The sequence below is a fragment of the Zophobas morio genome, unplaced genomic scaffold (genome assembly GCF_036711695.1).
Source record: "Zophobas morio isolate AGI-343-1 ecotype UQ-CSIRO unplaced genomic scaffold, CSIRO_AGI_Zmor_V1 ptg000311l, whole genome shotgun sequence".
Classification (NCBI taxonomy): Eukaryota; Metazoa; Arthropoda; class Insecta; order Coleoptera; family Tenebrionidae; genus Zophobas; species Zophobas morio.
In genome coordinates this window covers 16066-83734 of record NW_026972415.1, presented here as the reverse complement: position 1 = coordinate 83734, position 67669 = coordinate 16066, and the positions used below count along the sequence as shown (strand labels likewise).

Below are 67669 nucleotides of genomic sequence, written 5' to 3'. Positions count from 1 at the left end.
AAATTAAACTTTAAATTTTTTTTTTTGAAAAGACATGTTACTAAATAAGAATACTTTTTGAGGAGCCCTACACGGTTGTGTTAATCAATTTGAAGTAGCGGTTTGGCTACTGTACTTCTTGCGTAAATAAAAGTCACTTTTCAATATACTTAAATAACTATAGACTTATAGCGTCATGTTGAAAAGAAAAAGACTATATATAATATTAAAAAGCAAAGAAATATGTTATATAAGCTTATAAAGCTTAAAGGATAACTTCAATATGGTTTTTTTTTCCTCTTTTCCCATTCTGGTATGATGTTTTATTTTTTTATTTATTTACTTGTAGCTCAAATATTAGATTGGTAAATCGATTTTTTTAGAAAGAATTTTGATGTTTTAACCTTTACAATAGAAGAGTGCGTTTTTAATAGCGTACAAAATAGCAAATGCTAGAGTTACAAGCAGGCCGTCGAAATGTTAAGTGAAGAAGGTAACTGCATTCATGAAAAGAAGTTTCTCGTAGTCTTTATATAAATTTATTCACATATACAAGTGGTAGGTCTCGAGTAGTAGTAGTAAGTATTTTATTTCAACAGGCTTTTAAATACTAAGATCAACTCTAAGAAGTGAAGTATTTTAATATAATATCTGGTTTCTTTTTAAAATGTTATGAGCAACTTACTTGAAACCTAAAAATTGTTAAGTCATATTAGACCATTTTTTGCTTTATTCTATATAATACTGCATATAAAATAGTTAATATAAGAAAAAGAGAGAAAGTTGGTTCATGTGCAAGCGTTAAAAAATATTTACTAGCGCAAGCCGTAACACTCTCAAAAACGCCGGACTACTTTAGTATGGAGTACTCAGAGGAACCCTTCGTGGTTCTAGAAACTTCCATGGTTTGACTTTTACTAAACTTAAAAAATATTATTCTTGTTCCATTTTCAAAAGGGGGTTATCGTTTGTGAACTTTACTGGAAAGAAACACCAAAGACTTGTAAAAATTTTGTTGAATTGGTAAATAATAGTAACTAAGGTTTTCTCTGAATTCACTTTTTTTTTAATTTTTGCTCAGTCAAGAAGAAAATATTACGACAATGTTATTTTTCATCGCATCATACCAGTAAGTGAATATATATTTTTTTTATATTTAAACCAACTTTAAATAATATTATTCAAGATTTTCTTTAATATTTAAAATAACCAAACAACTTAACATAGAATTTTGTTATACAAGGTGGTGATCCCACTGGAACTGGTCGTGGTGGCGACTCGATTTATGGGTGGTGCTTTATAATTCTAATCAATTAGATTAATTACTTTTATATAACATAAAGAGAAAAATTTGAAGATGAATGCACAAGTTCGTTAAGGCACACTGGCGCTGGCATTCTCTCGATGGCCAACTCAGGCATTTTTTTATTTATATATCTTTTTTGAATCGGTTAAATTTTGAATTTTTTTAAAGGTCCAAATACTAATGGATCTCAATTTTTTATAACATTAGCACCAACTCCTCACTTAGATGGTTATTAATTTTAACTTTTGATTGTTGAGTATAATTAGTTAAAAAGATATGAAATTTTTAAATAACTATTACTCTATTTTTTTTTTCACAATTAAGTTCTAAAACTTTAAAATTTTTTATAAATAATTTATATTATCTGGGCAATTTGACCGAAACAAATTAATTCGCGAGCTGTAACAGTTTTTATAAATTTTTAAAGTTATTTATAGTCATTTACAGCTTTTTATAATATATTTTATCTTAAATAAATAACTAAGCATTTTATCTGTTAAATTATTACATTTTTTCTGTAAAGTTAATTTTTATTATATAAAATTTTAAATTTGTATAAATTATAATAAATTTTATACAGTAGCGTAATTATCACATCATTATAAAGTTCGGTTTATTATAAATTTATATTAAAGTTTTTTTTTAATTATATTTGTTGTTCACTATAGTTAGTTATAACTTAATATTAATATAAATTTTAATTTAATTTATATTTTCCACAGTAAAAAAAAGTCATAAAGTTTTTTTCTTAACTGATTTAGTTATTTTTTGATTAAAATTCTATTGAAATTATAACTATGAAACTTATTTTGAAGATAAACACACCATCTTTGGAAGAATTTGCGACGGGTTATCGGTAGTGAAGCGTTTAGGAAACGTTGTCACTGACGCTAATGACCGGTTACTTATAAATTTTTATTTTCTTTTTATTAAAAATAAAATATTTAAATGAATTGAAAAGAAAAATAAAAATTTATTTTTAAATATATGAAATTGGAACTCATTAAACTTATTAACTATATTACCAATAATCGAGATTTATTTTTATTTATAAATTTTTTTAACCTTTTTATTTAAATGCTTTAGTAAAACTTATAGTTTTAAGCTACATTTTAGCTTCATTAAAACTTTAAATTTTAATTTTATTGGAAAGAAAAAAAATTCTTAAGAAATTTTATTGTTAATTTTTTTATTAAAATCCTAAAACTTAGATATTTTTGTGTACTTATTTAATAAAAAATTATTCTTTAAAAGCGCTTTCTTTTCAGTGTTCTTAAACTATTATACAATTATAACCTTAAAATTAATAGTTAAGTACATTTTGATTTTTTTGTTCTCAGTAACTTTATTGTTAAATAGAAATTTAATCGTTATTGCTAGAAATTAAATGTTTTTTAAAGCCCTTTTTCTTTAGTGCATTTAAATTTTATAATTTTTATCTTAAAAATAAAATTTTAAGTATATTTTTTTTTGTTTTTTCCTTAAATTGATAGCTATACAAAATTAAATTGTTAATTGTAGAAATAGTAATTTCTTTTTTTTAATAAAAAATTTACTTATCAATTTTAGTTAGGAATTTAAAAAATATATTTTAAAGCTCTTTTTTTTAGTGTAAATAATTTATTATACTTTTGTTAATATAATATTTATACTGTTATGTAAATTTTTTTTTATTTGGCTTATATTAAACCTATAGTTAAACTTAAACTTAACTGGTATTTTAAAAAAATAACTTTTAATACATTTTTTTATCTCTATACATATAACTATTATTTATTTATAAAAAGCATTATCATTATTCTTTTACTTAAAAAAAATTCTTTTTTTTTGGTGTTTTTGTCTTTATAATTTATAATAATATAAACGTTGAAAATCTATACTTTACACAATATGAAAAAACTTTTAGTAATTAATTATTCTTTCATATCCTTATTTAAAAAAATAGAGTGACTTTTTTGAAGGAAATTATGAATTATAATAAATAATATTAAGTTGTTATTTAAATTAATTTAATCATTTAACTGGATTTTAATAAGTTTATAAATTTATTTAAAAACTAGATTTTTTTAGATTTTTTGTTTATAAATAATTTTTATTTATATTTTTTACATTAATAGTTGATGCTGTTTCACAATATATAATAATTCTATTCAGTTTTGAAATTATTTACTTTTATAAGTATATTCTCTTGTCAAACTCCTGACCTCAATACAGTAAAAAAAATAGTATTTAAAAAAAATCATGTGACTTTCTTAGGAAAGTCCCCAAACAATTTTAATTTATTTTTCTCAGTCAAATTACATATAAACAGTTATATAACACAATCAAACTTCAGGCCTCATTAAAAAAATATTCGCGAACATTCCTTAAAAGTTAATTTTTTATTAATTATATCTTGCTAAAGTTCTTAATCAATTTATTTGGATTTAGATTCTATAAAAATATAATTGATACTTATGGTTTATAATAAATTTGCACCTGGAATTTAACCACATGATTTCAAAATTGAATTATGTGGTGTATATATAGCCCGAGGGTTTTTTCTCCTTTTTTGCCCTCGCTTGGCTGTTGCTTCGACCTGGCAGACATTTAGAAGGATTGTTTTCTTTTCTTAAAAATTATATTATAAAAATTAGGTTTTAGAAAAAGTTAAATTAACTTTTTTATTATTATCTACAAACTTACTATTGCCTGAAGATTTACTTATAAAAATTTAAGACTTTTTGATAAGTTTTCTAAAGATTTATAGTCTTTTAGTAATGAGACTTTATTGATTTATATCAAATCTTTCTTATACTATAAATCAAGAAACTCAGATTGTTTCTATAGCTTTCCTTTTTATCTGTACTTAAAGATTTTGTAAATGTATAATAAAAAATTTACGTTGATACAACATTTTATTAAAATTTTAATTTTCTTATACTTTTTTACGCCAAAATACAAGTGACCTAATATATTTTTTAAGCTGTCATACAAAAATTAAATTTTTTTTAATTTATTATATTCAATTATTATTTTTCGTGTATTAAAAAATTTAAATTAATGTCTGTAATAATTTAAGATAATTACGAATTTATATTCTCGTAAATCTGATTTTCTTTTTTTTTTTAGTCCGACTGAAAAAGTTTTCATCAAAAGGTCTTATCCAACGAGAAATTGGAGTTGCTAAAATGGAAGTATTCTATAGCGTCCGTAAAATTAATCGTGTTTATATGATTTATTATAAAATTTAAATTTTCCTTATATTCTTTTTTTATTGTGCAATCTACTAAATTCATGATGAAAAAAATATAAGGGGAGAGTGGTTATCTTACGAATCACGTATACTGAACAGCGTAGTATCGCTCTGTCTGCTTTATCTCTTCCACAACATCCTTGTGGTTTGTCTTTCGCAAAACAGCAGGCTAGCGCTCATATGCGTTTTCGGGGCGGGAGGCCCTGGGACACCCAATAAAAACACCGACTTTCGCAGATAAAGGCCTTCAGTTAAACAAGTAGGCGGTTAGCTCGGCACTCGACTTTACGTTTCGTCGGGTCGGTCGGGCATCCTTGGTATAGCCGAAAATATGGAAAAGGTCGTATCAAAAACCTGGAAGGGTTATATCCAGTTTTTAAAAGCTACAATTATTGTTCTTGATAAATTTTATTTTGTCGTTCAGCTCAAGCAGATCGGGCAGAGGGCCCCAACGAGAGCTCGTAAAGAACCTTACTGTCTTTAAAATTTTAAAAACCGATAACTAGTACAACTGGTGTTCTCGTCACCATCATGTGCGTTAGGTACGTATATATCCTGTGTGCAGTCCGCGCTCATCGGTTTAAGTATCGAGAATTTGTCCGTTTGGGTGGTTGACACGGTGGTTTCAAGCAGACGGTCTTGTTAAGGGGTCCATAAGTTTCAAAGTTGGCACGGGCCTTACCAGATCAAGCAGAGGAGAATCTAATGCTAGACTGGCAGAATCATCACACTTAATTGGTTGTTTCGTCTGGCCAGGACAGCTGCGCCTCCATCGCCCTGTCGAAGCGCTCTTAGTGGTACGTAGAGAAGTTGCAGAACTTGAATGAGGCGCTAGGAAAAAAATAAGTGTCTCTAATAACCCTCAAATTGCTTCTTTTGCACTGTATTAACCCCTGCTACTCATGTTACTTGCGTCAAAAGCAACTGCGTTTTAGAACAGGAGCCGTATATGGTAAGTGGTCTGATGTCAAAAACCAATGCAAGCGGTTGCGACCTCTTAACTGTGTTAAGCATTGTTGAACTACTACCGATGTCGTTATTGCTATTGCTGGAGAGTTTTATTGTAACTAAGCAAAAAACGCACCCGTACGAGATCACCGGTGTAACGTTAGAAGACGAGGGCTTATATACATCACAATTTGCGCAACTGGCAGCACTTACTCCTGCTTAGGTGGATTGCGCAGTCAAAGGGCTCTCACCGCATTTTACCCATCGGAAGGCTCAAAAAACAAACTGCAACTGGGCTCCAGGGTCTAGCAGTAGTAACACTAAGCGTCGCGGTGTTTTTCTTTTGTAGTCTCTCCACTTTAACTTTAAAAAAAATTAGTCCACAGTTCCAACAACTTTAGTCGCTCACGATCGATATATGCAACAGTCGACTATTGGTAAAAGTCCTTTCGCCCGTTCACTTCAACAATGTCTTCCGTTAGCGTTCTTGCCGAGAGCTATCCGCAAGTGTGCGCAAGTTTCCTTTGAGGGCTAAGGTGTCGAGATAGCTATATAGTTTCCGCGAAAGGACTGGTTATAAAGGCGTACCCTCTGGTAGTTGAAAGGTAAAAGTTGGTAGCGAGCATCACACATAAGCAAGGTGATAACGTGCTATTCATCTTTTGTTTTCGGGTAACCTTGATACCTTGACGAGTCCTTGGGCTTTAATCTCGGCGCCATTAGCTTGCAGAAGTATTACAAACTGGTGCCACTTCTTCTTTTGCAGGGAACCTAAATACTAATAAATAGTAAACTAAGTTTACAAAATAGTTTAACGTACTCAGAGAAGATCCCAAAAAGTGGAGCGAAGTTGGCCTTTTTATAATGGTTGATTTTACAAATTAAATAAATAGTTTCAATCATATATCTGAGGCATATGTTCATGTCCACAAAATTAAAAATATTGAGTTAAAACGGAAATTATTGTTTAATTTGGTATTTTATATAAATTTTTTAAGTGTTGCAAACTTGCAATAGATATAAAATATACGAAAGGATTCGTGGAATAATGTCAGTTTCAATCTCTGTAAGTAGAACACCCCTTTAAAGAAAAATAATCAACTTTTCGAGATAAGACATTATGTTTTCAGCTTGCCTTGAATAAAGTTATCTCCTATACTAAATTATGCGTATATGGGTCTTCTACGTGTACAGTAAGTCTGAATGCGTAAGCGTTTTAGATAAACATCTATACTTAAAGATCTAAAAAACACGGGTTTTAAAGGAGAATTATTATATGCTGTTCAAGTAGAACTTTCTGAGGATAAAGACTGTACAAAAGGGGTGACCTTTTTTATAATATTACAGGAAAAGGTTATTGCGTTAGAATGTATGGTCTTCTTTATAAAGTACCAAGTGGTACATTTCGGTATTGCTCTTAATCTCGTCCCCATTGTACCTTGGGGATACTTAAAAACAGCAACCGTTATATATTAACTATTGCTAAGGAGTGGGTGCTGCATTATAAAATTATTTTGTAATTAGATATTATAAAAAGTTAATGGAAATTGAAAGCACTGTATTCAGCTAGTCTTTAATACCTATAATTTTGTATAATATTCTCTTCATATATAAATATATATATATATATGGAACTATCAAGCTATTTATTTAAATAATAGATGATAACCAAGAATCTTCTTTTCTTGACAGGTAGATATATTATTAAAGCCAACTTGACAAAACGAGAGAGTCCACAGATTGAAATTCTTAGGAGGCTACTATAAATTTATAGCTTTTCCAAAGGGTACCATTGATGCTTTCTTTCAATTTTATTTTAAAAGATTTAGCTAACACAAATCAATCTTTATAACAAATTAAATAATACACTTTAACCAATATATCATAAAGTAACTTCTTGACATAGAAACTTTTATTTAGTAGGAAACTAGCAAAGACAAACTACTAACCTACTATTAAAAAAAAGTTAAAGATAACATAAATAGGCAAATGCTAACGTAAGGCAATTAATAGATTATAGTCTTTTAACAAATTCTCTCCAGCTACTATTTCTATGGAAGAGATGTAAAGGTGTTATAAAGTAGGCTGTTTCTAAATATAATAAATTTAGCAAGGCACACTAAGAGGGTATATATACTTGTATACTAAGACCAAAAGGTAGTAGCTGTACAATTGAACCTGCAATCCTTTACTAAGGCATTACGCGTTCCTCTTAAAAAAATATCCTTTAGTCGCAAACAGAGTAAAAAAACATTCCTCGGGTTATAAATAGCCTTTAAAACTTTTACAGACACAACGTAGTTTACCACATATATAGGTCATCACAAAGACCATGACTTGGGGGCCATGGATAGATATAAAAAAGTAACGGATATACGTTTACGCCAAATAATTTAAGAACATCCAGAGTGGTTTCAAAGTTTATACTTTATAGTTATTAATGAGGTTTGCGGTTCTCGGTAAGTCGACTGCAAGTAGTTGTCCGTACATTTAAAAAGTAACATTTTCTGATCCGCTAGGGGCTTTTATTTACTACAAATTTGTATACTTGGCACAACCTGCCACATCAATAAGGTCAGCTGCTTTATAAAGTTAAGATAAATCTGCGCGGTGTTTTGGGTTTAAAATCCATTATCATTATAGTCATATAGCTTGTGCTCGTATATTAAAAAGTTAAGCTTATTAGATATTTCAAACAGTGAGAGTTCGAAATTGACGGGTGCTTTAAGTAGCGAAAACGAGAGTGAGACCGAAAACCAAGCAGTTGAAAACGGAACGCAGGTGATTCAGCGACACTGAAGGTTTCGTAACATTGCTTAGCCTGTTGTATTAAATATTAGTGAACTTTATGTATTTACCGCAAAGACTGGTATGAAGTAAATGTGTCCGAAATTTTCGCGACATTCGCGACGGACCTTTCAAAACACATTGCGGTAACTTATTGTTGGATGGAGTAGGCAGTAGTCTGAAAGGGAAAGGATCTTTATTGAAATTTGTAACACAAATATTCTCGAAGTGATCGCACTCCACACAAACTAGGAAATTCCGGAAGCTGGCTAAACAGAAATATTGGCACTCACTGATTAATTTTATACTTATTGGAGCGTTGGACGACAGTGATTATCAAGTTTTATTGCCTGAACGACATAGTCGACCGGCTTATTTTTCCATTATGAGTGGAAGCAGGATACCTTCAACTGAAAAAGTACTTCGTTTATCTGACTACAAAAGGATATGGGGAGCTAGAAAACCATTGACAAAATCGCAGCCATAATAAAGATTTCGATTTGTTTAATAAAACATTTTTTAGTTCTCCCCCTTCAGGAGCAGGTGTACCTTTAAAATGCTTACGAGAAACGAGCCGGGAGAATATGTCCTTCCTATAAGAATTCTTGTGAACTGTAACGCCAATTCACTTTAGTACTAGTCTTACAAGGATGTACATTAAAATCTAGAGCCTGCTGGCATTGTGAAAAGATCGACATAGGCCTTATTAAGCACAGACGAAAGTGTAACAACTGACCGTTATTATGCTTTTTTGAGTTAGCTGAAGACTTATATACTTATTATAAATTCACAATGGCCGGAGAATGCAATCAAAAAAAAGAAAAAAAAATTTAAAAGTGGGAACAATACTTAAATTTGTTCGCATGTTCCGAGCTAAAACCAGGTAAACCTCCAGGGACTTTGATTTCTATGTAGTGAAAATGAAACGTAAAAGATCTTTATTCATAGTATCGTGTGATGTACCATAATGAATTTTATACATAAACTTAATTTGCTCTTCGGTTTTGCTAAAATTTATCTGATTTTCTTGGTTTTAGCCTCCGTTATGTTCGCTACATATTTTTTGCCTTATCATATATGTAGTGTGTACGTGATAGCAATTCACCCAAATCTTTCTGGTTGTGAGCCTCATTGCGTTTGTTTAATTTTTTTTTTAGCTTTGTAGAATCATATATTTCGCATTTTTATAATTAAATTATCGAATGTGGTGTTTCAATTTCTGCAATCTGCAAAACTATATATATATATACATAGCATCGTCGAGGCTCAAATTTAGTCTTAAGTGAGCAATTTGTATCTTGTTCGTGTGTTAATCTAACAAAGACCATTTCTCTTCGTCCCTCTAGAAGTATCCCGTTAGTTAATGTATTTGTTACTGTTCATTCATGTAGTTTTAATTCACTCAATAACTCTTGACCTCTACGACACGCGAAGAGGGGGAACCATTGGTTTCTTGTCAATTGATCGGCAATATTGATTTACTCGTTTTCCTGGGGTGATTTGGTGGTTTAACTTTTTGGTGTTCAGGGCTTTATTATTTTCTCTATACCAATTGTTTTGTAGTACGCTTTCATATGTGCTGTTACAGTTGACCTCTACACTTTTGCTTTTGCAGGCTCGTTCAAAAATGTCTTAGTTTACGGTAGTAGAAGCACTGTGAATTTCGGTGCTTGCAATAAAGATTGGGACTTTTTAGTCTTCCCGAAAGCGTAAATGCATTCTGAACTTACGTCACAGGTTGCAAAGGTTATGAGAAAAAATTATGACAGTATACTCCCCGATATACCGAGTAAATTTACTATCTTGACGTAAAACATTCTGAACGAGCTATACAAACTGGTCGGGACATATCCGAAACCGTATCACCTCCAACTTTTGCAAGAAAGCTAGGTGTTATGTCTAGCTTCCCGTGAAGATAATATAACTATACAATAATACGCCAACAAGTTTAAAATATCTTGGCGAAGCAGTCATACAACCCTGCAGTGACGTCGAGCTAGAAAAGTCACTCCCAAAATTAGTCACCATATTCAAAGCAATAGTTATGACGTTTAAAATCGACCAATTAACTTACAAACAGCAGTTACAGAACAACACTTCATCATAACAATTATGTATACGTTGAATGAGTGATGCTAGAAGCGGAAAGTGGACTAAACAGAAACATACAAAACAGATATTACGAATTATGCAAACATAACTTTCTTAAACAGGAAACGCCTAGGGCACAGATATTCAAAAAAATCTTAGTAAGCAAACGAAACACCACTTATACTCTGCAAAAGTAAAAAAATAGAGCCACACCTTACACACATATGCCCTAAGTTTAATAATTTACATTTGTGGGATAACTGGACATATTGAAATCCTGTATGCATAGATAAAAAGGGCAATCGAAAATATTAAACTAATCCTCGGCACTGCGGCCTATCTCCACTATTTGAACGACAAATGACAACTTTGAAACTTATCACTTGGGCAATCTAGTTATACTAGGCAAAGATTGCTCCATACTCAACTCTCAATATAAACATAAACTAATAATAGTAGGTAAGTTAAATGCGAAATTATTTTTTGTAGAGACGAAAACAATTATATAAAGAGAACAGGTTTATTTGCAAAGCTGAGAAGAAGGTCTATAAAGCACAAGGTACTAGATACCGTTAACTCACAAAGCACTTTACACAAACTGCGAATTAAAATACCCAAAGAGCATTACATATACAGGCTTAGTAACCAAAACTTAAACCTATGCTTCTAATATGCAACCCTTCGCGACTAAACAATGCTAAATATGCTTTAAATGCAAAATTCATAAAAAACCAATGAGTTTGTGCGACTCACGAAGACCACAAACTTGAGCAATTACCTTCCATTGACATCGGGACAAAATGTCCACTCTTACGAGGGTTACAAGACGCAAAATCCAAACACATTCTATAAAGGTAAGATGAATTTTAAAGCAAGTTAACTGATTTGACCAGAAACTACAATATTAAAAACCTCAAGCTTAACAACAATACATTATCTGCCCTTCTGAGGCTCTTGAAGTAGGACTAAACAGGAAAGAAATCATTCTAAGCACCATATTAAAAAACCACCACAATTATATGCTATGCAAAAATGGCATGCAAATGCTATGTAACATGACCCGATACATTTTTAAACAGTTCAATCTTCCTGCCCTGCAGATTACTGGTGTGAAGCTATTCGAGATGCAGTATATAAACTTTTAACGAAATATAAGGCACAAACGAAGCATTATTAATAGTAGTTGTACTTTTGAATTATACGTTCATAAGCCAAACTTGTTATAAATTCTGTTTATACAGAAGTCGCTCGTCCACTAAGTTAAATAAAAGTTTTATCGAGAACGCTAGCAGGATTGATATTTTTATACGAAAAATACTAAAAATATTTAAAATTTTAACACAAAAACTATAAATAATAAAATTTAAATTTTGAACGCCAAAATACAGTACAAAAATAAGCAAAACGCCAAACAAAAGTTTCCTATAACCCGAATGTTGCTAAATTTAAATTAAGAATTTCAACCAATGATAAGATATTATGTTTGCTGAAAAAAATAACAGCAAACCGAATAATAAAAAATTTTCGCTAACATTAATAGATTACTAATTAAAAAAATTAATATTTTGTTAAAAATAGGTCACTTTACACATATATGGAAATACCATTTATCACATTTGTTTGATTTTTATATATATTTTGTAAATATACATTATTTACTATACATAATTCAGACACGCTACACTTATCCCTCAATAACTTTCATATTGTCATTTTATTATTCATAATTTTAATATAATTTGATAGACTATATGACGAAATTAACCTTAATTCATTTAGTCGGGTGCCATTAACTGTTAAAGGGTACACGAGACCGACGTTGAAGTACGCAAAAAGGATATTTAGAATCTCATCATGATCAATTAAAAAAGTTTTATAAAGAAATTACCCCGGTAATTATCTAAAAATTTAATGGTATTGTCCCTTTTTCGCTAACCATCTGGGTATAGAGAATTGAAAGAGTTTATTGAGTTCTCACGTTATACATGGCTTCAATTTTTTAGTAATAGCTTACAAATTTGTCAGTAGAGAGTCTGTTACCGACTATTACGGGAGTTTATAAATAATTAGCAGAGTAGGTGGCGCAATGCAGATCTCTTCCGCATGTGCGTTGACTGTTGTAAATAGTAGTTACAAATTGTAAATGTACATTTATATAAAGCATTATTTATTGGGTTATTGTTTATCACAAAAATTCTAAGGTCGAAGTCTACAGGGCACATCTAAACACGCTAGGCTACGTATCGAATTTTGAAAGGCTTATAAAGTTTGAAGTTCAACTTCTTGGTGGTCTTAGTCGCCCAATCTAAAAATGATATTTCGCGAAATGTTAGCATGGTCAGGGTTTCAGATATAAACCCGAACCCAGTGATCCGCTTCAAGAACTAGAGAACGGGGGAAGTTTGGTAAAGAAAGCAACTTTTGTGAGAATTTTATTTAACTTAGACGCATCCTGTAGATGGTAATAGATGCTTCTTGCCGCGTACAAATTTTATTTTTATGGAAGACGTGCACGCACTCACCAAGACCAGGAAGTATGCGCTGCACCGACGAAAAATGAACCTGCGACATTAATTTTACTCATCAATGCTAATTAATAACTTCAATGACAACTCCCAGTCCCGCTTGATAAATTGCGTAAACATCTTTAGTTAGTTTGTGTTAAAATTTGATACTTTAATAAATGATTTTTTGTCCCCTTAGGGCCACTTTCTGGCGTGGTGGGAAATCTAACAGTGCGCTATAAGAAATTACAATTTATATTTTAAAAATAACGAAAACTTACCCTGAAAATTATAGCCTATGACTTTTGGTGCATCTCTCGTGATCTAAACATTCCCTAAGGGTAAAGGTGACTAAAATAATATAAAATTTACCAATTACATGATGGTACTAATATTTACAATGTTGATATTATATATATTATTATCGTTCATATAATTATGACTTTGCTTCTTTTTTATTTTTTTAGCTATCCAGCTGTGTAAATTTAGCGCATCTGTTCCCTTTGTTAGCACAATAACTCGTTAAGCAAGTAAATCGGTAGATTTTTAAATAAAAGAAGCTTGTAGCAAGCCAGTGCTATAAATAATTAAGCTGAAACCGTCTACACCCCTTTTATTATAACTATTCTATTATACGCTTATAGAGTTGAAACTATTTATGATCCTTGTCATTAGTGTCAACTAAATGATCTTACAGCATACGATTTAGTTGACACCGAATTTAATTGATACATTTAAATTAATCACCTGTTTAATCTGTTAATTTTTTTGGAGCATATATATATAATTTTATTATTAAGCGCTGTCTTCCTTGACGTTGAAAGGCAGTTGATAAGTTTGGCATGAAAGTCTGCTGCACAAACTAAGCTCTTTATCCGTCCCTCATGGCCTTTATAACGCGCTGAAATCATTTCTGAATGGTTGGGTCTTTAGCGTACGCGTAGGAGAAACCCGGATGCCGCTTCGATCTCTGATACCAGGGGCCCCTCAAGGGTCATTGCTCTCACCCCTTTCATTTGCACGTTACATGAGCGACGTGCCCTTGCCGTCCGACCCTCACACAAGAATCGCCCTCTACTCTGATGATACGACCGTATATTCCCCTCCGAAGCCCCCCACCTTGCTATTCGAGCACCTACAGCGCTATCTTGACGCCCTTGCTGACTAGTGCCTTAACTGGAAGGTTACGATAAATGCGGTGAAGAACAAAAGTATACTAATTTCAAGGAAACGCGCCCCTTTGCTGGTGCCCTTAACCTTTAATGGCATGAATATTCCATGATGTTCTCAAGCGAAATACTTAGGAATCATCATCGACAAAAAAAATCCCTGGCGGCCTCACGCGAACTATATAGTGCCAAAGGTCAAGGCAGCGCCAAGGCGCTTTATCCTTTACTTTGCAGCAAGAGTAAACTTTCTATGCGAAAAAGACGGCAATTGTATTTGTCTTACATCTAGTCAATTTTGACATCCGCGTCTGCACACTGCGATAGCGTTGGCGCTTCAAGTGCGACAAAACAAATTTCCTCGTGTTCTGACAAAGCGCAGTGATTTGTGGAAATGATGCTCTGCACCGGGACCTTTAGCTGGGCCTTTTAAACCTCGACCTTTACGATAGGTTCACCAAGCACACTAATCCCCTGCTGATGATCGAACTTATTTACGAACCATGGGGCGGGGCACGTTGTCATAGCCCGCGGAACCTGTTAAGTGTTCGTTTTTTTTTTGTTAATGTAAAAAATAAGGACACCCTGAATGCTCCTTGTAATATATCTGCGATCACTCCGATTGAGAGCTCAAGTATTCGAATTTTTAACTCGATTGAAAACCAGGAACTGTTATTAATAAAATAAGTAAATAAATAATAGATCAGAGGGTTATTCTCTTTTAGGTCTGCTTTCTTGCCTGTAGTTGTTCGCTGAGTGTTTTTCTTTTGCTTGTTTACTAGCTACGGCCTAGCAATTTAAAGGAGGATTGCATAGGTCCGTTTCAAAGAAAAACCTCGTAAATACTGATTTGAAGAAAACTTTCAAGACAGACTTTAGTTAAAACCCCATAAATATTTCCGCAATTAGTATTCATGAATTTTTTAACTAGTTTAAAACTATTTAGCTTTGGGGTCATCTTATTTTAATAAAAAGTCACTATAAGGTAAGTAAATAATACTGCTAACTTCAATTAGACCAAGACCTTATTCAAAAGTATAATTAAAAACCACGAATTGTATCACGACAAAACTGAATTTGCGTTATTTTGATGACGACCATAATTTGAACGCTCAATAATCATCTCAGCTCTACTTCCTAAAATTTTTGAATGACAGAACAGTTATTCTCGGTGCTTTATTTATAAATACTAAAATTTTGTATGTACATTTTAAATGCTCAAAATTTAAACAAATTTGTTAGTTTGGTTGCTAATAGTTTTTTAAGAGTAAAAGCCATATGACTAGTGCTACAGAATCGTCGAACCTTGGTACCTACATCCTTTCGAAATTATGTTTTCATAAATAAAAAATATTTTTCTTTGTTTTGTTATGAGTAAAATATTTTTTTAAGATTATAATAATATACATATATTAAATTTTTTTTTTTCTCGATGCCAAGGATTTTCGAATTTTTTTTAAGAAAGTGTAAATAATACCAGCTTTTTTTTTTTATAGTACTAAGAATCCAATTTTTTTATCTTTAGTACTTATATATATATTTAAGTTAATTAATACTACTAATTTATATATTATAAAAACATTTTATTTTTAAATTACATCATAGAAAATTTAATTTCTGACCTCGTCCGCTATGTCTTAGCTCAAGATCGTAATAAGGAGGGGATAAAGCAAAGCGAATTAAATAAAATAGGCATATTATATTCATAAATTTGCATAATGAAATATATAAATGCTGTTATATATATTATTAAAAAGTGGTTTTTAATTTATATAATATTTAAAAAAAAATTCAATTTAAATTTTTAAATAATACTCGGCTTAAAATAAAGTTGAGTTTTATTTAATTTCTTTCTTATTTTACTCGTTTAAAAGATTTTCTCTAACATAATTGAAATTATTATTATTGTACAGCCGTAAAAGAAGGAGCCCGTTGGAATTCGGCTTTACTTAGTTTAGTAAATAAAACGTTGAGATCGGTATTTGGATTAGAATTACTGGAAATTCAATCTGGTTTGTAATTTTTAAAATGTATACAACTTCTTTATATTACGTAAAAAAAAACAGTTCAATTTAAAATTAATTAATTAAAGTACAATTTAGAGAATTGTGTAACACTTTAATGGTATACAACTTCCTTGTATGAAGTTTAGAAAAAACAATTTACTTTTAAAATAATATGAATTATTTGACGCAATGTGTAATTACTTTAAATTTTATACCACATCTTTAGATAAACTAATTAATTTAAAAATAATTTAATCTAAGTATAACTTATAATTAGAAAAAATAATTTATTTTGAAAATAACTTAGTTTTAATTAAAAATTTAAAGGAAAATTTATATTTTTTAAATCTTTACTGATTGTTAGATGTTTTATTCATTCAGCCCTTCAGAATCTTTAAGTCAAGTATGTGATGCTCACAGTTTAGTGTAATAAAATTTGGTAATATTCAGTTTTAGTAAATTTATATGCTTTCTTGGTTATAACTTTTGATCCATGTTGATGTTTTTACAATAATTTAATTTAATTAGTTTAAAAATTTAATTATAAAATGTATATAAATTACAATCATTTAAGCTCTTTTAAGAGTTGGAAAAAATAGTATAACTATCAATTCCTGTTTATCATTAGCCATTTGTTAGTTTTCAGTCTTTATAACTTTTTACTGTACAAATAGAATTGATAATTCTTTTTTATAAATTTTCCCAAACGCCTTCATATATTGTTAATTATTAAAGATTGTAAAATAGAAATGAAAACATTAATATTTTCAAGATGGGAAAGAAATTAAATAATATATCTGTTCGTTATAAATTTTACAGTAATACTACTAAAATCTTTAATATAAAATAATTTTTAAAACTTGGTGGTAACTTTATTACTCGCGTGTAAAACTATAGCTACAGTATTGCTCAATTATAAACACTTCTTAAAGCTTTTCTCAAAGTACGACCAAATTAAATTTGTTTGATAAAAGTTATATACTATTCGTTTCTATAACTAATTACTATAAGAATTTTGATTTTTTTTAAAGATCTGAAATAGTTCTTTAAAAAAAGATCTGTTGATTTTTAGAAAAATTTATACGTACTTCACACTGCTTGTTATTATAGTTAACTTTATTCATTGTTCTTTACAAAATCCTGCAAATTTTAAGCAACATTCTAAACTTCAACACTTTTTAATGTTGGTTTTTATGCGGTACTTATAAGAGGTAAATTATGTAGATAATATAAATTTCGCTCAAGATACTCACAAAAATTCATTTCTACTCATATATATTAGTAAAATGTGATATTTATAATAAGTATTACTACCATTTTTATAGTTAATATTAAACTTATAAAGTTTTCAACGTTTTAAAAAGAAATAATTATTGCTATTTTTCCAATCCTTAAAGTTAAATAAGAGCATACATGTTTTAACATTACTTTGCTTATAATATTTTTCATTGGAACTAGCAAAGCTAAAGACTTTTAACTTTTGATAAATTGTATAGAAAGACTAAATAAATATTTCTTTAAACAATTACTTAATTCTCCTATATCTATAGTTAACGGTTACAGGCTTTAGGAATTATATTTAAACTATTAAGATCCTTACTAACAAATATGAAAAGGCAAGTAAAATAATTTGAAAATTAAAAAAAACTCTACCAATATTTCAATATATGGCCCCATTAAAGTTCAAATGCAAAACCGAATTATTGCTTGTTTTGAGAAATTTACTTTAACTTCCATATTTTATATAATTAGTTATTGAAGTAGCGGTATACCCACTATTTTTTAAACATAAAATAAATTTGAAAACCATTATGTAGTTAAAAACTTTTTATAGTTATTTCAATTTCGTTCAATTAAAATGTGTAAAATAGATTTGCACTTCATAAAAGTTAAATATTTGGATTAAATTGTGACATTTTTATTATAATAATCTTCTATTAGCTTTCAAAAAAAAATTATCATGCATAGAAAATCTCTGCACGCTAAAATAATTATTTTATAAATAATCAATTTTAGGGACTGGGCAAGTCAAAATTTATGGAGTTTTTAATGTTTTACAGAATAGGGGAAGTGTGATTAAATATTCCGAAGATGAATTTGCTCAACTGGGCTTACTTTTTACGATACTTTCGTTAATCTTGTTAAAAAACAATAAAGTTCCTGAAAAAGGTTTTATTGAACTTTAAAAAATTTTAATATAGACTAAATAATTTATTTACAACGCTTAAAAAATTTTATTTTTTTTATAAAAAAAACTATTTTAAACTTTTCTATTAAAGAGTTATGGAGTTTACTGTCAATTGTCGGCATTGAAAAAGATCTTGACCACGAAAATTTTGGGATTCCCAGAAAACTTGTAAAATAAAAAATTTTATTTAAAATCATAAGGCGGAATAGTTATTTTTTTAGATAATGTCACTAAAGTTATTTTTTTTTTAGCTCAATCACTTTGAAAAGCAAAAGTACATTTCCTCTTCTAAAAATAATTTAAACGAAATCGAGTATAGTTGGGGCGCCAGGTGGTATTTATAATTATAAATATGATTAAAAAAATTATTATGGCATAATAGATCACTTTACGAAATCAGGAATCCCCAAAAACTTATTATAAAAGCTGCAAAAATTTATGGGATAGATCCTCGTTAGTAAATTATTTGTGCTAATTATATTTTTTAATATTAATTATAAGAAGACGTTTTTTAAAAAATGTTAAGTATAATATAAAATGCACGGACGCTAGTAGGATTTAATTTATTTTTTTATATTTTTACACGTGGCCAACTGAATGATTTATTATAGATGAGTGGCTGAGACACTACAAGCAACGCAAAATTTTTAAGGTCAATCAATGATCGGACTAATGCTATAATTTTTTCACAGAAAAGCTATAAATAAAATTCGCTTTAAAATTTGTGTTGACTTTTTTGAATTATTGGATTTATTAGTTTATAACATTTTCTACAACGTAAATTGTAAAGTATACAGAAAAGTATGGTATAATAATAAATGTACATAATAATAAAAAAAGTATAGATGCCTGTGTAATGTAAGCTAATTATAACAAAAAGAAGTAACATATTAGCACTGTTACCTGGTCGTCTCCCCTCTTCATAATGCGCTATGTTTTCCTTGTGATTATGTAAAGCACTTGTGAAGGCGCTACACTACGCTAGAGAGAGCAGAACCACAACTAGAAAGCTTGTAAAAGTACATCCCCTCGAGGAGATTAATAGAGCACGTTAATATTTTTTTATATCAGCTTTATAACTTTATAGCCGTGGACTCGTCGTATACGTATAAGATGTTAGTCATCTGCCTATAATTTTTTTCTTCTCTGTTTTAAGTAACAATTTCTTAAAATGAAAAACAAGTCAATTTTTAAAAGTTTAAACAATTATACAAATAAAAAATTAAATATAGCATTATATATATTTATACACAATCGTAAGGACCACATATGTAGCACAAGATAGGCGTAGAGTTAAGAACCAAGAAAAATAATTAATGTTTTCAAGTTAATTTAAGAGTGGCTAATCAAATTAAGACTTTTCCGGTTGTTATGTAATGTGAGGCTTACTCGCCCGAGGGTTTTGCAAAATATAAGCGAGTTGGCGCACGTTGACCGTTTTTTTGGAATTGTGTTTGTTCACTCTTAGTTTAAATTGACATTGGGCTAGTCATCTAAAAGAAAATTAAGCCCTTTGGCTTTCCTATATTATACAATGTTTTTTCCTGTAATATAATAGTTCTAGAAAATATCAGCCTGTGAAATCCACCTATCAAAAAAAAAATTATTTTAGTGTGTCAGCTAACTAAAAAATTCAATATTTTAAATCTCTGATCCAAATTAAACAAACTGTCGTCTTTTTTTTACAAATTTTACATTATAATAATACAATTATGGAAAAAGTTAAAATTACCTCTTCCAGTTAATATGCAACAAATTAAAAACTTAGCGGCAAATCAAAAATTTTTAATTTTACTATTGAAATATTTTTGGTTTATTGTGAAGAAAATGAATGTACGCCGTTTTATAATATATTGGTGTGTGAGAGATATACAGCCGCCGCTGCGATCTCTGACAGCAAGATTTTCTCAGGGATCACTTCTTTCGCTACGTTTACTTGCAATTTTATGTGAGCAACGTACCCTTGCCCTCAATTCCACACACACGAATCGCCCTCTAAGCCGATGATACGGCCGTTTACTCATTTTCGAAGTCACCGCCTTGCTATGCAAGCAGCTTCAGCTCTATCTTGACGCTCTTGCTGATTGGTGCTGTAATTGGAAAGTTTTTGTCAAGCGATGGATTATGATCATTAAGAAATGCATCCCCTTGTTGCGCCCTTAACCGATGGCGTGAACATTCCGTTCTGGTCCCAAGCAAAATACTTGGGTGTCATCATTGACAACAAATTTTCCTGGCAGCTGCACGTGGATCATCACGGCAAAGGTCAAAACAGCAACTAGGGCGCTTTACCCTTTACTATGCGGTAAGAACAAGCTTTCTCTGCGAAACAAACGACAATGTATGTTTTACATCCAGCCATTAAAATGACATAGGCGTCTGCTGAATGGACCTACGACTTCACTAAAATAGCGTCAGCACTTCAAGTAAAAAAGAACAAATTGCTGCGCATGATAACAAACGCGCCGTGGTTTGTGCGAAATGAAGCTCTTTACCGGCGCCTTCAGTCAACTTAACCCCAATGCCTTTTAGGACAGGCTAGCCAGGAATACTAATCGCCTGCTTGTGAATGAACTTATTTACGGGTCGTGGGTCGGGCCCCTTCATGGCCTTCCACTTGACGAGCGTTAGCGCTAGGTTTTGTTAGTATTAGTCAAGAAAATTATGACTCTTCGCTTGAAAACTATGTAACACGTCTGCTCACTCCTGGTAGAGAGCTCGAGTATTCGAAAGTTCCTGGCTCGATTCTAGCACAAGGAACTGTTTCACAAAAAATAATTTATTAGCCCTGCGCTTGCTTTACAATTATCTCCTGTTCTTCTTTAAATATTACTTATATTTAAGTGCAACTATAATAAAGAGTAGTAAGGAAAAATTGAATAATAAAAGTTCTTTAATAATTTATAGTAACTTTGGCTTCCACCAAACTGTTTCGTCTAAAAATTAGTTTCTAATAACCACGAACAATAACAATTATTTAGTATTATTCCACGAGTTTTTTGTAAACTGTTCTTAAGGGAAGGGCTACTTTATAAAAGCTTATCAAAAGAAAAATTTTTCTTTCAAAAATGAGATATATCTAGCAAAATTTTTAAAGTCGTCCTTAGATTTCTATATATATTATGAAAAACTCTACTTAACTCGGGAGATACTTTATATTTTAAAAAACTGTTGTAAACTTTAATAGATTAGATTTCATCGAGCCAGTGCTTCTTTTAAATTAATGATAGTGTGTAATTCTTTTTAATAGTTCATTTGTAAAAGTTAAACTTTACTACAAAGTAAAATTTACTTGTAAACTTTAGCAGAATAGATTTCAGTTAGTCATTTTCATATTCAACTTTTTAATCAAAAATATATATAATTTTTTAAACGTTTACTAGGAGAAGATATACCTTACTGAAGGTAAATTTACTTAACCTTTGTAAAATTTTTTTTTTTGTTTAATTAAACTTCATTCTTTTGAAATAGTAATTGAAAATGAAACCATTTTTAATGTTGACTCGAAAAAGTGGACTTTCCTAAAGTAAATTTACTTGATTAACTAAATTAAAAAAATTAGTCTTTACATAATTTTTTAAATTACAATGTATTCGTAATTTTTTTTAATTGTTTACTCTTAAAAGTTAACCTTAACTGAAAAGTAAACATTTACTTGATAACTTTCATAAATTAGATTTCATTGAGTCCTCTTTCTTTTAAATCAGTATTAAAATTGTATTTTTTGTTTTACTACAATTAATTGTAAAAGTTAAACTTTACTATAACGTGATTTATAAATTAAAATTCTTTAATACAGTTTCATCTTTTTTTTAAAAAATTAATAAATGTAAATTATTTTATGATATATAATTACTACTTTCCTCAAGTAGAAAGTTATGATGACTCTCTAAATTATTTAATTACTTCGCAAAAACAAAATATTATACATACAAAAAAAAGTTCAAAGCAAATTCACTAAGAATATAGATTCAACTCCCATTAAAATTTTCTTTTATTATAAAATTCAGTAGTACAGAAAATTTAAAGATTTATTAAAATTAATTTAAGTTTGAATTTAATTTTTTTTTACCGCCACGGCTTGAAGGATAGCAGTAGAATTAGCGCAAGTAAAAATAAAATCCCTAAAAGCAATAACCACCATTTCTTATTCTGCCAGAACTTTTTTCTTCGAACCTGCCTTCCTGCAGAGCTGAATCTTATAATATTTTATTAAAATTAAAATTATAAAGATAATTAGACATTAATTAAGTAACCCAACAATGGAATAATAAATTTATAATTAAGCAAAATAAATAGTACTATTATAATTAACTTATAATAAACTTTTTTAAGACAAAATTTTGAATGAGTGAAATTAATTATTAATAATAGAATCAGACTACTAATATATTTTAAAGTGACAATATTCTCTTAAATTTTATAAATATAATTATAAAGCGAATTTAAATTAAATTAATAAATCTGTTCAATGAAAGAAGAATATAAATATATTTTTTAATTAAAATTAAAATATTTTTAGAAAACTTTTTAATTAATTAAATAAAATATTAATAACAAAAACAAATAATTTAAAAATTTAAAGATAAAATACTTTTTCAACTAAATACATCTAAAGATTAAAAAATTAATTATAAACTTTTAAAGTTAAATTAAATTTAGTTACAATAATAAATTAGTTTAATTAAATAATAATTTTTATTTAAATAAAGTATGAAATGCTATTTATTAATATAGTAATAAACTCTTGAGTCCTTTTAAGTAAATTAAAATTAAAATGTATGCAAAATGATAACAAAGGCAAATTATTAAACCTTTATATAATAATAAATTTCTTATTCAGATTAACTAAAAAGAATATTTAATTTCTTATATTGATAATATTTGACAATTAAAAAAATTAATACACATAATAGTTTGAGTTATTTTTAAATATTGTAGTCTTCCTCAAAAAATAAAGTTTTATAAAAAAAATTATAAAAATATAAAAAATTATAAAACTTTATAGAAATTCAAAAAAATTAATAAACACAAAACCTAAGAAATTTTTTTTAAAAAAAATTTAAAAGTTTTTAAATTATTATTTTATAATTACTTTTGTAAAGTTATTAATAAATTTTTCAAGATTAATAATTATTGTTAATTTGTTGTAAACTTGCTTTCACTGTAGTATTAAAAAAGAAAATAGTATAAACTTAAATAATTATTATCTTTACAACACAACTTGTTTAATGTTATTAATTATATAAATTCGAATGTAATTTTATGCTTATTATATAAAAAATGTATTTACTTAAAGATTAATTCACAATTAATTATTTTATAAAGCACGAAGAACAACTATAAAAATTGAAAAATATACATAAAAGTTAGAAATAAGGAATATTTAAAAAGTTAATTATTATTTATTATTATAAAATCAATCCACTGCTAAACAATAATGTTATTTAAAAAGATGACAAAATAATAAAACTGACAGTTTTACTAATTTTATTTATTCTAAAATAACTTTAATCGCTAGAAAATGAGTATAAAATTTTATAAACGTATTTAATAAAAAAAAAGTTCAAGCAGTTTTATACGATCAATTGAAAAAAAATTAAAAACTTTATTGATAAAATAATTCAACATAAAAAAGTTATAGAAGTTAAACAGATATATCAAAGAAAGATTATTATAAAGTTAACAGTAATATAGTTAGTTTGAATAGTAAAGGCGAACCTGCTAGAACCTTCCTCCAAAGCATCCGAACGTTCTTGGATGTTGGATAACTGTTCTTCTCTTTCTATAACCTTTACGAAAAAAAAAATTTGTTAATATAAATTATATATTAACAACAGAAAATAGAAATTTTATATGTGTTAATATACGAAAAACAAAAGTAATAAATAAAAGAAAAGTTAAAAAAAGGTTTTATAACTTATGTATAATAATATATAAAGAATTATAAATAAGATGAAAGTAAGGAAATGATTAACACCTTCTCTACATTCTTTTTCATAATATCGAGAACCTCATTCACATTCCTATTAGTTGAGAGTAGAGGTTGCCGTTCTGCAGCAAACGACATAAGCAAACCTCGAAGTGGTGGAAATGGTAACATGCAGCGATTCGTGTTTTCCATTTATTGCTTTCAAGTTAATTGCCTTAACCAATAATAGAAGCCCGTTTTTGAGGAGATATCCTTTTTTGGAAGTTTTCTTTGTCTGTTAGCTTTAAGAACCTGTCCATTGCCAATAAACGAAGTTAAAATTGGGCAACGCGAGTTTTTTTTCTTATTTGTTGTGGTGGTGGTCATGGACTTTCCGGGTAATAGTTACTCCTTCTTGCGCTTGTCAGTGTGTTTCGCGCTGTTATTATTAATTAATTTCCACCATAATTGTAAAGAAAAAAGTTTTTTTTATTAAAGATTTTATAAGTTTTAACATATACATATTTAAAAATTGTTTAAATTTTAAGATGATATTTCGGTATGGGAATTTACGGAACGTGAGAAAAGCACTTATAGATCCGCATTTTTAAGCCTTGAACCTTCCTCTGATAAAGTTACTGGTGAATTAGTTTTCGTTAAACAATTTTTGAACTTCTCCTTAAGCCTTTAATATCAAAAGCATTCCTTTTTTTTTTTGCATAATATTAATATGAAGGCGAACAAGCTCGTTCTGTTTTTCTGCAAAGTGGCTTAAAAAAGGTTGACTTAAAAAAAATCTGGTAATAATAAATCATAAATACTTCTTATCTATGTGTTCGTTGCCCTTTAATTTTTTATTTTTTAAATTTTATGGATTTATTGTCTTTCACTTGGTTTAGGGAGTTATGTGATCTAGATAAAGATGGAAAGCTTACGCTTGAGGAATTCTTTATCGGTTGTAAATTAATTAACTTGAGGCGGAGAGGTTAGTATATATATTAAAGATTATTAGTTTTTTTATAATAACCTTTACTCTTAAATGACTGCTTAATAGTTTTATTTTTTTCATTTTCTTTTTATATATAAATAGTTTTTTTAAATAATTATTGCTTCTTCTAAGTTATATACTTAACAACTTCTCAGATTTTTAGTAAATACTTTTTTATTTTTTTTAAAAAGTTAATCTATAAATTTTTTTTATCTTGCAAGTGTTATAATTTTTTATTGGTATTATTTATTTTTTAAGGCTACCCGCTCCCATCTTTACTGCCTTTTCCACTACGACCGAAATCTTTTTGGTCTAACGATATTCCAATCTTAACTGACGAAGATTTTTTTCAGTACAAAAACGTCTTTAATACTTTAGACACTGGCAAAGAAGGCAGAGTTTCAGGTTTTCTATACTAGTTCCACTTTAATTATTTTTTTGGCTATTAATTTCATTATGAAAGTTAAATTTTATATCTTTTTACATTTTGAATTACTACTTGGTTATATATAAGTTCTATTTCTACAAATAACTTGAATAATAACTTTTGATTTTTTTAATTTATTAAGTTAAAAGTGTTTATTATGATGTTATGCTTTTTGCTTAAGAATTAAAGTATTTTATTTCTTCAGCTTAATTTACTGACTTTATAGTATTATAATTTTTATTATGTAATTTGATTATTATTATCTTCATTGTAATATTCATTTTTCTTTATAAATCCAATATTTATGACCTAGCCCTTTTATAAAATTATTTTAAATTTGGAATTAATATCTATGAAAAAAGATTTTAAATTTTAAAAACAGTCGGACCCCGATATCTGTAGCTACTTGGTTTAAAGCGTGAGCCACAGATTTTTTTTTGATTGGCTCGCATCACGGGGTCGCGGTTGTATTGTAAAAAAAATATAATTAAATTCTACTTAAATTAAAGATCTAAATAATATTTTAAAAATCAAAAGGTCTTGCTATATGTAGAAGTATTATTTATTATTTATGGTTTGCTAACTTTTTTTTTAAAATTTATATAATAATATATTTATAATTTTAAAAGGATCTAAAATGAGAGATTTTGTAAAAGATTCTAAAGTGCCCAAAGAAATATTAGCGGAGATCTGGTATTAAGTTTGAGCTCATTACCCTCACTTATTATTATATTCAAGGCATATATTTTCAGAAAATTATAATAATGTTATCATTATGTAAGTTAGATTTGGTTTTATATTAAACTTTTTAATTTTACTTATCAAATTTATTATTAACGAAATTATGTTTAAATATTTTATACAATTTAATATTTATTTTTACTTAAACAACAAAAATAAAGTTTCAGATTATTTTTTATTTTAAAAAAATAATAAAATTTTTTTAAAAACATATAATGTTATGATCATTATAATAAATTTACCTTAAGTTGGACAATTCCTGCGTATTTATAGTTTTTACTTTTTACTTAACCACTTTTTTTTTTTATTTTTGAATATTTTATATATATATTTGTTATTTAACTTTTTTGGGTTATTATTGAGCAATTAATATATTATAACTGTGACATAGTTACATATTTGGCACTGCTTCGTTTTATTTGAAGAAGCATCTTACTTTCAATAATAAAATTGAAAGGGAGTCTAAACTTTCACAATTTTTTATTGCTACATATAAATAACAGTTAAAAACTGGTAAATCGAATGATTTAGTTAAGCTATAAAAAATTTCTATAATAATAATAGTAAAATATTTCTATTAAAATTTTAGCAAAAGTTTTATAAATTTACAATCCATTTTATAAGATTAAATTTTCTATAACAGTTTTTAATATATTTTAAATGAATCCATTTACTTATAATAGCTGAATTTGCTAAATCTACCAATTGGCATTTATTTGATCCATTTTTTAATGTCTGTTGCTACACTTGGTTGTATATTAACCAAGTTTACATCAGAAGTATGTTATGAAATAAACAATATATTTAAATGCATATATAGACCAACAATACATTATAATAATTACCTGTTTTTTTGATTTGACCAACTTATGTTTGCTTGATGGCATCGGTATTGCTAGTAGAACTAAAAAAATAATTGTTTAAATATTAATAGTAGAAGTATAATATTGAAAGTAAATAAAATAATTATTGTTATTTATATTTATTTTATTATTACTATTTAATTAGTGCCAAGTTTACTATACAATTGCCCTCCTTTTTGTCTTACGATTTTATTAATATTGTAGTATTATTTATCGTATTTATTGTTGTTATTGTTCTATTATGATCATAATAAGTGTTTTAGATGTGTTTTACAAATAAATATTCCAATATATAGATTAATAGAGACAAATTGTATAACAAGTTATATTATTAGTAATAAATATTAATTTATACGTCCATAATGTATAATATATATTATATTTTTTTTTTGGATTAATTAATTTTTTATGGTTATTATAAATAGAATTAAATTACAAAAAAAGAATGCTTCCTTCTTTATATATAAAATAATTTTTAAACCTTATTTTTATTTATTTTTTCCTTTTATTTATATTTAATTATTTTTTATCTAAAAATAATAATCCATATAATACTTGTAAATTAGCTTATTAATTTAAATAATTTTGAGGTTAACTTAATGCTTCCAAGTTATATATTTATAAATAATAAACCAAATTCTTAAGATACCCATACACTTTTGACTAAAACTTAAATTAAAAAGTAGAATTTTATTTTACTACAGATATTTGTTATATTAGTATTATTCTAATAAAATAAGAAAGTTATCTGTTTAGTAATTTGGATATATTGGATGTCTAAAGCATTATATTAGTATTAATTATATTCGAGTTAACTTATCATAGAAACTGGAAAATAAAATCTGGGTGAAGCCCACTAACTTTTTGAAATCTTTTAAATTAATTTTATTTTTTAATGAACCTTATTCTATTTTTGTTTAAATAATAAAAAAATTTGAAAAATATTATTATTGAGTTTTATTTAGTATTTTTTATAATCTTTATTAAATTAAAAAGGAATTTATGCGATGAGAATAAAAAAGGTTCATTAAATCTTTCCGAATTCATTGTTTGCCAGCATTTAGTGACTGGTATTATGTATAAATGTTTTTTACGTTTTTAAAAACTTCGAAAATTTGTTATTAATAGATACTATTAATTAATAAAATTTATAGATAAATCATATTTTAGTAATGAAATTCTTATTGAATTTTCTAATTAAGAAGAAAATTTTAAAGTAAAATTTATTATATAAATAATTTTTTTTTATATTCAACAGTAAAATTGTTTATAATTATTTAAAACTCATTGGGTTAATGAATTATTGGGATTAACGTATAAATAAACTTAAAGTAGTATCAACTAGCCTCATAAGAAAATTAAATTTGAATTATAAACTAGGTAATAATAAAAATTTTAAAGTTAATAAGAATCGCATGAAAGTTAAAGAGTTATATAATATATAGTAAGGTTTCATATAAATTTATTTTTAAAATAATTAATTTGTAAAGAAATTTTTTTTATTATGTGTATAAATTAAAGTAATGAATGTTATTGAAAAAAACTTTTTAAAGCTGAAAGAAAAATGTATAAGACACACTAAATATAGAAACCTGTGAACTTTTTACATAAAATCTAAATTATATTAAAAATTAAATAATATTTATTTTATAAATTATCAACCATTTCTAATAATTAAAAAGTAGAGTCATTAAAAAAAATCTTAAAAGTACTTTTTCCGCAATAAAGTGAAATTTCTTATGTAAAAATGTAAAATTTAAAATTTATATATATGTAGATTAGTATGAAATTATTATTTATTAAATATTTTTAAACATCAAAATTCTTTATTAAATTATATATAACTATTAAAAATCATTATTTTGTCTAAAAAAATTTTAAAATCAACATTTTAGAATAATAATAAAAAATTATAATATTTTTAAACCTTTAGTATTAAATTTAAATCACGTAACTTATAAATTTAGCAACTTTCTATCTGACATTGTAATTAATATTTTTGCATTAAAAAACTCGTCGAAATAATTATAAAATAATAAAAAAATGAAACATAATATTTACTTGTTCTAATTACAAAATGCCAAATTTTTCAATTTTATTATTATGTTTATTAATTATATAAAAGTAATATTATATTTAAGATAGTATTAGCATTAGTATATATTTATTTCAGAAAATTTGATATATTAAAAATTTTAATTAAAATAATGCTAAATATATAAATATGAGAAAATAATAAAAATTAATTGAATAAGAAGTTTAGGTAAAGGATAATAAAACTAAATATGTGATTATGTATAATATATTATTTCTATAGAAAAAAGTTTATTAAAAAGTTAAAAAAGCAAGAAATTTAAAAGTTTATATTAAAATTTTTTCATGATAATGTAATGTAATAATAAAAAAATTTATACTATTTTAAATAAAATTTAATTTTTTTGTAAATATTAAATATTATTAATAATTTTCGTTTAGCTGCAGAGTTTGGCTGTCCAATTCCAAAGTCTCTTCCTAAACAACTTTCTCCTGAACACTTAGAAAAAACAAAGTTGGAAGCTGGCCGGCAGTATATTGTTTTTAACGAAGAAAAGTATTATAATAATAATAATAGCAGTAGCCATAATATTAACTTCATAGTATTGATTACGGTTATTATTATTAAGAGAGTGTTTTATGGAAGCGCAGAAGGAATTGGAAAGAAGAAGAAAAGAATTACAACGACAAGAACACGAAATTAATGAAGAACTGAAAAAGAGTCAAGTGGTTAATATTATTATTATTATAAAGGTAACTATTATAAATCTATTATTAGACGGAAGAACTACGTTTAAAAAAATTAAGTGAACAGAGAGAAATGGAGTTTAGAAGGCAGGTAATTTTTTTATATATCTTTATAATATTTTTATAATATTTATTAAAAGTACCTTAAAATATAATATATAAAAATTATTATATGGAAATATATAATTGTTAAGAAATGATGAATTTTTCCTATTATACTTTTAAAAGTTATTAAAGTTATATTGTAATTTTTCTGGATTTACTTACTCTTCAGTTCCTGCGTGACAGGTGTTACCAGAGACTGCAGAGCAAATATTTTCATATATAGACTAAATACCTCACCATTTTTCGCGCACTGCTTCGTTGAGGTTTAAGCGCGCTTTAAATTATGGGTTTACGATAATTATAACTCTCACGCTTTCCGTTTTACCTCACAACCAAAAAGTGAGAGGCAATGCAGGCAGGCAAAACACTTTAGAGACAGAATACACCCTAAACCCTAAAAGGAAATAACAGTCACGGATATATGAGCCGAAAGCAGACATTTTTATACAGTGAGATAAAAATCTTCAGGAACTAATTTTAGTTTTTAGAAAAAAAGAAAACTCTAAGATCCTTTCACATAATAGCTTTTTTGATTTTAAGTTTAATTTATACTTCTATTTTGCAATAAAAAGGGTATATAAAATATTAGATTATTGAATTTAAACCATACTTCTACTTAAATGGACAGGTTATTATTAATCTAATGAAATTATTGGCAGCCTTTCTTTATTTAAGAATAGCTCTTAAACTTAGAAGTATATATAAAGTTAAAACAAGGTTTGGTTAATATTAAAAAACTTGGTAGTAAGCGGCCTAAGGGACGCAAGTTACTTGAGCGTACATTGAGTTGGGTTTCCAATAACTTCTTGACTTCACTAAACATTCTTTATTCTAATAGAGAACTGTAATTTGGTACTATAGGGGCCAGTATATTTTTTTTTCACTTTTTTCAGTTAGCTTAATTTATATTTAACGATTTTAAGTAAGAACTATTATTTTATAGAGCAACTCCACAACTGGCCCTTCTGCCAATTATTTGCCAGAACACGTTTTTAAAAGACAAGTATTGAGTCTCTGTGCTAAAGTGTAGTTCGCACCACAACATAGAGAAGTTTATTACCTAATAGAGAGGGTTAGAGTTTCTATTAATTATTTCTTCTGCTTTAAATAAAAAACACTTCCTTGGTGATTTAACAAAGTTGACTTAAAAATAAAGCTTTTACTATTATTATAACGTGTGCTCACGCCGTTAGCATAAGAATTGTTAACAATTCGGTATTGTTTTATAAGTATAAAAAAGACCGCACCATATTTTAAATAAATTTTTAAGGCTTAAGCGCTGTATAGCAAAGAAAACCTGAACTTTATAGAAACCAAGCAGTTAACCACAAAGAAAATTGAATGTCTATAAAATAAGTTGTTTCAAATTTTCTTTACTTTGTACACAACGTTCTTCAATGTTTCTTTTAGTATACTTTCAGCATTAGCAAGAAAGATTCAAGAATTTGTCTTGTACTTAAACTATATAAATACTTGTAGGTCACAAATTTACTTATTTTTTTTATTTACATCCACTTGGCTTTTACCAGAAAGCTATTAAAAACGGTCACTTTACGCATTTTCTGTATAAACTCGATCAAATATAAAAATTGATATATTATAAGGTTTTACTTTCTTTTACCTTCCGAGGAAATGTCTAGTTTTGACCTTTCTGGTAGTTATTTTCTGCACCAATTTAAGTTTTTTAGAAAAATTAAACCTATAAATTAACTCCTTAAATTAAAGCAATATACTAATAAATAAAGGTATGTGGAACTACACACCTTCCATAAACTACTTTTGTATATTGACAATTCATTTGCACTTAATTTGTTCTAATATTATAGATATTATTAAATAAGCAACGTGAACAAGAACAGCAAATAATAAATGCCCGAAAACTTGATGCATTACGTAAACTTAATAACGTACTAAAGCTTTAATCTTCCAATTAATTTAATAATCTCATTTATCGACTATGTATAGTCGCAAACACAAATCCAACGACTACGTAGCCAACTGGAGCATGTTATCGGAAACCGAAAAGAGTTTGTTTAATATATATATTTTTTCTCGTTACTAAATATTCATATTTAAAACAGATCAGAAAGGAAAAAAGAAACTGTTGAACTTCGTCTGATTCGACTACACAAAAGCCATCAAGAACTATGCACGGCCAACTTAGACTACTTAAGGCAGTGCGAGGAACTTTCCTTAGCAGTTAAGGTGCCTCTGATTGATTGTTATGTAAAAAATTGCTTTCTTATTGGTGAAAATATTGTGTTAGAGAGTCATTAAAAAACGGTAAGCAAGTTTAAAAAAAGTGATCTTAATTTTATTATATTACATACTAAATCTGTTACTAAGGTTTATTACTATCTTTGTTATTAGAATTTGAAAGCGGAATATAAAGACTTATGCAACGAATTTACTAGACTACAAAATAACAAAAAAAGTTTATCTTCTGGAACTTTTTCTTACCAAAAGTAACTTTAAGTAGCACTCATAATGTTATTTATATCATAACATATTTTAATTATTTTATTTTTTTTATTACAATCAACTTTTTATTACTTTTTAGAGGAACTGGGAATGTAGAGAAGCACCTCGAAGAACACAGTTTAAAGGGTAGTATAATTATTTTATTAGTATTATTTATTAATTTTAATATTATAGTGAAATATTATTATGAAAATATTAAAGAGTTGGAAAGTTCACTTTCCTTAAGTGAGAAAAGACTCAATCAAAAAAAGTATTAATATTATTTAATAATATTAAATAAGCAGTAAAACAACGATGGCTTACATGTAAATTGGTTCATATCAGAATTATAGTTAAAGAAAAACAACGTGACTTGGAGCTGCTTAGCCAACAGCTGGAACGAGCGCTTGAAAAACGCAAAGATCTTGAAGATGATAGGTCTAACTATTCTGCATATCGCAATAAGGTTCAATTAACTCCAATCCTCGATTTTGTTTTACTTTTTAACGAGGAAACAGATTATTATTTTATAGTTTTTTCAAAAAGTTTTGCATTATTTACAATACACTTTAAATATTTATTATATTTTAGCATAAGAAGAGCATTAAAAAAAGTACGCTTCCTGATAGCAATAAAAATTACGGTTCTGCTTTAAAAGAGCTGGAAAGTCAGGTTAAAAACAGAAGTACTAGAAAATTACAAAATGAAAAGAAAAAAGCCCTGCTAAATCCGTTTCAAGACGTCCGAGAGGAAGAAGGTTCCAGAAAGTTTATAATTATAATAATATGGATAATAATTATTATGATGAGGATTGTTTCAAGGCATCGAGTCAATAAGTTGGAGGTAAACTTTTGTATATTTACATAAATATTAAAAACTTATTGTAATTATTTTATAGTAATCCATTCGACCAATACGCTTCTAAACCTTCCTCGCCTACGCCTTCTTCTACTGCCATCCCACGTGACTCATCAGACTCCCACGCGGACTCGCCTTCCTCCAATAGGTCACATGAGACCGACTTACTAGAAAAACAAAGTAAAAAATATTATTGATGGACTTGCCCTTACCGTAAAGTTTCTTTTTTCTACCACAAGATTCTGGTGAGATTTATACTGCAATTGGCGACTATCACTCGAAATTTGGTACCGATATATCATTCAAAAAGGGTACTTCTTCTTTAGCTGTTGTAACAAACTCATCAACAATATATACCCTTTTGAAGGAGATACCGTAAAGGTAATTGAGAAGAAGAACAACGATTGGTGGTTTGGAGTTGTGCGAGACAAGAATGGTTGGGTCCCAGCCAATCGTCTCTCGAGATCCAGCAGTCTAGCGGTTTTTATTTGTTGTGAACTCGGCGTCGTTTTCTTATTGCTAATGAATTACCTTAATCTTTTTATTAGGAAAGCGATGGTCGGTTGTCCTTCTCACAGCTCGATACTGACAATTATCATTCAGAGTATTACTATTATTATTATTATAATTATTCTTATGCATAACACATAGGAGGGCTCTGGATACGTTTCCGGCACATGGCACTCCACATGGTTTTCGTCTTTTTATTCATATTATATTGCACGACTCTCTACTTTTTATATTTATTATAGAAAGTGGTGCTGGCGGTGATAATCAGTTTTCTAAAACGGTAACTTTTTTAGATATTTTAATATTAAGCACTAAAACAAAATAATAAAAATGTATAATTATAAAACTTAAAAGATTAACTTTTTCTTACTTTTCTATAACATTTACTTTTATATTATATTTATTTTCTTTGTGCGTAACTTATTTAAATTAAAGTAATTAATATAAATATAAAAAGTTATCTTGTGAGGAGAATGCACTGACCGCTAAAGCCATTCGCAATTTTTTTCCTGGTGATACTTCTGAAATCCCACTACGAAAAGGTCTCGTAACTTTTTTTTAATTTTTATGATATAAAGACTACCAAATTTTTATATAATTAATTGTTATTTTCATAATTACTGGCTTTTATGTTTGGGAACTTTTATTATTACCATCTATAGATATTTATATGAAAACTTAAGACTTTCTAGAAACTATACAATGGATATTATTATCATTATCTTTTAGGCGACATTATTCTCGTCACCAACACACACACGCCGAACGAAGAACTCTGGGAGGGAATAGTTTACGAAAAAGGGCGCCAAAGCGCGCGTGGTCTTTTCCCCAAAAGTTGCCTCCAGCTTTTATCCCAAAGCAATACAAAAGGCCGTGATTCTCGTTGCGCTACTCTTTATAACTACCACAGCGAAGATCCTGCAGACTTGCATTCCGAAGAAGTTTTATAGAAATGTTAGTCATTATAATATTTGAAGGAAATAATAATTATTTATATACTATATATATTATAAATGTTTTTTATTAGTTTCTTTTCTTTTAAATATACTTATTTTTTAATTGATACGTAAAATTTTATATTTTATATAAAACAATAATCTCTAAAAAATTTAATTATTTAGAGATTAAAATTTATTAGTACTTTTATTTTCCTGTATTTTATTATTATTCCCACTTCTACTTACCTTGTATTATATGTAAAGTGTTCCTCATCTTTACTTTTTATTATTTTAAATATGAAAACTGTTTAGTTTTACTTATATAATTTTTAATGATAATTTATTTTATAAAGTTTATAATTTGCTTGAATTTCACAATTTTTTAAAGTTTTTACGAGATTTCCACTTTAATAGTTTGTTTTTTTATAATAAATAATAAAACTTTAGGCGATATTATTAATATTACTGAAAAGATTGATGAAAATATTGGATGAAAGGTTTTGTAGATGGCTAAACTTTTATATGAATGTTTCCCTCAAATAATGTTTAAGGGTTACCCTGAATTTTCATTTATGATTGTACAATAAAAATTGTAAATTTAACAACTATTGCGTAAATTTTTATTGAAAACGAGGTTTTGATTAAAATAGTACGCTCCGTTATTTTCTGCCTATTTTTTAGTACTGGACGAGCATACTAAAGTAGGTTAGTTAAATTCGTGTGGAGAGATCCAATAAAAATTAACTTTAACCACTAAGGGAGGTGCTAAGCTTGCAAAGATGAAGAAGTCGCTTTTAAAATTTTCTTATTTCCATAATTATAATTTTTTAAAAATCCTTTTAACCATAATTTTTACTGGAGCTAATGATATTACTTAAGTGTGTATTTAAAGAGTGAATTAAGCAACGAGATCTACAAAAAATTAGGTTATAGAGTAAACTTTACTAGTATATTAACATTGAAAGCCAAAACTGAGTTACTTGAGTTCTAAATTTTATAATAATTCAAAGATCTAAAGTGCTTCTAAACAATTTAAAAGCGATTAGAAAGTTTTTTATATATATAAAAAATTTCTACACAAATAATTTGTCTTGCTGGCAGTCAAAGTAAAGATTAACATTGTAATATCGCACTGTCTAAATTTTATCAGCTTTTTGCCATATTCTATATTTCTTTTTTAAAAAAAAAAAAAGCGCTTCGCTAGCTACGTATTCAGCGGCGACACCGAGGTCTTTCAGACCCATAATTATGTTTAATTTAAAAAAGGCAACGACCTTGCTCTTGGCATAGTTTTTCTAACCCTCTAAATACATAGCTTTAAAAAAAAAGCGTAAAAGCGGACTCTTTTTCCTTAAACTGGTGCAAAACTCAAAAAGCAAATATTTTGTTCCTTAAAGCTCCGCACGCTTATTAGAATTCATTAGTTCAATTATATTGTTAACTCCCCTAGTAGTCGCACTTTTGCGTACATGGAAGCAAAAGTAATCAGCCCATATGTTTAGGAAATAAGTACAGCCGGCGCATGCCTGTGTGGACGGCGGAATTTCCGTAGAGATAGTAGTTACTAAGTTTCTGATTTGTAATTAAAGTTGGTATCATCTTCTAATATTAACTAAGAATGAAAGAGATTTTAATTAAAATTTTAAAGGTTTTTGTAGTATTTGTAGTAAGAAGAGGGTGACTATTTGAGTTATTTAATACATTTTAATTTTTTTTGGTTACGTATATTCATTCGTAATCATTTAATTTATTTTGTCCTTAGACCCGTAAAATTAGTTTTTTACAAAACAAAGTTCACGATTCTCATCATTGGTCAACTAGTGAAAGTATATATTTACTTAATTGCAAAATTTTTAAAGTATTATCCTTTTTTCGCTTTCGTTAATATAAAATTATTAGTCATAGGTAATTACATTTGCCAAAAAATTCTCCGCTAAATTTGGTATCTTATCATGCGGAAGATTTCCCATACGCTTTTCTATAAAATAAAATGTCTAGTATTATTTTTACATCTTTAAGGAGGATATAGTTTGTCACTTTTGTGAACGTCTAACTATGCGTTGTTCTTCTATCCCCTTTTTATAGTACATTAAGTCAGCATTTCTAAAGAAGGCATTTTGCACCTCTATTAGCTTGCTATCTGAAATTTTTAGAGTGGAAACGTTTAGCTGAAATCCACTAATTTTATCAGCAAATAGCTTTTATGATTAACGTTTATACTAACATTTTTCACTTAAAATGCTTTATCTTGTTATTTTCTTTATTCGAATGTTTTATAACTAATGCCCAGTTTATATATTTTATGTAATATTTTTTATATGTTCCTTATATTATCTTATTTTTTTAGTCAAAAGTATTAACTTATTTTTACAGAAATTTGTCATTTTTTTAACTTAATTTATACTAACCACTATCTTGAAACCTATAAATACAACGAGCTTAGTCTTTCTTCTTTTTCAAGTACAATTTTTTGAGTTATTTACAAAACTCGGTTAACTTGTCTGTAGGAGGTTTAGTAATAAATCAAGATATAAAAAGTTCAAAATTTATTATTAGGAAAGACAAAAATATATTTAATTCGAACTACACCAAAAAGTCGTGTATGGGGCTCATAGATATACTATGTATACCACTTCGCCTGAAAAGTCCCAGGACTAACTAATAAACCAAAATTATTTGGCAGAATACAACCTTATAATTTAATATATCTCTTTCATAACGATACAATCATTCCAACGCTTTACAGCATTTCTACACCTTCCATAGAAGACTTGTATGTGCCCTTAATACAGGTCCCTCTTTTGACGAGGACTCCTTCCTTGGCCCCAAATCTCTTTCTTTAGAGCATTTAATTGCCGTCTGCAAAGAGCTAAAATTTGCCGAAGGAGAGATTTGGAGAGTACGGTAGGTGCGGAATTAAACCGAGCTTCAGTTCATGCAATTTTACCATCGTAACCATGAACTTTTGAGACGGTGCCATTGTCTTAATAAAAGAGCATTTTTTTTCCCGCCATCTGGGAACATTTTTGAGTAATTTCATCCTTTAATCGAACCAAAATTGCTATATAATATTCGTTATTCATAGTCGATGATTATTATAGCATGTGCATCCCAGCGGAGGCCATAAACTTTCCGGCAGACATTTGCTTTTTTGGTCCTTTGAGCGCCTTTCACCTTTTGCTTTCCACTCAGTTGACAGCCTATTTAGCTCTGGAGTGTAATGATGAAATCCGGGTTTTAGCCATTTACGCATATCGCATAAAAATATCTTTTTTAATCCGCTTAAACAGCTCTAAAATAGCGTTCTAAATCATCAACACGTTGCTGTATCAGGTTCACTGTGAGCAAAATCGGTACCCATTACGAACAAGGTTTTCTCATACCCAAATGTTTTTGGGAAATATAGCGCATACATCCCGTTGGTATCTTTGCGAAGTCAGCTAACTTTCGCAACCTTACTTTATGTTCACCAACGGCAGTTTTTTAGTGGATTTTTTTGATTTTTTTGGAGTAACCGCCTTATTTGGGCGTTCAGCATCCTTTGTGCGCGAAGGGCCTATTTTTACCTCAGTAAATCACCGACAAATCGTTTTCTACGAGGTACGGATTCCCTAAACTCTTTTCTAAGCTAATGCTGACACATGAAATTTGTTCACTATTAGGAAAATAATAAAGATAACGCCACTATAATTTCATTATACCTCGTTGGCTGGGATACAAAACGTTAATAAAGTTTGACATGTATCATTTGAAGGTTGGTACTAACAGAGACTGATACAGGTACTCTTTAAGAGGGGACCCGAGACATTTAATCGACGTATTAGCCAACTGTGAAAATAGATTTGAACAAAGTTGATGCTACGTTTTCATGGAAAAGTACAGCTCAACAAAAGTATGTGGTACATGATGATGTAGCCTTGGGCTTGTCAAACTGTCTTTTAAGAAAAAGGACGATAGAACTACTAGTAGCACGGGAAGTAAAGAGACAACAGCAGAGATTACGAGAAAATTTAAATGTTTCAAATGTGGAAGGGCTGGGAATATTACAAAACATAGAAGAAATCAAGATATTGAGAGAGGACTTTTAAGCAGAATCTCACAAGTTTAAAAAGTTCAAGTGAAATTAACTTGGATTGGGTGCTAACTGCCAAACACTTATTGACTTGAGAATTATAATGGATTTCCGACACAATAATGGAACTATGGGTAGAAAAAGTTATATACCGGCCTTGGGCGTAGCAAAAAATGATATTAAGTAGGCACTATATACCCACGGCATCAGAATACCTGATTAGTGTTGGGCAACTGTGTGATAAGGACAAAATAGTAATTTTGCCTATGACAAAGAAAGCATAAACCAGCTTTTATGTATAGTGTCACCAGTTAAGACCGCTAGCAGAAATTTGAACGGTTGCTATTAATTGAATAAAGTTAAACATTACTCTTTACACATGAATAGCACGCTATTTTTTTGTGGTATATTAAGAAAGATAAAAGAATTCTTTAATACATACGGCATTAATGTCAGCGTAAGCTTCAAGGATGTAGCCGTTCTGGTTCGCGATCCGACTGTTCCACGCAGGATGTTTAAAGTTACATCCTCCTCTTAGGATTGCCGGAAAGTCATGGACTAATAGAGCGTAAAAATTGAACAACGTTAATAATTGGCAGGGAAAAATTAAAAGATTGCAAATCACAGTCACGGGGCCCTGTCTAGGCAGCTTAAAAGTAATATCAACCGCATCGATTCCTCGGGCAGCCGTAATGCTATTAAATGGCGTTGAATGCTATGTTTAATCAGGAAGCTACCCCTCCACCACTAGTGTACCACCGATCCTGGTGATACGTCGCAAAGTTGCAGATGCTAAAAGGTACATTTGGGGAGAGCTGTGAATCTCTGACAATACAATTATCTATTCTGTCGCAATTGTATTAATTTCTATAACTCGTGTTTTTTTTCTGGACGTCTCTACATTTTAAAACAGTAATTGGAAGTGATTAAGCGTTTGAAAGTTCAAAAGCATCGCAAACAATTCTAAGCCTTTCACAGTCTGGAGCATGGTCTAGAGATTCGTCGTCTAAATGTGCGTGCCATACATGCTTTATTGATATATGTATATATATATTATGCATATTACGTCCGTTTCTTTAAAAACTACCTGCTAAAAATAGTAAATGGTCACCCTCAATTATTAAATCTTAGATTCGTGCTGTAAAGCAATAAAATTCTAAACAGTGAAGTTCCTTTTCCTTGTTTACTCATCATTAGCTCAACTAAATAGATGTTACGATTAGTTTTCACATTTATGTAAGTGCTCTGTTAAGCACATTTAAAGAAAAAATAATAAGAACTTCAGATAATATATACGTGTAAATATTATTTTTCTGAGAATACATTCTCGGAGCTTCTAGTAATCGGGCTATAAAATGCAAATTCTCAGGTGGCATAATGAAGAAACAACTAAATTTAACAATTATCTAACCTGACATAAGGATATTTAATTCAGGAAGGCACCATGATCTATTTTACTTGACCCAATACAAGATAAGTTTACTTGTTTGTTTTAATCCTTCTCAGGATGGCACCTTCGAGTTCCAATGCTCGAAACCAGTCAACTCTCTAGAGGACTAACATATCCGCAGACGAGGTTTTCTATATAATCAATCTTTCCATACAATAAGTTCAGGCCTCAAATCAGAAGCTAGTCATGTTTTGTCTAAAGTTAGATGAAAATCTCACCCAGCAGAGAGCTTTCTAAAACATTAAGGTTAACCCTTTTTTTCAGAGTAAAAGGTGATATGACCGAGACGAGGTATGTCTACTTATATGTGTCAGTCCATCTCCTCATTGTCCCCAATTAGTTACCGTAGATCGAAACGTGTGAAGGGAACCCAAACTTGACCGTGACCGCAGAAAATAAGACCTTTGTCGTTCTATAGTCGAACATATTGGCGCCTGCTTAGCCTTTCAGAGTATTTGACATACAAATTTTGCTTTTGCGCATTTTAAAACAAAAGGGGTTCATACGTTAATAGTACTATATTCTCATCTTGTGGAAGTTCCTTTCTTTTTAATTTTTCAAAACTTTTTAGAAACATTAAATAGGGTTATATAGGCAGTTGAAATTTTTAAAATTTGGCAGCATACATCTTTATCTTTAACTGCAATTTATGAGTAAAGTGATCTAAACTATACCTTCATCTTTTCCAAAGATTTTAATAAATTTTGAAGTTAGATAATCGAGGCTTTGTGCTCCTTAAGCAGTACGAGGTTCTAAGTGCTACCGCTTCTTCGTATTATTAATTTTGTTCGTCCAAAGTATAGCGTATTCGAAACTTCAACTCTATAAAATTGACAAAAGTAATTTTTTATTATTATTGTAGTGTGTGTAGTCTTCTTGTTAGTGAGTAAATTCTCTTTTAATTTTAAGGAGTGGCATATAGACTAGACAAGTATTAAATTCAACACTAAACAAATGACTATCTTATTATTAAAAGCAAATTATCGCAGCAATGTTTATGGAAAAGGTCCTTGAGGTTTATTTCGAAATCTAATAAAAAACAATTTTATCAAAAAAAAAAAAGAAAACTTCTATATTCGTAGCTATGATCAGTATTTTCCTATGTATTGGACAAATATAACCAGGTACGGCTAATAAAAAACCAGCTTAAGCATTTTTATAAAATTTCATATTACTATGAATTCCTTGTAGAATTCGCCCTCTACCTCACTTCTGTTATTCGGGTATAGGCGTAAAACAACTTAATAACTATTTCTGCTTATTGTATCAAGTACTATAAATAACCTATGGGGCTAAGCTTATGGAGAGCAAGAGTAAATGATAAAATGATTTATTTAAAACTCTTCTTAAAGAGGACAGTTAATAAAATTTTCTTACTAAATGAATGGCTGCCGGTGTAACGCACGAAAAGGTTATTTCACTTCTATGAAGATGGCTAGGCTTAGTGTATAATAGAAATATTTAAATAATAAATAAACGAAAACAATTTTATTAAAGCTGAGACAAGTAAAAATAAACAGAACACGTATAAAAGTACAAACAAGACAGAGAGACCAAAAAGGACACTAATAGAAACAAAAAGATCGAATAGAACAGATTAAACAGATCATACGAAAACAGAAGGCAGAACAGAAATCCATATTAAGAGCGCCCAGACCATAAAGAAAATAAACATAACTTTGGTTTCTTTCTTTCTTTTTCTTATTAATGAATTGTGCAGATGCTCGGTAATAACGAGCGCAGACTGCTTAATCTTGCAAATAATTTATATTATTAAGTTAGACCGTCTTCATTTTCGTCATTTCATCTCACAATAAACTTTCTACATATGTGTTAAAGGTATAAAAAACTGTAATTGTGTGTTAAAGCTCATCGCGGGGGTTGACTTATTTTCTCGGTGTGTATAATTGTTAGGAAAAGTGACAACGTGGTGCCACGTGCACTGATTTGAGAATGGAGCGGGGACCTTACAGCCGGGACCAGTTTAAGAAACCCAGCAGTGGCGATTATTTTTTATCGTCGTTTATAGAGTAGCAGAGAGAGCCTTATTACCTAAAATATAGTTTAATTTTATTATTTGGATATTATAATTTTTATTAAAAAATTCTACTCTTGAAAATAAAATTTGTATTCATGGGGTTATCTTGCTAATGGCTATTTAATCATACTAAACCTATTATTTTTTCGATTTTTCCTTTGCACCTTAATTTTATTTTAGTATTAGAGGTTTAAATTAAATCATTGCACTATCTCGGCCTTAAAAACACGACCAAATTCCACGAATAAGGGGAGCTCAGTTCTTTAATAGTCGATAATGGAGGTTTATAAACTAAAAGTGTTGCAAGTAATTTGACTATCCCTGCCTAATTATAAACAACGGCGTGAATCAAACCACAACTACAAGAAATTAACCTTACTGTTTGGAGCCGAACCGTATTTACCTATACTTAATATTTAAATTAATGATTTTATGAAAATTAATTCCGGGCGCTTGCATTTTATCTGACATAGGTGCAAAACTATTTGCTCCTTACGAGGATAAAATAAAAAGCTTTTACACAGCAACCTTTGCACATCCTAAGGTTTGGCCCACTATCTTTCTGAGCTTATCTTAGGGTAATAGTTGTTCACATAATTAGAGTTTATACTTCATCGTCTAGTTTTTCTTGGAGCTCTTACAGTATAAAATTGCCTCTTTGAAATCTTAGGAAAATTATAAATTGAGAGTACTCAGACAAGAAAGTATGTTAAAAAAAGAATATATATAAGCTTTTAGCGGGACGGTAATAGCGCCCTTTAGCGTAGAACTTTTAAAAATACCTCAAAAAGTTTAAAAGTTCTCGGGAAAGCGTGATGAATGAAGGATAAGTCTCAGAAAATTTTAAATAATTGATTGGCTAACTTTATTTTTATTAAATTTTGCTCTACGTTAAAGTGGACGTTCACCCTATGAGGTAGGAATTTATCCATCAAGGTATCGTTTAACAAAAATTTAGAGGTGGCCTGTACTCTGCATATTAGTTATAATTCTTAAATGAAAAATACGAAAACACTTCAACTTTTAACACAAAAACAAAAAAAACAATACTTAAAAGAAAAAATATATATATAACATTATATTACACAACACAAATAAATTAATAATATATAATTATAAAACACTACACAAAAACCCATACTTCCTAATTAGAAATATAGTCTAAATGTTGACCAATCATAACGAAAAATTCTAATTAATAAAAGCAACCATTACGGTAAACTGGAAAAATTACAGGAAACCATATTAGAATATAAACGTATTATTTAAACAAATTTTTTTTTTGTAATTTGATAGGAATAAGCTTCTTAACACATCATATCTAAAAATAATTTTACCCTTTCGTAAAGGGTATAAATAAATCAAAAACCGAATATTCTTTATTGAATTATATTTTAACATTATCCTAACACGTATAGATGTTTATAATTTATTTTCATATATGTAGTTTATTATTATAAACCTTTCTATTATACAATTTGTTAGACTCTGCCCATTGGATCATCTTTAACAAGCTTATTTGTCATAGTCTGTTAATAAGTGTTAACAAAGCTGTCTAGGAAGCATAGGTCCAAAGTATGTAGTGAAATTTTAGTTTGTCAACGAGCAACGTTAACTCGAAGACGACTTAAAAAGGGTCTACGGTTAATTGTACATCCACTGTGAGGTTTTTAACCAACAAATTAATATTAGTAATTCACATTAGAAACCGAGACTTATTGTCTTGATAAGCTTGTCCTTGCGTGAACATGGACGCTCGTCCGTGTCAATTGTTAACTAGGCACTCTTAGCTTTTAGCTTACTTTTTTAACCGCAATAAGCTCTTTACAAGTTTGACATTCTTCTACGAACTAAAATTGCCAAGAGTGATACGAATTAGTGGAGTCCTTAACCGAAATACTCCCAAATGTAGGGGATGGGCAAGTTTTCGAATTGCCAGGTCAATTATTAGAAAGGAAAAAGGGTATGTAAAAATTGGTTAACTTGTTTAATACTACTTTTAGTTAATAATTAGGAATTGGAGACAGAGGAGCGATCACCTTCTGCCCGTAGAGGTAGGGTATTTATACCTTTAAGGAGAATAAAAGAGATAACATTCACCAGAGATAGAAAGTAACAGGTAGCATAGCCATGTGGTAAGACCATGTGATCTACCAGTTTTACAAAAAAAAATTGCGTATTAAGAGAAAATTAAAATTAGCAATCTAATACCAACGCACATTTTAATATTTCATTTCACCTACATTTTTAAGTAAGCTTTCTTTTTTTCTCGATTTTGTCAGAAAGTTAAAAGCTGAACGAATAAATCATGTTACAGTTCCCAGCAATGCCCGATTAGAGGACTGATGGAATCAAGTTCGGTATTAAGGATGATTCAACTGCAACCCCAATTTTCACTTTTAAGAGAACTCACGAGGTAGACCTAAATGGATTTATCACCAGACAATATACTTATAAGATATTTTTTTGCATCCAAGTTCATTAAGTACGGCCTACATCCAACTGGCCCATTTTATACTCTCAGTTATTTGCTATGTACCCTGCTTCAGTCGAAGGAAGAGCAACCACATAATGTTTCCACATTTGTCATACTACAGGAATGCATTTATTATAATTATGGTAGAAGATACGTTTTCTGTTAGACACCAATACGTAGCTAGAGTTAAAACGTTTAGATACTTCAAAGCAATTTTTCTAGCTTTTAAACATTACTTTCCTTCCTTTTGGATACATTCTTTTTGAGGTTCCTTAATTTGGGTTGTATAAGCTTTGAGATGTCGAACTAGCTTTTGTATTGCTAACTGAATATTAGGCCTCCACTGATTTGCCAAATACTGTGACCCTATCACTCTTTAACAGGGGGGCCCCTTAAAATTTTTCGTTGTGCGTAGAATAATTTACAATCTTAACCTCTCCCAACATCAATAATTCCTGTTTGTTTTCAAGTATCTTAATTACTAAAAACCAGGGATTTAGGACCCTGGGGAAGACGTTGAAAGCCCCCTTATTACAATCGCAATAGTTGGGTGTGCAGTGGAGTAATATAAATATACAAGATTTAATTCTCTTTTTCTAACAGTAAAGTAGAAAGAGTATTCTAGTAGTTAGATTTAAAAAGTTACTGATTGTGTACTAATTGTAGTGACTTGTGCTCAAATGCTAAACATTTTTTTATTTTGCTTATATCACTTAAAAATAGGTGTGGAAGGTGTAATTACGATTATATATATAAGGGTTAAAAATCATACTTACTAGATCTCCACAACCTAAATAATTAAGAAGCTTTTAAGCTACCTTAAGGTTAATTAAAGAGAAAGCTGTGTACAAAGTGTATATAACAAAACCTAATATAATCTATGTGTCATATTAACACAAATATCAATAGTAAAACGTAAGGTTTTTAGTATTCTTTGGTGTGCTCATATATAAAGAAAAGGTTAAAAAAATACGCACTCAAATTTTAGTATGTCAGTTTATTAAAAACAGTGTAGGTATCAATGTTATACTCAGAGGAAGTGTGTTATTATTTTTTTGCTACTTACTAATTTTATATACACTAAGATAATTTTCTCACATGCTTATTATTGTACAATTATATAAAATCTTTTATTAAATTTACTCTCTTCGTAAGCTAATATTTTGATCAATGCCTTTTTTAGTCTAGAATGAAAATAATTCAAACACCCACAATAATTTGTCATCTGAGTGGATTTCAAAGGTACAGTTTATTGCTGAAATGTATTTATGACTATAGAGCATTAAGGCAGGAAACGATAAGTTTTTTTTTTGGATTATTTTTTTTTAATAATTTTATAAAATATTTAGAATGCTTTTAAAATTTGAAGCTTCTTTTTATATTATCAAAGTAATGTTTTTCACACCTCTTCTACATAATATTTAAATGTAAAGTATGCAAAGTACTTACCTTATTGTTTAATAATCGCCTATATAATTGAATAAATATATCCTGAAGTCAATATCTAGTAAAATTAGGAACCGCACCTGCAACCATACTTTTTCTTGTGCTTCTATAGATAAGTTCTGTTCCTAAAGTTTAAGTTAATTATTGAAGAAGTATATATCAAACAATAAAATTAAAAAAAGCTTTTTACCGACAGTTCTCTTTACTAGATTGCTAGTTATTAGTTTTATCACCTAATAAAATGAGTTTCTCTTATTACATACAGGACGGCCAATAATTGCAACCTGTTAGTAATATATATTTAAAGGTTAATATATCGTTTTTAACATCGTTGGCTTTGCAAAAGATGAAGTAATGAAAGTCTACATTTTAAAAATTTTTCTTTTTTATTTATATGAAAACTATACGTAAATAATGAATGTAAAGACATATTGTGTTACGCTTGAGTACACGTTATAACCTGGTGCACCTAGTTTTCTCTCACCCTGAGCCAACTCTTAGATTCAAAGGTTTTCGTAGAGAGCTTCTCATTCTTGTCATGTTTATTATAGTAATGCGGGTCTTGCATTTCTTTTTATATGATGGTGGTTCTGGTTATAAATTTTTTGTTTTTAAAGTAGCCTTCGTAGCTTTATTTGATTACTCTTTCTCTTTTTCATATATTATTATTTCGCTTATATAATTATACTTCATAGCCTATTTTACACTTTTATAATTCCTATATTTTTTCTTTTGTAACTTTGGCGCGCTTTATTATCTTCATAGAACCCTGATGACTTCAAAGTCGTAACATATTGTGTGTAAATCCGCAAGATGCTTTTTTGGTATGACTGAAAAGATACCAGTGTTCCGTAACAGATGAGGAATTTTCTTTAAAGAAAGTAAATTTGTCTTTCCAAAACGTTGTTGATGACTAAGGTTTTTTTGGCCAACCAGATAACTATTAAAAAAACTATAGTTTATAAACTAGTTTTCTAGGTGGTTTTATTATACTAAGTATTATTATATTATTAATAATATATTTTAAGGTAACTAGAACAATAAAATCAATTGCAGAACTAAAATTTGTTTATGTCTCGAAACAGAACACTTACCAAATTTGGAATGATACGTAGCTAACGTTATTAGTTAAGAGTGTGCAAGTTTTATGTGCTCATGCACGGAAACCTTATTGACATCAGTGCATCGTGGTTTGAACATTACTTTGAAAAGCATAAATATGCTATTCATAGTAGAGCATGGAGAAAAGTGGGTTTTTTGTATTTTAAAGCCAAGAAAAAGTATTTCAGCAACCTAATAGAAAGACTATATCTCTTGTTTTACCTAGTTAACATTTATGGGCCATGAACCAGGTGATGTAAGCTGATAAATTTATGAAATAAGCAAAGTTAGTACAAATAGAGGGTACTCCATGACCATTACAAACAGTGTTTAGACAATTTTTGTTATTTATCAAAAGGTTCGCTAAATCTAGATACGAAACGAATTTATTGGTTAAGGAAATGTAAATTTTATATAACCCTTTATATAAAAAAAAAGTAATAACAATAAACTGTACTCAGCAGGTATTAAACTTAGCACATGTCCTTTTTGTATATTATATACTATATTTAATATATACCTCTTTTTATAGGAGCCTATGTTGCCCTTTTAATTTCGATAAGAGGGTAACCTGATATGCCCGTCCTTAATTCGATGTAACATATTCTTACTTTACATCGAATTAAATATACTGCTCTAGAGGACTATGTAACACAGTTAAAAAAAACTAACGAAAAACGAGACCCTGAAAACTTAAAATGCGAAATATTAGCGTTTATAATGTAAAACCTTCTACCTAATAAAAATAAAAAAATTTAATGAGCGCTATGCCGCCACCTTTTAGGATTTTAGTGTTTTATCTATATTCATCGTCTTCAAGGAGTTAGGGCACAAGAAAGTATAATCATTGCTGCCCCAGGGTGCCGAGGAGAGCTGATACATCCCAACTCGGAGTCTAGACATTTGGCCTAGTGAACAAAAACTTAAAACACTGTCAGGAGAGTAGCCCAAGTATTACACCCGAGGCTTTCTAGAATCGAGTCAACATTGCTGCCCACCAAGTAACTTTTTTTCAGTTATTTACCTTTATTATTTAATCAAAAAGCAAAATGTTACACACAGACATATATGTGCATTTACACATAATTCAGACTACCCTGAAGTCTGACCAGAAAATGACCCTTCATATATTTTCTCCTAAGAGTCAATCGAATAAAGATCAAGTACTGTTATAACCGGAGTAAGGTAATAACGTAATATGGTGATATAAGCTCGAAAGTAACAGCAGTTAGAGTAATAGAAATTTAAAAACTTGATAAAAAATTATAAGAAACTAAAGCTTAAAATAATAATTAGAATTTATGAAAAGAAAAATTACATTACTTAAACTATAGGAAAAAATAGGAAACAAATGAGAGTTAAGTAGGAAGGTCCAAAACAAAAGTAGCAAAGCCCTTTATTAAAAAGAATATAACAAAACTTAAAATCCTCCCACCAGGAGGGAAGGTTGGCATAAACATCCGAGCAGTGAAATGCTCGTGCCTGCCAAATTAGTTTCAACGTGCAGACCCTTTAGGGCTATAACAAGAACCCTTTAAGCTTAATTATTATTAGCAACAGTGTTATACACATCTTATCAGCAAGGGGTGTAAGTTGTCACCGTAGCTCATTTATTATAGTAATACGGTTAAAAATTCATGCCTCAGGTTTAGTTCTTGTCGGTACAGCCCGCACTTTCTGGTCTTGGTAGTTTCGTGCATTTCTTTCCTGTTAGATTTCCCCCTACGAGAAAAAGTGAACGCCCACCTTATGGGGCAGAAAATCATTTATTAAGGCAGCAAGTCCTAACATTCCCCAAAGCAAATATTGATACCATTTATAGTCCTCTCGTTTCAAAAGCTTAAAAAATACGGAGTATAACAAAAGATGCCTACGTAAACCATAAACTAAGAGTATAACAAAAGAAATATGTTAAATTACGAACATTAGTTTGAGTCATCAATACTCTAAATCACTGAGCTACTACAACCCTCAATCCTGGTTACCCTTTTTTAGTGTAAGGGTTGCGAACCTCAGTGGTTATTGCATTGACGCATGAAATTATTGTCGCGTATTAAGTCCGCACAACCCCTTGGCAGTATCTTGTCGGATTTTCTCAAAACTTTTAATAGTTGAGACTTAAAAAATTGATATATTTTTAGCTTTGGTACTGCCTTATTTCAAATTGATAAAAAAAAATCTTTTTTAAGTATTAGAAAAATAAAAAAAAATTTTATATATACAAATAACTTTATTATCCTTATTACTAACTATTGGATGAACTTAAAAAAGGCTGGCCAATTAAATGCTCTGGCTTATACTCTGGCAAAATTCTTTAGGGGTCACTAATAGAATAAAAGCTACCAAAATCTCAAATAATTCGAAAATTTCATAAATTTTATGTATAAAAGCGATAAAAATCCAAGTCAACCACTATCCTTTGTTTCTTTGTTTCGTTCTGTTACATTACCAGCCTAGCTGCCTCAAGGTTAAGGATCCTAAGCTACGTTTATACGGATCTTTCTTATCTTTTCTTTCAACTTTTGACTATATATATATATATTATATTTTAAAATCTCAATTATCTCTCTTTTTCATATAGAATAATTAATTTTCTTCATATTTATTAATATTTCTTATTTTTTCAGCTAACTTAACCTTTTATTATTCGATGACACGGTATAGTATATTTATAGTTATGCAATACCAACCCAATTCTTTTCAACCTGCGACATGGACTTAAAAATTCTACGGAATACTTCGAAATTAAGATAGTGGTTGATAGACAAAAAGTTAGCATTGACTACTTAAGGGATCCATGACATATTCTTCCCTTACGAAAAAATTGGAGACCCTGAATTAATTTATTCAGAAAAACTTAAAAAAGAGGCTGTTGGAATACAGATCATTGAACAGTCTAGGTCCTGAGATTAAGTCAAGAATTGAAGAGTTACGAGTGACCGCCTCAGAACAAGTAGTTCAAAACGTTAAAAATGCATTTGGAAAGGAGTCACTGATAACATTCATAAGCAAAATACATGAAGTGTGCCACTCAAGAAAGAGAGATAACGAGTTCATAAAAAAAAAACCATTCGCCAACCGTTTGGACACATTTCAAGTCAAATAGAAGAACATTGCACAATTAAGAGACTGTTACCTCATATTGTGAAATTATGAACTTAACGTAAAATCATAGCCCTCACCCACGGGGTTGGGGAAGAAATTAAATACGTTATATCACTAGAACAGTTTAAAGTAATAATCCAGAAAGCTTGGATTACCGTTATGCACTAAACACTTTGTTAAGAGGAAAACATGCATAAAGTTGAAAACAACTCGAATGCCCCCATCCCTAAATACGTCCTGTAATCAACAAACTTACATGGGAAAACAGTCCTCCAAATTTTTTTTTGAAGGCTGAGCCCCATCCTGGAAAGACTGTCAGGGCCAACATTTAAGATCTCAATGTCCATAAATAAAGCAAACATGAAAATTTTGTAAAAAAAAATTGACCACATTGAAGATGTATGCCTTACTTAGCAATCATGGCCCTACTTAAATTATATTCCCCGAAAATACGAGGAACCCAGGAGGAAGATGGTTGCTTTAAACTGGAGCCTATCCTCAGTTTATAAAAGATAGAGAGTTATTAACTGATGTCCGATACGATAAACACGTTATTAATACAATAAATGATAGTATTCAGGCTTAACAAGCCGGCTTTTTGAATTTTTAGGTTTTGGTAAAGCTATTTATGACAAAAATTTTAAACATACCTGATCTCAGTAGGTATATTAAATGAAAAGGGTTATGATATCTGTTTTAAAAATGAAAGAGTTTTTATTAATAAGAAAGACAAGATTGTTGCTTAAGGCAGAAAAGAGAATGACTTAATTTTTATAAACGGTCATGGCTACGATAATACAGCAATGAACCACGAGGTTGATACCATGAAGACTAAGTCCATCACCCCTAGAGAACACTTCAGGTATGGGGCATATTAGCTGTCCTTATTTAAAAAGAATTATTCCTGGTAGATCATATTTTAAAAATCAAGACTGAAATTTGCCAAAAATGTAAGATATAGAATAGAAAAGTTAACAGAATAAGCAAAACTAAAAATCAACGTATTTCAGGACAATTAGTGTATATTGATACCTTATATTGGGAAATACCGTCATGTGAGGGACAGAAGGATATTGTAGTCGCAAAGGACGCTAGGTCTAAAGGAGTCACCATTATCTATGCAGAGTCTAAACATGAAATGAAAAATCTAATTATTCAACGGGTTAAAAGACACAATAAATACATAAAAATTTAAAAATAAGTGGAACTACCACAGCTGTTGGAATTGAGGAAATAAAAGATGACAAAGGCAGAGAATTCATTTATGATAAACTTGTCCAAGGACTACAAGTTGCAGGTGTTAAATTGTTAACAGTACCTAAAGGCACACCGCAATACATGCTGAGCGAAAGAAGAATTTAGACATTAACATGACTCCTTGCATACTAAAACAGTCCAAATTACCAAAAGTTCTCTGATGCGAAGCTTTACGGGGTGGAGTCTACATTATTAAACAATGTTCCAAAAAAGAATGAAAGAAAGTCGCCTAATGAAAAGCTTGGATTAAGATCTCGCGGATAAGTTACTATAAACCTCTAGGTTTGTAAAATCCTGTTCCTGTTTTACGATCTTAGATTTAAATAAAATCTCCAGATCGGAATCTTGATGACATTCTTCTTTTTAAAACGATAGATTCTACTAAGGATGAATAAACTTTGACTTAATTTAACAACGGGGAAATTTGCAAGATCTAGGGACATAGTATGTTTTGGAGACAGTTTTCCCTTTGGTATAGCAAATACCCCTTCAATCTCTCTTAAAGTATGATAATTTTTTTCAAGGACAACTTTCCGGTCCTACTATTGATGCGACACCAAGCAAACAATACAGCTAGGCAAGATATAACGCCTCATGTACGAGCAACTTGCGATAAAATATCTTCGATATTAATGAACAGACAAATCATAATTTGGACTTTAACAACAAACACAACTTAAACAGAAGTAGTAGTAACGATAGTCAAAATTATAATAGTAATAATACTGATAATTATAATAATAGTAATAGTAATAGTTATATTAATATTAATAATTTAGTAATAAAGTGAGATTAATAATATGAACGATAGACTATACTATACTCAACCCAATGAAACATGGATAAATAGGACATAATCAAAGGGATAGAAGAAACTTTGGAAAGTAGTGACCAAATGGTTTCGCAACTAGGTGTTTACTCTTGCAATAATAAATCTAAATCACCTAAGACATGAAAAAAAAAATAACCCTTATAAAACGGATACCCATTAAAACTAATACACAAAGTTTACCTTAAACAAACACGCCCTGAAAAATATAAAATTGACGACATAAATGTTGCAATCATGAGATGATCAGCTCATTTCTAAAGAAGAAATAGGGGGATATGTAAAATAAAAGAGCTTCTGAGAATACTGACACTCACACTAAAAAACGAAAAACTAGTAATAGCCTTCTAACAAAAAGCTTTTATACAATAAATCCATGCAATCGGAAAATAGTGATAACTTTCGAGAAGCGGCTAATAAAGAACTTGAATCCTTACTTGCTGAGTTTGATCGTTGATATAAACAGCCTAAGCAATGATAATATTATTACAAATAAGTGGTTGTTCCTTGTTAAGTCAAACAATCCGTTCAAAGAGAGACTGACTGCGAAGTTATCAACTAGTGCCCGGTATCGACTATTAAGAGTTTTCCTTTGTCCTTTCCAAGTCATCCTTTCTGTTACTTATTACCATGGCTAAAATTTTACAAAAACATATTCACACAGTTAATATAACTACAGCCTTTTTCATACCAAATTACAAAAATCAATCTATGTACATAGATTTTAAGGCCTACATATGATTTTAAACAAAATGAGTTGTCAGCAAAGAAACCTTTTTAAAGAACGCTATTATAAAAAAAGAAAATGCACGTTAAGGATTAATATCCTTTTTTATGGTTTAAAAGAGTCAGCTAGACTCTTTCACTAATTAGAAACTGTTGCTATTATCTCAACCTGAAGGAATCATACCTTTGATGGACTCAGGCATTAGCATCGCCGCTTTGAGTTTTGAACAACATATCAAATCTGATTACTTATGAATAAACTTTCTGGCTGTTGTATACTAGCGTTGCCCGTCGTAACGTGACCTCAGACGCCCAGGCGGAGCTGTGAAAATCTTGCATGTTCGCTAATAGCATGCATGTGAAAAGCAGTGGAAGAACTGTGGAAATCAACTTGTCTATACCAGTAACATGTTAACGGAACCAGCTAAGTTGCATGCGAAGACATTTGGATATAAGCGTCTGTAATGAGTGACGACGGTGGCACTAGCTCATTGTTCATGAGCCACGGTCTACTCATAAGACTAACTAATTGACTAAAGGTTGATAAAATCTTTTTTTATGATTATAGATTAGATATTAGTGCTAGTATTATATTAGCTAGTCTTAGCTTGCAGACTCAGAATATATGGTTATTATCAAAATAAAACTGATGAATGCATTTTCTACTCCAACAGTTTGAAACAATTATAGGTTGATGACTGCATAATAGTTGAAGATCATGAAAATTTTCTTCCTGATTTGAAAAAGGAGTATAATATAAAATAATGCAACAAAATTAAAAAGAATTCTGGGAATTAATGTAGTAGACAATAAAGATTGTCTATAAATCAAACATATAACATTGCACACTTAACTTAAAATCCCCTATTTTTTTTTGACACAAAATCTAAATGTAGACTTCCTTTACCCACCTGTACTAAAATGAAACACCCTATTGAAGGAAACAGTAACACTGAATATTATGGTTTAACCGGATCTTTACGTAATATTGCTGATTGCACTAGGCCAAATATCTCCTACGTGACATCTTACTGAGCCGATTCCCCCTTCCGATCATAAACATATGAGATTGGCACTTAGAATTCTTAATTACTTATATCAAACAAGAAAGCTTTAGCTTCATATGAGGTGTAATAACAATTCTGATGACAGTACCTTAATTGAGTGCTATTGTGATTCCACGTGGACTGGCTCCAACGATTATAAAACCATGGGTTATATTATTTTACTTAACGGGTCTCCAGTGCAATGGTCATCTGGTATAGATAAATCAAAAATAAATAAATCTTGTGAAGCCGAGTACATAGCTTTAAGCAAGGCTATATCAAACACATTATCCCTAAAAAATCTACTCTTGGAAATATTTCCAAATTAGGGATTAAAAGTAAATTTTAAACTGACAAAGAAGCAGTAAAAGATGTAGTAAAAGGTGCTGCATCGAACAGAAGGGGAAGACATATTGACATAGCTTATCTCTACATTAAGGATGAACTTCAAGAAGAAAATACACTACATTGAATATATCCCCTCAAGACTAAATCTGGCAGACATATTTACGCAGCCACCCTCATATCAAAAACATAATTTCTCGATAGCTGCTTTGCTGGAAACTAATATAATAGATTAAAAACTACCAAATCTTAATAATATGTAATTAAGAATACTCCCAACCACTTTTAAATTTCCCGAAAATTTCATAAATTTTATGTAAAAGCGATTACAAACGCCAAATAAAGTCGACTACTATTCTCACTGTTTCGTCGTATTAACCACTGTTTCCTCGCGGGCGCAGGTTGTGAAGATGCCAGTCTGAAGCTCTCTATGTTTCGATTATTAGCAAAATGCGACAACTGCCTATCATTGTTTCTGTTTGATAGGCCAAAGCCATCCTTTTATTGTCACCAAGTAGTACATACTTAATAATTTTTTAGATATTTTATCTAAACTCTTAGCCTTACCTTATTAAACTTATTTTGTATATAAGTTTTAAACGGTTGAGTTATGTTTAACTATTACTTGCATAGTTTAATAGATTTTATGGGTCCAAATCTAAAGTTCAAAAAGTTGCGAAGGATCATTCCAATGAAAAAGTTGTTTATTTTGAGACTGAGAAAAAAGAGCTCCTTTCTCAACTAGAAACCCAACTAAACGTTAGATTAGTGTTACTTACCTACAAATATTGTCAAACCGGTTTTACTACCCATATAGAACTCCATAAGCAAGTATAAGGCAGTTCTCGATAAATTACGCGTGGGGATGCCTCCTATAAGTACTTTTTTATACTTTTTTAACCAAGTATAACGAAAATATGAAACTTTAAGGATCGTTTGAAGAACTAAAACTCATGGTTAATGGCACCGAAACCCCGTTAAGCGCTGTTGCGCAGATTTTTTTAAAAGGCCCTTCTTTGCTTATCAACATATTTGATAAAAAGGTACATAAATTTGATAGATCACCTAAGTAATTTACCAAAAAACTCTACATTTCGTACTTTTCATTAAAGTATACTTTTAGAAGTTTTTAAAATTACAATTAATATAAAATTTATACTTAGTAAAAATATTTTTGTTATGTTATTGCATTGGCTGTACTAATTTTTTATTTTTTTCAAACAATAATTATTACATATAACTAGCTTGATAAATAGTTTGCCTTCTTACCATTGTTGTTATTTTTTAAGCTCGGTAGTACTTCTCAGTATAACGAAGTTAATTTTATTTACTAGTTGGTGCCATCCGTTCAAAAAGCTCTTTGTGCGGACTCTAATCTTTTTGTTTCCTCCACTGAAAATTTAATTTCCGTAACTTTTCCAAAGTAGTTTACATAAAAATAATAATAAGTTTTGTGTTTCATAGAATAGCTATAAAATAAATACTTCTTTTTTAACTTTTTTAACTTATTGTTAATATTTTTATGATTTACTTTAAATGTTACTCGTAGAATTTTAGTTTTTTGTAACATATTTGTTTTTTTATATCCGTGCTTTTATTTGATTTTCAGGCCAAGCAAAGAACAAAGACAGGAAATTATCGTCTCTGCAAAGCAATCGTTAGAAACAACAAAAGTGGCAGTTCGAAATACTCGAAGAAAACGTTTTTATTGTTTTTTTAATTATAATCGTTTATGCCTTTTTTATACCCAATATTTAAATCAGTTAAATTTTTGATTATTTATTTATTGAAATTTTTAATAACTTTAGTAAACTTTAAAAGTGTACTTCTATTTTTTTTTTACTAATTTGAGATTGTTATAATTATACTTATACTTTAGTGCTTGGTAAATTTAACGCTGAATGGAATAAACTTGACACTGTTACCAGAAAACGTTTAGAAAAAGAGGCACGTTTATACTTAATTAGATTAATTTTATTAAATTTTAATTATCAAAAAAGATTTTATTATTATAATTTTGAAGTTTTCTGTACAAACCGCACAGTATTGTTATAATGCCAATAATTACTTGTTTACTATTTAAAAAATAATTTTTCTGTTAGGTTGATGAAGTTTGTGCAAAAAAAACTGGAGAGGCTGAAGCAATTTTTAGTTTGAAAAAGGCGGCCCTTGAAAAATGATAGTGGAGTCAAAGTGTGCGATGCACACTTGAAATATTTAAATTTATAAAAATAATAATTGTGAAAAAATAATAAAGAATTCAGCAAAGTAGGACTACCATATTTATTTATAGCAAACTCAATATCGGAATAGGCAGAGCGATTATAGCATAAGTTTTTATAAAAAATTAACTTGTTTATAAATTTTGTTATTCAAAAATATAATTTCCCCAGTGAATAGTAAAGTTTGTCTTCCTTTTTTTGTACTTTAACTATTGCTTAAGGAAAGAATTACTTTTGATATTAGAGTACTTCTCCTTTGTTACATTCTATGTATATTATAATTAGATGAAGGTATCTTTTATAGTTATTTTTTTAATATAAAAGGGTGTGAGATCGTTAAAAACTGTTTAACTTAAACGAATGTATATATACTTACTGTAAAATGTGGACTTCAACGAGTTTGAAATTACTTTATGTATGCGCAGCGACTGTGAGGTAGGTCTTCCCATAAACCCTTGCATTCTAATTTTTTAGTAAAAAATATAGTTATTTAAAAATTTTCCTTTAAAAACTCTGTCCAAGCCCGCAATTTACAAAACTTACGCTCGTACCATTCAAAAGGGTTAATACACCCGAATTGTATTAATACTGGTGGTTTTTTAATGGCATTTAAATCAGCGTGTAGTTTTAAAAACTGCAGAAAGTTGCTAACGGGAGTCCCAAGCATAAGATCTAAAACTTGCTATAAACCCCATTACAATGCCCCTAACCAGGCCCCTCAACAGTTCTTACTTATGCAGAGGAACGCTTAAACCCTTAATATTTTTAAGCATTCAAACTCTATTTTTCACTTTTGAGAGGAGCCGGAACACCAAAGGCGTTCAGTTTTTGTCTTCCTAATTAGAAAAGTAACGATAATGTTAAGTCGGAGTCGTAAAAATCATTATAGAATTTACCTTATATAAAAAATTTTTTAATAATTAAATTAATATAGAAAAAAGTATTATGATATTGTTCACTTTTATTGGTTTTAAAATTATTGTTTTGGTCGTGATGGAAAAAGAACTAAACTGAAAAACTCACTATAACTATGCAGCCAGAAATTTTAAAATTTAATACACTGCTGGCACCCTTTAACTCGCAAGGCCCTTGTAGGTAGGGCTGCTTTAGTAAAACGGGGAAATCTAATATTTCTAATGCCTCCGTGGATCTTTTGCGTTTTCCTCTAAGTTCACGAGTTGACCTTCTAAGAGGAAGTATTTAACCTTGAAAGATCGAGTTCAGCAATCTATTATAGTTTATATTGTAAACCTGTAAATATGACAAATTTGTAGGCGAACGAATTTAACTCTTATTCTACTCTTGTTTCCAGCCATATTCTTGATTTTCGTTACGTTGCTTTTTAATAAGTATTTTCATTTAGAGAAGGTTAACGCTGGTCAATAAGTAAACTTTTTATTAAAAAATTAATATACATATTTCTATTTCCTACACTATAAGGTGTTCTCTTTTTTAGAATAGTTAAAAGCAAAGTTGTGGTTCGTCTTCAGAAGGTTGATACTTAAATGTTGGCAAATAGCTAATTATAGTATCCGGTATCGCCGTCGTCAAAGAGCGAGAGTTATAATTAATAATTAAATATGTGGTTTTTTTTTTATTGGTGTTCTTACTAATTCACATACCTTCTATAAGATAAACTTACTAAGTAATATGTATTTTGATGTTATCAGAGTTTTAGCTTCAGTATATCTTGTTCTAAACTTAAGCGTTTAAACGTGTTACGCTTATATTTTCATAACATTATCAACAATTTTAAATTATTACTATATTATAACTGATTATTTTTTTAAACAAATTAAAAGTAATATCTTTTTTCAACTAAAAGAAGATATTTGATTGCTTATTATAACTAAATTAATTAGCATTTCCTGATATATTGACTAAGTTAAATGTTGCACTATTGCATATACCTCAAAAATGGTACGCAAAGACAGCCGAGTTGTTACCGTATTTAGTTAAGTAAATTTTTTTTACTATTCATAACCATCCTTATTTGTTTATTTGTAAAAATTGTTTTTTTTTTTCTTCAAAATATATTCAAATTGCTATAAAAATTATCAGTACCCAATTTCTGACAGCTTGGTGTGCGAGTTAATTTTTAATTCAGTTTAAAATATTAACTATAAATAACAGTTTTGGGCAAAGTAATTTATTTAATAAACTTAACCCCTTAATCTTGCTTGGTAATGAGGAGAATAATCATAAATGCTAGTAAACCCGTTGGCGATTAATGCATATACGTAATTGGCTACAATACGTTTTAAAATTGTTTCTGAACATCGGGTAATGCTTGGTGGCAACCAAGGTTCTTTAAGGCACAACATCATAAATTACTTTTTTTTTATAGAGTGTTCATATTATAAACTTTTTTTTCTAGATTTAGAGTAAATATGCTTAATGTTGAGATAATATTAGTGAATAACTTTGCATTTGTACTTTTGAGACGGTAGGCCGCTTGAGGCAGATGAACACCTACGGTTTCTGCTCGTTTGAAACCTACGAGGAAAGGCCCCTTAATTGCCAGTTGTTAATAATTGGCAACATTTTGTTAACATTAAAGCACTAATCGCACATTTGTTAGGCCTATTTTAATTTACCGTGACAATTATTTTTTGGTGATTATCAATCTTTTACTTATTTTTTTTTTTCGAAAGCAGTTTATCGCGTGCTTAAAAACTTGAGTTTTGTTAATTTTTCTTCGGTAGTATGGAAATGTGGTTTTTTTAGCTATTGAGAATTATTTATTAAAGTTAGTTAGTTTACCTAATCGTTAATTTATTATTATATTGTATATTGAGAAATGACATCAAATAATCAGGGTATTATAGTTTGCAATAATAAAAGTTTAAACTCCTTCCCAGGATCAGAGAGTTCTTTGTCTTTTGAATTATTTCCTGTCGGAGCAGAGGTCAGCGCTAAGTTTAAGTAATTATGTTCGTTGTACGAATATTTTTATTTATTAGTATTCATTATGTTGTTTAGAGGAGCCTTCTGCGAAGCAAAAATTTTGTCCATTGATACATGTTTATACGTTCATGTCTCCCTTATGGACAGTGGAAAAGGGCTTATTACTCCAAACAGGAAAACATCGAAAATATTATGGTCTGAACTTCTAAAAAATTCAGAAATCAAAGAAATTAAACCGCGCGTTGGGGAATCGGTTGTTTTTTCGCACCCTGAAACTGGTTTGAAATTTATTTTTATTAAATGATTTAATAGATATTTAAAACACTTAATATTTAAAAGGTATTCTCGTTAGTGGCGTTATTAGTAAGATTGTTGATAAAAGTAAGTATACTGTTCAGTTTGACGATGATGAAATTAGTGTCGTCACTTCAGCTGGACTAAGACCTAAAGGTTTTCTATTATTCTTTTGCGTATTATAATAATTATTTATTTAATCTAATAAAGGTGATAGGGCTTTCTTAAATATGAGCACTCTCGTCAACATGCCTTTTACTGATCCAAAGAAATTTGTGGCACCGGTTGTAACCCCGAACTCTTATAAAAAAAGTAATTCACTGAAATTAGAAAATGAGGCAGATTCTGGTTAGTCTTAATAAAATTTATTATGTATATTTAAATTATGAATTTTACTATATAATAAAACTGTTTATTGTATCATTCATTTATATTTATAATAAGATTTGAACCGGAGCGCTACGCAGAGCTCTTTATATAAATCTTCTGATAGCATTTTTGAATTTCTCGATGAAGCTGATCAGCATTGGGGCTCTAAGCGTGAGTGCGTATTTGTGGATCCTTTAGATGCTACAGCGGAGTTTTGGCCCGTCGCTTTGGTTCGCTTACCATTCTTATTTAGAGACCAACTTTTAGTTTTGTGCGAGTGTGATTATTTTGCAGGAAATACTTTGCTTTTTTAGTTTTTAATATCCAGATTGTGCCTGAGTATGAAGTTGATGGAACAGTAATGAATGGCCTGATTCCTTCACTTTCACAATGCGTCGTTCTCTACCTTGACACAGGCAAATTGTAATTCTATTTTCTTTTTTATTTTAATGCCTATTAAGTTGTAAATATCTACAGTGCGTTAGTATCCAAGTTTCGTCTTCGCATTTTTTCGCGGTCTGTGCCTCTATATAAATTATTTCAACGCAATGTTCCACATTTCAAGAACAATAAAGGAGTTTTAGTTGCGCTCAGCTACATTGAAACTGGTCTTGTTCCCACCGATTACGCCTGGCCATTATTTTTACGTGAAATGGAAGAAAAAGAAAAGCGTCCATCTTTTTTGCCTAATATAAGTTTAAACGAGTTGTCCCCTCGCGAATCCGTTGTGGGTTCGATGCTTTCGACTCATTCCTCTCATACTAACGCGAGCAATAAGAGGGGAAAAAAGTTATTTGCTGAGTCCTTCGAGCCGCCCAATCAGGGCTTTATCGATTCTTTTAATTCTCTTGAGGTTGATCTTCCCATTTTAGATGCATCCATTGGAACTGGTATTGAGCAAGAAGTAAAAAATAATAAATATAATACAAAAGTTACTAGCCTTATAGGAACAAAACACAGTTTGTTAGAGAAACCTAGACAGAAAGAGCTTGAAGTTGGTAATTGTAAGAGTGTTGTTTGCGATAGTAATATAGTGAGTGGCCAATGCGATATGGATACCAGCTTACTTGATGAGATATTAATTATAGATAATGAAGCTGAAGTTACTAAAACTTTTGCATCTGTAGAGGCAAATAGTGATATTTGTGCAAATGTTAATTATAATAGTGATGGCGATGTTAGTAACATTAATTGTAGTAATAGTAGTGATAGTAATTGTGACAATAACAATAGTGATAATATCAATTATACCAATAATTATAGTAACATTGAAAATAATGAAGAAAGTTGTAATTATAGCAACGTTATTAACTGTTGTAGTACTAGTTATGAAAGCTTGAATGATATTATTATTGAAAAAAGTTCGTATGAACTTGATGATAGTGCTAGTAGTAAAGAAGATAACCTAATTTTTGGTGTTAAAGACAGTAGCTTTGATAGTTTTATTATTGATGCCCCTGATATTGATGACAACAAATTTTGTAACCTTCCTGGGGATGATAATAACTTTGCTAATACTGACGATAAAAGTAGTATTCATGGTAATAATACTTTTGAAGATACTAGCGTTAGCGATTTTTCTTGTAAAGCAAGTAATATTAGTGTTAAGGATGCTTTACGGAATAGTATGAAATACAACTCCAAAAAATATATGAAAAAAACAACCAAGTCGAAAATACAAAATTTAGGATTACAAATAAATTTAAAAACCAACTTAGTGGCACGGAAAGTTTCGGAGCATCTTAAAGTAGACTATAAAAAAATACGCAAGCAGTATGAGTTGAAAGTTCAAAGCATGACCATTGATATGGTAAAAACAAGAATGGAAGAATTAAAAGAGGAGTACAAGAAGAAAAGGAAGGAGTTGGAACTTTTGAATAACGGCAAACGCACACAAGAAGAAAAAAAGAGACTATAGATTGTCTGGCGAGTTAGTTGCCTAGTTCTCCTATTTTGCTTTTCTATTCCGATAGGGCTATATTTGTACACTAAAAGTGTGATGACTTAGCGGTTTTCGAGAATTTGCAAAATTTTTGAAAGAGTGTAAAGTCTATTATTTAAACTATTTATAATTTTTCTTTTTAATGAAATTGGGTTCTAATAAAATTAATTTGTAACTCGTTTCTTACTTGGCTTTTTTATTACTTATTACTTAGAGAATATATTTAATTGCTTAGTTTATCATTTAAAACTAAGCATACTTGTAGACGCAATTTTTTAATTTTTTTTTTGTAAAAAGTTGTAGCGAAAGATGTTTTTGTTAAAAAAGGCAAGCCCTTGCCTGTATTCTAAAGTAAAATCTGTTTTCTTTTCATAACACAAAGTTTATGTTAAATTAACTTTTATTTTGTTGGCTTAAATAGTAAATTTTTTATAATTCAGTTTGTTTATATTAACTTAGAGGGCCACTCTTATTAATACTTACTGTAAAAGTTTAAATTTTTTGAGGTTTTACAGGTAACTAGATACTTAAAAAAAAATTGCTTTATATTTATTTATAACCATAAAAATTCTTTTTGTAATCAAAATTTTTAGACATTTTTAAAAGTCTCTTCTTTCAACATCAGTTTTAATGATTGAGAAATACAAATACCTAGTGAAATAAGAAAAATAGGGACGGAAGACTTAGAGCAGTTCTAGAATAAATTATGGAATGCAGAGGGGGAGGGTTATCGCAGAAAGCTGATGGCGAAAAACGTTCTCTTTTTAGTTTTATCTTTCGTATAACAAGTTTAAGAAATTTTATTACAGCTTTATAGCACTGTACAAAAAACTTAATTAGTCAAAAGAAATACCTTTTAATAACTTATTAATCGCTATGCTTGTTCAACGACCCCCAATTGCATCGGATCAGCCAAATCATAGTTTTTTCTATGTGGTAGGTTCTTTTTCATCTATTATTTTTTAGAAGTATATAAAACTTTTTAAAGGCGAGTATTCCAATGGACCCGCGGCAGGACGAAGTTTCTCCGGTGGAAGTCTATAAAGAACTGGTCAATGCACATTCTAAAATACTATCGCAGTCGATGACTTTTTCATGGAAATACGTAAATCAGCCTTCAGGTAGTTATAATAAAAATTATATAAGAATTTTCTTTAGCATCTCCTTTTTTTTTGTAATAGTGGGAACTCGTTTTATTTATATGCATAATAATTTAATGAGAAATTCTCCTACGGACGGTTACTTTTGGCCGAATATGCCTGCTACTCAACTTCTAAAGAATAAAGGAATTAATGTTTTTAATTGTTAATTTATTGCACGTTCTTAAGTTAATATTGCATATCTTTGGAATTACTAACACAAAATTTTCTTCTGTTATTTACATCTTTTAGGCTTTAAAAGTTTCCAAGCATACTGGTGGTTTCAGCGCAACCACCAAAGGTTTCACTCTATACGCCTTTTAGATTGTAGCTCAATTTTTTTTATTAGGCCTTACGAAAATTTGCTACAAGCTTATTGGAGATAGCCTTTTTGTTCTGGAATATGTTCAGTATCTTTCTACCGGTAAAAGTATATTGTATTATAATAATCTGCTGATCTTTTCAATACTTCTACTATTTCAAGCTCGGCCAATTGACACTTTCACTGCAAGACCTCTTCGAGATGGTTTCATCGAAGAAAAAAGTAGTACTTTGAGTTTATCGCAAAGCAGCTTGCCAGTACTGACGGAACCGAAAATGCCGAAGCGCCCATTCCAGCTTTTTTTCAAGTGGAACAAAAAAAAGTACAAGGGTGGTGAGTACCGGTTCCTTTGCCTCAGGGATTATATAATAAAATCTATGCTTAGCAGCGACTGTAGAAGAATGTCTGGCTGAATGGAATTTACTGAGCTTAGAAGAGAAGCAGGTTCAAAGATCGGCCGGTAGACACATAATAAAGCTCGAATTTTTTTTTGTTGATACCAGAAGTGGCATCTTGAGGCAGTGCGATTAGCCACGCGTTACAAAGCAGATTTTGAATTGTGGCGTATAAGATCCAATATAGCGAACTATCCAGGAACCGCTAGCACTTTGGGCTACGCACGTCATACCAGTATTTCTACTCTGCTGAGTACAAATTATTCTTTACAATGAGAAAAAAACGTTATTAGTGGGGAGGAGGGCCTTCAAGATTCTTACTCAATTGAGGTGAGACTCCTCTCGTATAAGAACTAATTATAAAAATTACTCTTGGCTAATATCTTCCAGATACGACCGAAATAATAACTTTTTTCAAGAAATTCTTACTCCTTTTAACGTTGATCGCGACGATTCACGCGACGATGAAGAGCTGGAGAACCAACGTGTATCTCCTTTTATTAAAAACACTTTTCCAAGATTCTGCTTTTACAGTGCCCCGCCAGGAGGAGATCTGCGCTGTTGTCGCTCGTTCTCTGCAGCATTCGGAGCGCTATAAGCAGAAGACTAGCTGCCTTCCTTCCCTGCAGGAGTTAACGGTAAATAGTATTGTGTACAGGGAGCACGTGTGTTGTGTATCGGGCATGCCCAACATAGGACAACAGCACGTGGTCTTTCGATGTGAGGGCGCCTACTTTTTTCCAACCCAGTAACCACTGTGTCGCGGCGGAATACGACGAATCGCCGAACTACATCTGTCTCTGAGGAGTCTTTAGTATTACTTTACTGAAGTAGAGTTTAATGGAGGCGAAATGACTTTAAGCAGAAAAATCTGTTTTTGCGCAACCTTTAAATTTCTTGTATTTCCCGATTGTGATATTAATCATTATGCCGAGTGAGCGTTATTATTTATTATGAACTAAAAAGGGATGAAACTTGTTTATTTGTTATTTTTAAGGCATCATTAAAAAGTGGTGCGGGCCCCCCTTTTTTTTTAAAAAAATCTTTATCCTTACATGCTCTTTTCAGCGGCACACTCTCCCTTGAGAACTCCAGCGTGTACGTCTTTCAAAGCTTTAGCTTCCGTAGCGTTGGCGATATACGTCAAGTCTCGTCCTTTTAAGCGAATCACAGTTTGAGTTATGGCAACGCGTGACAGGCAAAATAGTCATAAATGATACCAAATAAAAACGAAGTCGACCAGTTAAGCATGACGTAAAGCCTCGAGCGAAAGGATCCGATCATCGTCAAGTACGCGGACCGCCAGACAAGCCAGGCCTATTATTGTGTGAAATGACCGGATACGTGGCGGCCGGCCATGAGGCTACCAGAAATCCCTTCATATTGAAGCGTTTATACGGGAGGTCCACCAGGGCCTTGCGGCCGCCAATCGAGACCATCGAGCCCAGATGCCGGTACTTGAAAGGGCTTGCCTGGGAAAACTATGTACTGACCAATGAAGAAGGACTAGAGAGCAGAGAACACTGAACCACATCGGAACAGTACACTGGTTGACCTTCTACGGTGACCATGTTCTGGCCGTCCTGCATATGTTAATCTCATGCACCGCTTGCAAAAAAAAATAGAAGAGTATAACTCACACGAGAAATGGTCGTCCTGGGCTCTTTCATTATTCGGTTAAGCATCTCCGCCAGATACTTGGCTTGCCGCTCTGCCACGGCAGCCAACTGGGGCAGCGTCCCGGCGCAGTCCCTTACGAAACACTGATAGACCGAGCCGCCATGCCTTGCTACGAGGAAAGAGGCGTACCCAATAGCATAGAGGCCGTCCGCCGGCTTCCCACCAATCATCACACGCAGAAAGTCGTCCACTGCGATTCTTTTTTGTTTCGTTTTGTCAAAGGGCAACTTCTGCACGTTCATTAGATAAAGAAATCCGGGAATGTTCTCCTGCTAAGGACCAAGGTCAGCGGGGTGGGCCCCACTCCGGTGCTCCAAACAAGAAGTCCGTAGTCCAAACGCTCGCCGCCGGACAACACCACCTCGTGTTGGTAAACCTTTTCAACAGCAGCTCGTCTAAGCAGAAATAATACTAAAATTTACTTTTTAATCAATCATTAATAACAAAAAATATCTACTTTATTTCCACGCCTATTTTTTGAAGATTTCCAGAGGCGTACTGGCGAAGATCTCTATCAAAAGTTCCCAGAACTTCTCCAGCTTCCACAAGAACAATTTTAAAATCCTCGGCAAGACCTTGAAGGAAGCAGAGTTGCAGCAAATTTTTCAGTGAAGGTAAACCCCGAGGGCTAACCATGACCGATTCTCTTGAGATCCTTTTTTATAAATTCGCAAAGATCACTTGCAAACTCCACGCCTGTGGGCCACCTCCGACTACTACTACTTTTAACAGTCGCCGCCTAAGAATAGTAGCAAGCCGTCAGCCTTTATAAATCTAAATAAGATGGTTCCTAGCCGGACAGAAACCTGGTGGCTTCAGAAAGGCCGGGCGACTGCGCCATGAGGATGTTTCTAATAAGTTTTCTACGTATCCCTCTTGCTTCGTGGATTTCGCGTAGAAAAAAAGAGTACTTTTCAACTCCTAAAGTGTTTAACAATAAAAAAATTAAATGAGATCGCAGAGTCTCACAATAGTACTGTATATAGTCTTTAAACCTCTGCGGATCTCGAAAAGAGAATAAAAGTATAATATAATCGACCTTCAATTCCAAATGTCAGAGGTTCTGAGCCATACGCCAAGATGGCGACGTCGTATGGCACACTGTAATAGAAGAGTTCCTACAAAAAAGATAAGAATAATAAAAACTTCAGATTAATTTGTAAAAAAACTTTAGGATTATGAGGGTCTACAGTAAAAAATTTAAGAATTTTGTTTTTGGCATCTACGTCATAGCACATCCCTTCAAAGGAAATTTAAAAAATAAATATTCAATAGTAAATAGAAAGCCGTAAAAACCATGATGATAGGAATGTTGAAATTTTCTAAGCGCAGGCTGAATATTGAGTATATTCTCGCAAATGGATCTTATGAATTGTTCGTTTAGTGAATTCCTTATAAAAGTTACTAAAAGAAATTGTCTGAAAGAAAAACCTGAATTCAAGAGAACCACAGCATGTTTGGGGAAGCAAAGGCGTAAAAAGCATGTGATTCCTAGCAGAAATAACCTTCATGGGATATGCAAATTATAAAACAGGTAAAGGTAGTCAAGCTTAGCTTGTACTTTTATAAGGCAGTCTGAAAGTACCTTTAGAAGGACTAAATTAACGTCAATGTCTCTGGCTAGTCTGGAGCCCCCCAACCGGTTCCAACTATAACAACTCTTGGCTTTTTGCCGTTTGCTGTAGTCGAATAAAGGAGCTGAAGATCAAGTCCAAC

The 67669-nt window shown here is 30.1% G+C and overlaps 6 protein-coding genes and 2 long non-coding RNA genes across 12 annotated transcripts in view; 6 read left to right on the top strand and 2 right to left on the bottom strand.

Moving 5' to 3' along the window:
• The first annotated feature begins 810 nt into the window (after positions 1-810).
• On the top strand, positions 811-4477 carry LOC135119849 (uncharacterized). Of its 2 annotated transcripts, none has more exons than XM_064044230.1 (8): positions 811-884; positions 937-1002; positions 1061-1108; positions 1207-1268; positions 1323-1396; positions 1454-1513; positions 2101-2185; positions 4397-4477. In XM_064044230.1, exons 1-8 carry the CDS (start codon positions 840-842, stop codon positions 4452-4454), a joined length of 498 nt encoding a protein of 165 aa, XP_063900300.1. In that variant the 5' UTR covers positions 811-839; the 3' UTR covers positions 4455-4477. The 2 variants fall into 2 exon arrangements, with proteins under 2 accessions (XP_063900300.1, XP_063900301.1); XM_064044231.1 differs by lacking the exon at positions 4397-4477 and adding an exon at positions 3597-3643.
• An 11458-nt stretch (positions 4478-15935) lies between these two features.
• Positions 15936-18890, top strand: LOC135119846 (uncharacterized). Its single transcript, XR_010278389.1, has 6 exons — positions 15936-16028; positions 18039-18191; positions 18302-18378; positions 18462-18541; positions 18593-18663; positions 18822-18890. It is a non-coding gene; the product is annotated as an uncharacterized LOC135119846 (long non-coding RNA).
• A 3359-nt stretch (positions 18891-22249) lies between these two features.
• On the bottom strand, positions 22250-24270 carry LOC135119847 (uncharacterized). Its single transcript, XR_010278390.1, has 3 exons — positions 24191-24270; positions 23932-24002; positions 22250-22408 (listed from the first exon to the last, which is right to left on the bottom strand). It is a non-coding gene; the product is annotated as an uncharacterized LOC135119847 (long non-coding RNA).
• Positions 24271-24476: 206 nt separating this feature from the next.
• LOC135119870 (intersectin-1-like) lies at positions 24477-35327 on the top strand. Of its 2 annotated transcripts, none has more exons than XM_064044250.1 (28): positions 24477-24519; positions 24670-24762; positions 24858-24921; positions 25021-25106; positions 25368-25514; positions 26166-26229; positions 28137-28210; positions 29616-29730; positions 29804-29903; positions 29953-30012; positions 31853-31933; positions 31992-32053; positions 32108-32231; positions 32397-32491; positions 32587-32633; positions 32682-32757; positions 32832-32952; positions 33078-33243; positions 33296-33329; positions 33385-33524; positions 33584-33655; positions 33712-33824; positions 33893-33948; positions 33999-34036; positions 34097-34134; positions 34312-34396; positions 34584-34808; positions 35240-35327. In XM_064044250.1, the coding sequence occupies exons 1-27, from the start codon at positions 24507-24509 to the stop codon at positions 34802-34804; spliced, it is 2385 nt and encodes a 794-aa protein (XP_063900320.1). In that variant the 5' UTR covers positions 24477-24506; the 3' UTR covers positions 34805-34808; positions 35240-35327. The 2 variants fall into 2 exon arrangements, with proteins under 2 accessions (XP_063900320.1, XP_063900319.1); XM_064044249.1 differs by having other exon boundaries at positions 33996-34036.
• A 19794-nt stretch (positions 35328-55121) lies between these two features.
• On the top strand, positions 55122-56871 carry LOC135119844 (ribosome-recycling factor-like). Its single transcript, XM_064044226.1, has 8 exons — positions 55122-55197; positions 55317-55442; positions 55501-55561; positions 55614-55726; positions 56018-56106; positions 56293-56384; positions 56563-56630; positions 56786-56871. The coding sequence occupies exons 3-8, from the start codon at positions 55549-55551 to the stop codon at positions 56861-56863; spliced, it is 453 nt and encodes a 150-aa protein (XP_063900296.1). The 5' UTR covers positions 55122-55197; positions 55317-55442; positions 55501-55548; the 3' UTR covers positions 56864-56871.
• A 2697-nt stretch (positions 56872-59568) lies between these two features.
• LOC135119855 (uncharacterized) lies at positions 59569-62393 on the top strand. The gene is made up of 7 exons (XM_064044238.1): positions 59569-59830; positions 59888-60090; positions 60152-60262; positions 60317-60454; positions 60551-60705; positions 60804-60898; positions 60953-62393. Exons 1-7 carry the CDS (start codon positions 59706-59708, stop codon positions 62391-62393), a joined length of 2268 nt encoding a protein of 755 aa, XP_063900308.1. The 5' UTR covers positions 59569-59705.
• Positions 62394-63094: 701 nt separating this feature from the next.
• LOC135119851 (uncharacterized) lies at positions 63095-65087 on the top strand. 3 transcript variants are annotated; one of them, XM_064044234.1, is made up of 13 exons: positions 63095-63172; positions 63227-63353; positions 63406-63538; positions 63599-63711; positions 63809-63857; positions 63906-63980; positions 64041-64211; positions 64264-64322; positions 64382-64508; positions 64567-64603; positions 64664-64760; positions 64819-64911; positions 64970-65087. In XM_064044234.1, the coding sequence occupies exons 2-13, from the start codon at positions 63294-63296 to the stop codon at positions 65075-65077; spliced, it is 1122 nt and encodes a 373-aa protein (XP_063900304.1). In that variant the 5' UTR covers positions 63095-63172; positions 63227-63293; the 3' UTR covers positions 65078-65087. The 3 variants fall into 3 exon arrangements, with proteins under 3 accessions (XP_063900304.1, XP_063900303.1, XP_063900302.1); XM_064044233.1 differs by having other exon boundaries at positions 64267-64322; positions 64819-65087; XM_064044232.1 differs by having other exon boundaries at positions 64819-65087.
• Positions 65088-65219: 132 nt separating this feature from the next.
• LOC135119845 (uncharacterized) overlaps positions 65220-67669 on the bottom strand; it is a 5753-nt gene continuing 3303 nt past the window's right edge. Inside the window, exons 2-10 of the mRNA XM_064044227.1 lie at positions 66587-66692; positions 66411-66528; positions 66234-66348; positions 66083-66183; positions 65914-66025; positions 65803-65856; positions 65641-65745; positions 65494-65590; positions 65220-65428 (exon numbers count right to left, since the gene is read on the bottom strand). Of these exons, the coding sequence (XP_063900297.1) occupies positions 65325-65428; positions 65494-65590; positions 65641-65745; positions 65803-65856; positions 65914-66025; positions 66083-66183; positions 66234-66348; positions 66411-66528; positions 66587-66692 (912 nt within the window). The 3' untranslated portion in view covers positions 65220-65324. The remainder of the gene's footprint in view (positions 65429-65493; positions 65591-65640; positions 65746-65802; positions 65857-65913; positions 66026-66082; positions 66184-66233; positions 66349-66410; positions 66529-66586; positions 66693-67669) is intronic.

Bases quoted from the DNA above. Each gene is read 5' to 3' on its own strand.
- LOC135119849 (XM_064044230.1), top strand. From the start codon at position 840: ATGGAGTACTCAGAGGAACCCTTCGTGGTTCTAGAAACTTCCATG. The intron at 1,109-1,206 runs GTAAGTGAATAT...AACTTAACATAG, and splicing joins TTTTTCATCGCATCATACCA to AATTTTGTTATACAAGGTGG. The intron at 1,269-1,322 runs GTGGTGCTTTAT...TATAACATAAAG, and splicing joins GGTGGCGACTCGATTTATGG to AGAAAAATTTGAAGATGAAT.
- LOC135119870 (XM_064044249.1), top strand. The intron at 32,492-32,586 runs GTAACTTTAAGT...ATTACTTTTTAG, and splicing joins GGAACTTTTTCTTACCAAAA to AGGAACTGGGAATGTAGAGA. The intron at 32,953-33,077 runs GTTCAATTAACT...ATTATATTTTAG, and splicing joins ATTCTGCATATCGCAATAAG to CATAAGAAGAGCATTAAAAA.
- LOC135119844 (XM_064044226.1), top strand. The intron at 55,727-56,017 runs GTACATAAATTT...TTTATTTACTAG, and splicing joins TCAACATATTTGATAAAAAG to TTGGTGCCATCCGTTCAAAA. The intron at 56,385-56,562 runs GTTTTTATTGTT...CTTATACTTTAG, and splicing joins TCGAAATACTCGAAGAAAAC to TGCTTGGTAAATTTAACGCT.
- LOC135119855 (XM_064044238.1), top strand. From the start codon at position 59,706: ATGACATCAAATAATCAGGGTATTATAGTTTGCAATAATAAAAGTTTA. The intron at 59,831-59,887 runs GTAATTATGTTC...TATGTTGTTTAG, and splicing joins GAGGTCAGCGCTAAGTTTAA to AGGAGCCTTCTGCGAAGCAA. The intron at 60,455-60,550 runs GTTAGTCTTAAT...ATTTATAATAAG, and splicing joins AGAAAATGAGGCAGATTCTG to ATTTGAACCGGAGCGCTACG.
- LOC135119851 (XM_064044232.1), top strand. From the start codon at position 63,294: ATGCTTGTTCAACGACCCCCAATTGCATCGGATCAGCCAAATCATAGT. The intron at 63,858-63,905 runs GTTTCACTCTAT...TTTTTTTATTAG, and splicing joins TTTCAGCGCAACCACCAAAG to GCCTTACGAAAATTTGCTAC. The intron at 64,761-64,818 runs GTATCTCCTTTT...GTGCCCCGCCAG, and splicing joins AAGAGCTGGAGAACCAACGT to GAGGAGATCTGCGCTGTTGT.